Source organism: Labeo rohita, chromosome 15, assembly GCF_022985175.1.
Source record: "Labeo rohita strain BAU-BD-2019 chromosome 15, IGBB_LRoh.1.0, whole genome shotgun sequence".
Taxonomy (NCBI): domain Eukaryota; kingdom Metazoa; phylum Chordata; class Actinopteri; order Cypriniformes; family Cyprinidae; genus Labeo; species Labeo rohita.
This window is the reverse complement of record NC_066883.1, coordinates 35,948,420-36,008,750: the sequence shown is the minus strand read 5'-3', so window position 1 is coordinate 36,008,750 and position 60,331 is coordinate 35,948,420. Positions and strand designations below refer to the sequence as shown.

The 60,331-nt window shown below is 31.6% G+C and overlaps 5 protein-coding genes across 6 annotated transcripts; 1 reads left to right on the top strand and 4 right to left on the bottom strand.

Moving 5' to 3' along the window:
* Positions 1-3,983: 3,983 nt before the first annotated feature.
* cwf19l2 (CWF19 like cell cycle control factor 2) lies at positions 3,984-33,008 on the bottom strand. Its single transcript, XM_051130148.1, has 17 exons — positions 32,900-33,008; positions 26,578-26,688; positions 25,048-25,173; positions 24,276-24,386; positions 21,939-22,058; positions 20,663-20,756; positions 18,670-18,785; positions 16,737-17,302; positions 14,585-14,687; positions 14,231-14,446; positions 13,781-13,918; positions 8,200-8,412; positions 6,418-6,534; positions 5,948-6,103; positions 4,764-4,844; positions 4,584-4,685; positions 3,984-4,482 (listed from the first exon to the last, which is right to left on the bottom strand). Exons 1-17 carry the CDS (start codon positions 32,990-32,992, stop codon positions 4,342-4,344), a joined length of 2,604 nt encoding a protein of 867 aa, XP_050986105.1. The 5' UTR covers positions 32,993-33,008; the 3' UTR covers positions 3,984-4,341.
* Positions 33,009-33,138: 130 nt separating this feature from the next.
* LOC127177747 (gastrula zinc finger protein XlCGF8.2DB) lies at positions 33,139-40,385 on the top strand. The gene is made up of 3 exons (XM_051130245.1): positions 33,139-33,380; positions 35,845-36,024; positions 38,134-40,385. Exons 2-3 carry the CDS (start codon positions 35,931-35,933, stop codon positions 39,114-39,116), a joined length of 1,077 nt encoding a protein of 358 aa, XP_050986202.1. The 5' UTR covers positions 33,139-33,380; positions 35,845-35,930; the 3' UTR covers positions 39,117-40,385.
* A 1,694-nt stretch (positions 40,386-42,079) lies between these two features.
* LOC127177750 (gastrula zinc finger protein XlCGF8.2DB-like) lies at positions 42,080-47,510 on the bottom strand. Of its 2 annotated transcripts, none has more exons than XM_051130253.1 (3): positions 47,413-47,510; positions 47,186-47,331; positions 42,080-45,796 (listed from the first exon to the last, which is right to left on the bottom strand). In XM_051130253.1, the coding sequence occupies exons 2-3, from the start codon at positions 47,277-47,279 to the stop codon at positions 44,877-44,879; spliced, it is 1,014 nt and encodes a 337-aa protein (XP_050986210.1). In that variant the 5' UTR covers positions 47,280-47,331; positions 47,413-47,510; the 3' UTR covers positions 42,080-44,876. The 2 variants fall into 2 exon arrangements, with proteins under 2 accessions (XP_050986210.1, XP_050986211.1); XM_051130254.1 differs by having other exon boundaries at positions 47,417-47,503.
* Positions 47,511-48,975: 1,465 nt separating this feature from the next.
* LOC127177753 (gastrula zinc finger protein XlCGF49.1-like) lies at positions 48,976-51,793 on the bottom strand. The gene is made up of 3 exons (XM_051130258.1): positions 51,450-51,793; positions 50,621-50,795; positions 48,976-49,906 (listed from the first exon to the last, which is right to left on the bottom strand). The coding sequence occupies exons 2-3, from the start codon at positions 50,673-50,675 to the stop codon at positions 49,140-49,142; spliced, it is 822 nt and encodes a 273-aa protein (XP_050986215.1). The 5' UTR covers positions 50,676-50,795; positions 51,450-51,793; the 3' UTR covers positions 48,976-49,139.
* Positions 51,794-55,245: 3,452 nt separating this feature from the next.
* On the bottom strand, positions 55,246-57,325 carry LOC127177746 (gastrula zinc finger protein XlCGF8.2DB-like). The gene is made up of 2 exons (XM_051130244.1): positions 57,186-57,325; positions 55,246-57,015 (listed from the first exon to the last, which is right to left on the bottom strand). Exons 1-2 carry the CDS (start codon positions 57,268-57,270, stop codon positions 56,000-56,002), a joined length of 1,101 nt encoding a protein of 366 aa, XP_050986201.1. The 5' UTR covers positions 57,271-57,325; the 3' UTR covers positions 55,246-55,999.
* Positions 57,326-60,331: the final 3,006 nt, after the last annotated feature.

The following is a 60,331-nucleotide window of genomic DNA, read 5'->3' as shown; positions in this document are numbered from 1 at the left end:
GTGTACACCACATATTAAAAAACAATTTAAAACCACATGTATTTGAATGCTACACTGACCTGGATAATTAAAACCCTTCACAGACAATGCTCTGTTCATCCCCAATGCAAAAAAGAGCGCAGGTCCACGAGAGAGAGAGAGAGAGACACACAGACAGTCAGGTCATGTTAGCAGGGGTGAAGGTTGAAGACTGTGCGCATCTCTCTCTCCCTGCGATGCCTTCCGGATATTTCTCTTCTCTCTCCTCCTCTCTTTTCGTCCTTCACTCTTCTCCCAGCTTCCCTCTTTCCGCTCCTGAGTCTGACCCACTTTCCCCGTTCTGCCTGTTTTTGTTCACATATTAACACGGGAGCAGCCTCGTGTCTGTCTGAGTGCGTATAAATAAACTAACACAGAAGCATTTGTTTTTTAAAAAAACATTATAAGGAAGTGGATTTAATTTAAACATTAAAGATAGAGTGTGTAATTTCTGTGCAACTAGCATCAGCAATCAGAACTGTGAAAATAACTGTTTTCAAACAGGTTTCCATGTGCAGCTGGCCAAGACCAGATAGTCCTGCCATCAAACTCATGCTATTTGTGCTGTTTTGGCCATTAAAATAAGCAAAAACGCTACGATTGGTATTTGCAGGAGCTGTATGGAAACCTGTTTGGAAACAAGTATTATTTTAGTAATTCAGCCTGGTAATAGTGACGCAAAAAACACAAACTTCAGCATTTATAAATTGCAATGTAAAATTTCTACAAGGACAAAAATGTAGCACAAGGTTTCATTTTTATCCTGGGGGTTTAAAATCTCAGTTCTTCACGTTTACATTCCAATTTATGTTCCAAAGAAAAAAAAAAAAAAAAAGTAATGCATTTAGAAAATAGGTTGAATTTTTAATTTCATGGCGACTGTAAAAATTTGAGGGATTGCAAATCTGATCAAGATGAGATATTTTTACATTTACATTTAGAACAATTGCTGTTTTGCTATCATATTGACATCATGTACTATATACACTACGAGTCAAATGTTTTTGAACAGTAAAATATTTAATGTTTTTTTAAGTCTCTTCTATTCACCAAACCTGCATTTATTTGTTCCAAAGTACAACAAAAATTGTGAAATATTTTTACTATTTAAATTAACTGATTTCTATTTGAATATATTTTAAAATTTAATTTATTCCTGTGATTTCAAAGCTGAATTTTTAGCATTATTACTCCAGTCACATGATCCTACTCCTCATACTAATATTCTGTTTTGCTGCACAAAAAACATTACTATTATTATGTTTAAAAAAAAACAGCTGAACAGAAATTTTCCAGGTTTCTTTGAATATAAAGTTCTGAAGAACAGCATTTATTTGAAATAGAAATAATTTCTAACATTATAAATGTCTTTTCACTTTTGATTTGATTTCTATAATTTCTTTCCCAAAAACAAACAAACAAACAAACAAAACAAAAAAAAATAATAAAAAAAACAGACTCCAAGCTTTTGAATTGTAAAGTGTATAATGTTATAAAAGCTTTTTATTTCAGATAAATGCTGATCTTTGGATTGTTTTATTCTTCAAAGCATCCTGAGAAAAATGCAGTCAACTGTTTTAAATATTAATAATAATAATAATAATAAATGTTTTTTTTTGAACAGCAAATCAAGTATTACAATGATTTCTGAAGAATCATGTGACACTGAAGACTGGAGTAATGATGCTAAAAATCCAGCTTTGATCACAGAAATAAATTACATTTTAAAATATATTCAAATAGAAAACAGTTATTTTAAATAGTAAAAATATTTCACAATATTACGGCCTTTGCTGTGTTTGGGATCAAATAAATGCGGGTTTGGTGAGCACATTAAACATTAAAAATCTTACTGTCGAAAAACTTTTGACTGATAGTGTATACTGAAGAAAAAAAACACCTTACAGCTCATCAATGATATAATCGGATTTGTTCAGATTACTCACATTTAGCAATATTAACATACACAATCTACAACTCATCCAACACAACTGCTGTTTTTTTAGTTTGTGTTACCTGTGTGCTGCATTTACTGGAGAAACCCTGCATTGTACATCGAATGGAGATCTTCTTGCTGCCAGTCTGAGTCTGTGCAGCGCTGCGTGACAAATTGTGCAATCACTGTTGTAATTATTTGTGTGTGTGTTAACATCTGTAATGCCACATGACTGAACAATAAAACACCCACATTACAGCAGCTCTGAGGTCACGTCGTCGCAACCTCCACGCTCACCTGTGACCCCTGAGCGATCTGTGATAGTGCTGTTTAACACCCTTATAAACATCACCTCATCTGCTGTTACAGGCCGTGTCCTGTTGTCCTTCTGACCCGAACACAACAGCTGCTCCCTGATGCAATTACATAAAATACAAATCATGCTATAACTGTACGAGCAAAATAACCTTTACATGACTGTCTTTTTTAAAAGCTGAAAACTATGGAAGCTTGTTTCCACCACAGTTAACATTCATTTTTTAATCAATAATGACTTTCTTCTTGCATTTTTTTTTTATTTTTTAAACTCTTTTTATTCAGCAAAGAAACCTGAAAAAATTCTACTCAGCTGTTTTTTAACATACAATTACATTTTAAAATATATTCAAATAGAAAACAGTTATTTTGAATAGAAATTATTTCAGACATTTTCTGTTTTTGCTGTACTTTGGATCAAATAAATACTGGCTTGGTGAGAAGAAGAGAATTCTTTAAAAAAGTATTTAAAATCTGTTGTGAGATGTTAACTTGCAATTCTGATAAGAAAAGTCTGAACTGTGAGATATAAACTAAGTCATATTGCAAGAGAAAGTGTCAGAATTGTAAGTCATAAAGTCTGTTTTTATTTGGTAGCAGAAACAAAAAACAGAATTGCAAGTGGAAACTCAGAATTCAAAGAAAAAAGTAAAAATTCCAAGACATAATCTTTATATGAGTGTATATGTTGCAATTCTAAGTTTACAGCTCACAATTATAAATTATGACTTTTTTCCCTGAATTGCATGACAAAAAGTCTGAATTGTGATATAAAAAGTTACGGTTTCTTTTTTTACATTTTATTCTGTTTTACTTTATTGCAAAGTGTAAGCTCAGAATTCAAAGAAAGAACTCTGAATTTCAAAAAAGTCAGAATTCTGAGTTTATATGTTGCAATTCTAAGTTTACAGCTAACAATTATGACTTTTTTCCAGAACTGCATGAAAAAAGTCTGAATTGTGACATTAAAAAAAAAAAAAAAAAAAAAAAAAAAAAAATCGCACTCCCCACACCTCCCCACACACCCTTTTTTTTTTTTTTTTTTACATTCTTATTCTGTTTTATTTTATTGCAAATGTAAACTCAGAATTCAAAGAAAAAAGTCTGAATTTCAAGATATAATCTTGGAATTGTGAAAAAAAAGGTCAGAATTCTGAGTTTACATGTAGCAATTCTAAGTTAACAGCTCACAATTATGACTTTTTTTCCTCAGAATTGCATGAAAAAAGGTCTGCATTTTTTTGTTTAAATGTTATTGTTTTATTTTATTGCAAACGTAAACTCAGAATTCAAAGAAAAAAGTCTGAATTGCAAGATATAAACTAAGAATTGTAAGAAAAAATTTATATCTTGCAATTCTGACTTTATTTCTCTAAAATGCAAAAAAGTCTTTTTTATTCTGTGGAAGAAACAGGCTTCCATAGAAAACACCTCCAAATGCTGGAAAGCTGTAAATTGTCCCTTTTATCATCATTTTTGGGGTGTTTTGCCTTCTATACAATGCAGATTTAAATTCTTTCATGTTTTTAGTAGTTGTTTTGAAGAATCTTTGAATTGATTTAATTTGCAGCCTAAAAACAATAACAACGTCGCCCCACAGGTGATCGGTGTTCAACAAGGGTGAACTCAAGGTCAGGTTCACAGGAATGAGCGAGCAGACGTCATCTAAACATAATCAGATTATAAAGCCAGAGCACATAATCAGCTGAGCGGCTGGAGGTCTTGTAATATTTTATTCTGAGTTTAATTGCTCAGGAAAACACGATTAACATCAACACCGGACGAGAGCAGGTAAAACGAGGCTGAACTTTACACAGAACAACAACACGACTCATTAAAAACTATTATGTTTAAGAAGAAACCAAAAATTTCCTGGGTTGATATTTAATTAAAATAAAAAATGGAAAGGGTCCCAAAAAAATCTTCAGCAGACAAAACATGCCTGGTGTAGATTTTATGCTTTTACTTAAAAATATTAGAGTCATGTACACATGACACAAGCCTAAACCCATACATGCCCTCTAAAATAAAAATTCAGGCATGGAAAAGTCTCTATAGAGTTGAAAGAGGGTCTAGCTGTCAGTTTTAGTGCAGTCGAATTCTTTCCACCACTGTGCGAACTTCAGAACCTTCTTACGCTGGTCGTCGAAATTCTCACGTATCGGTTTCCGCCATCGTCTCGGTTCCAGGTCCAACATCCCACCCAGGATTTCCTGATGGAGACAGAACAAATCTCAGTCACCATGTTGACATTAGAGAATCTAAAGTGTGATTTTAAAAAAATAAGACACAATAAGACTACTGTCAGACTGACTTTGCCGAAATAGTGTGGGAACTTCTGCTCGTTCTCAATGACGTGCGCAAAGCCGCCCTGCAATCCAAAATCCACCGAGAAGTACGGCAACCCACGTGGAACCTGAGAAAACACGAGTGATGTCAATTACTGACAGAGAGGAGGAGAAAAGACATCAGGAGAAAAACAGGAAAAACTTACAGCTTGTCTGATGTCTTTGGATGAGAGATCCACAACCTTCTTATTCATGGCCCATTCCTCATCTGACTCCATTATGGCTTTCTGAACACACACACAGAAGATTAATGAGCACGTTCACATTCACACAAGCACGTGCTTATTTGTTTGTTAAAAATGCTGATTAGTCGGATTTATAAATAAAAATCCTATTCATTTTCCCCATTGAGCAAATCATTTTAAATAGTAACTGGTGATGCACCAAAATTACTTTTTACAAACATTGAAAAAAGTTGAGAACCAAAACGGCTAAACAATTGCTACAGTGTTCTAGGTTGTTGCTAAGATGTTGCTATGCAGTTGCTAAGGTGTTATTTGTTGCTATGGTGCTGTGGGTGGTTGCCAGGGTGTTGCCATGCAGTAGTTAAAGAGTTCAGTGTGGTTGCCAGGGCATTGCTGTTTGGCTGCTCAAGGTGGTTGCTATGCAGTTACTAAGGTGTTCTGGTTCGTTGCTATGGTGTTTTGGGTGGTTGCCAGGTGTTGTTGCAAGTGTTCCATTTGATTGCCTGTGGCTGGTTCCCAAGGCATTGCTGTTTGACTTCTAAAGTGCTGTTGCTATGCAGTTGCTACAGTGTCTTAAGCAGTTATTAGGGCCATGTGATGAAGTTGCCTTGGAGTTCTGGGTGGTTGCCAGGGAGTTGCTATGTGGTTGCTAAGGTGTTGTGGGTGGTTGCCAGGGCATTGCTGTTTGGCTTCTAAAGTGCTGTTGCTATGCAGTTGCTACAGTGTTTTAAGGAGATACTACAACATTCCTATGAAGTTGCTAAGGGATTCTGGCTGGTTGTCAGGGTGTTGCTATGCTGTTGCTAAGGTGTTGTAGGTTGTTGCCAGGGCATTGCTGTTTGGCTTCTAAATTGTTGTTGCTATGCAGTTGCTACAGTGTCTTATGCATTTACTAGGGCATTACTATGAAGATGCTAAGGAATTCTGGTTGGTTGCCAGGGTGTTGCTATGTCGTTGCTAAGGTGTTGTGGTTGGTTGCCAGGGCATTGCTGTTTAGCTGCAAAAGTGTTAAGTAAAAACATAACGAATATGTAATAAATATACATATGCTTATCAAAATGCTCTTCTTAAAATAGCTTTCCTACAAGGACTTTTTAAAAATCCCTATGGGAAAAATCAGTTTGAGGTTGTTTGGTCCAAGTTACCTTAAAGTAAATGGGTGCCATGTCTCCGAGCTCTCTGGGCATCGGCACACACTCGTACACCATGTGCAGGTGCCTCTTTGGATTCATATGAGTCTCCAAAAAAACACAGTCCAACTCCTGAGACTCAAACATGCGGACCAAAGCACGTCTGAACATCTACGAGAGAGAGAGAGAGAGAGAGAGAGAGAGAGAGAGAGAGAGAGAGAGAGAGAGAGAGAGAGAGAGCATTAGTGGTTATTCAGTCTATTAGTTGACTAATCAAATGTTTACATTAATTTAATTACTTGAATACTGGGGGCAGGTCAGACAACAAAATGGAACAAACACAACCTGATTGTCTTTTACTGGTGTTCTGGGTGGTTGCTAGGGAGTTGCTAAGGTGTTCAGGGTGGTTGTTTATGCATTATTGATGTCTGCAGTACAAATGGATAAGTATACATAATGAGTGCATGTGTACATAAAGTTTTTACCTGTATTTCACTCCAGATGTCTTCGTCCAGTCCTGTGGCTGCTGTGTGATGCTGGATGGGGACGATCAAACAGTGACCTTCGGTCAGAGACACGCAGTTCGGCAGACACAGGTACACCTGCGTAAGAGAAAACACACCTGTCATGTCTGTGAATCAAGACAGTACACTGAAACCTCAAGCTGTCCCACAGCCCGTCTCCTGTCATCTCAACCGCTCATAAACGACCTGAGCATCAGGAGGAATCCTCTTCAAGCGTGCAACACTTGAAACTAAGTTGCTGAACACCATTACTGTTTGACTGTTCTGAGCTGCTGCTGTTCAGTTGCTAAGGTGCACTAAGCAGTGCCTAGGACACTCCTATGAGCATGTTAAGGTGTTCTAAGAGGTTACCAGAGTGTTGATATGGTGTTTTGGGTTGTTGCTATGCATTTGCTTAGGTGTTCTGAGTGGTTAGTGGGGATTGCTATGAGATTGCTAAGATGTTTTGGGTGGTTTCCAGGGCGTTGCTATGGTGTGTTAGGTTGTTGCTTTGCATTTGCTAAGGCGTTCCAAGTGGTTAATGGGGAAGGGCACTGCTATGAGGTTGCTAAGTTGTTTTGGGTGGTTGCCAGGGTATTCTGGATAGTTACCAGGGTGCTGCTATAGTGTTTTGGGTTGTTTTTATGCAGTTGTTTTTATGCTAAGGTGTTATAGGTGGTTACCAGGGCATTGCTATGTTATTGTTAAAGTGTTCTAGGCGGTTGCCGGGGCGTTGCAATGTGGTCGCTAAGGTTTCCTGGGTGGTTGCCAGGGCATTGCTACGGTGATTTGGGTTGTTGCTATGCATTAACTTAGGTGTTCTAAGTGGCAAGTGGGCATTGCTATGAGGTTGCTAAGTTGTTTTGGGTGGTTGCCAGGGAATTGCTATGCGGTTGCTAAAGTTTCCAGGGTGGTTACCGGGGCGTTGCTATGGTGTGTTAGGTTGTTGCTATGCATTTGCTAAGGTGTTCCAAGTGGTTATTTGGGAAGGGCATTGCTATGAGGTTGCTAAGGTGTTTCGGGTGGTTGCCAGGGAATTACTATGTGGTTGCTAAGGTATTCTGGGTAATTACCAGGGTGCTGCTATAGTGTTTTGGGTTGTTGGTATGTAGTTGCTAAGGTGCTGTAAGCATTGCCTAGGACATTGCTATAAGTCTGCTAAGGTGTTTTGGGTGGTTTCCAGGGTGTTGCTATGGTGTTTTAGGTAGTTGCTAAGGTGTTCTGAGTGGTTAGTGGGGAAGAGAATTGCTATGAGGTTGCTAAGCTGTTTTGGGTGGTTGCCAGGGAATTGCTATGCGGTGGCAAAAGTTTCCAGGGTGGTTGCCAGGGTGTTTCTATGGTGTTTTAGGTAGTTGCTAAGGTGTTCTAAGTGGTTAGTGGGGAAGAACATGGCTATGAAATTGCTAAGGTGTTTTGGGTGGTTGCCAGGGCGTTGCTATGCGGTCGCAAAGCTGTTCTGAGTGGTTACCAGTGCATTACTATGGTGTTTTGGGTTGTCAGTATGCAGTTGCTAAGATGTCCTAAGTGGTTAGTAGGGGTACAGCATTGCTATGGTTTTCTGGCTGGTTGCTAGGGTGTTGCTATGCAGTTGCTATGGTGATTTCATGAACACATACACATATTAGCATGATAACTCAGACGCTGTGCATTTCAAAGTCAAATATGTCAAAAGTAAAACTCGATTCTGTAAAAAGTCAAACTTATCCTAAGTTTTTCAGCATCAAGTTTGTCTTGTAACAGATATGTAACAGTAATATATCGTGCCTTGTTTCCGACGGCAACAATGAGATGTTTGGGGAGTTCAGGGCTGTCGAAGCAGTGTCTGCATTTCTCCATCTGTCCGGCTAACCGCCGCGTCTCTTGCACCGCTTTGTTCCTCTGCCGTTCTTCGTCTCGCCCTGATCTTTCTTTCTGAGCCGCGCTGGACACAAACATGTCATCCAGTGTGTAGTTATCTCCGTCTGTCCTCCCCATCATCTGCAAAACACAAATCCATCAACAGCACGTTAAAAACAAACTCATTACAGAGTTCTGTTTGCGTGGAGACTTTTATCAGTCACTTTATCCTGAATGTCTGCAAGTTTTATCTTGATTTAAGAGCTGAAAGCACATCAGGACAGAGAAATGAAAATCGTTTTATGAGTCTTATAAATCATGAGCCAAAACAGGTTTGTTAGTTAACAAAAAGTTAATAAGTATTTATACTGAATGTAAAACTAAAATAAATAAATAAACGGGGCGGCATAACATTATGTATTTAGTGTGTTTGCTTACAGTAAATACAGCAAACTACATGCATGTGAGTTTAATGCACATTTGGGAACGTAATAAGTGGTAAGTTTACTTTATTTACACATTTACATAATCTACAATTTTTTGCGAACAGAAATGTAAAGCATTTCACCAATATCTGGACAAAATAAAAGCTAGAGGATTTGAAATGTTTAAATAAAATTATTATTTTAATTATTATCAAATACTCATTTTTATATTGCACTTTGAAATTTACATCAGTAATATATTTCTGTCTATATTTTTATAATTAGATGTAATAGTAATAATAATAATAATAATAATAATAATATTGGAATAAAATAATAAATCTAAAAATATAATAAATAAAATATAATAATATTAATAATACAGTATAAGTAGTACTGTGCAATGATTTATCGCATTTAATCACATCTAAAATATATGTTTACATAATATATGTGCGCATACTGTGTATATTTATTATGTATGTATATATAAATATACACACAAGAGTATATAGTTTGGAAATTTTACATGTAATTAATAAATTTTCTTTTGCTGATATAATTAATATTATACATAAATATATTTAATATATGACCAAAATGTATGTATGTACATATATAATTATTTTTTCTTAAATATATCCATGCATGTGTGTGTATATATTACACATGCATGGATATATAATATTTATATATAATAATAAATAAATATACAAAATAATTTAATATATAATATAATAATATAATACAAGATTTTATTAATATTAATAATAATAATAAATACAATATAATAATAATAATAATAATAATAATAATACAAGACAATAATACATTTTCTATATTCATTATTTATTTAACTTTATTATTATAAATACTAAAATTAAAAAGAATAAATAAATAAATATTTAACATCTGCGTCACTGTGGACTGAGACACTATCACAACTAAAAATAGGTCTGACTCCACTTTAAACTTTAGCTACAAAGTCAAACCACTATAGCACTATTTAATAAAACTCTTATAGAATAAAATAATAAAAAATGAAATATTTTATCTATTTTCTTGCATGTGACTATTAACCAACATGAAAGAACTGTGAACATACAAATATGTTAATAAATTACTAAAATATTAATATTAAATCTCAGGGGGACTTCAAGTAAATATTTTAGGTTTAAGGCATTCAGCTGACAAATCCCTACAACTCTTAAAAAAAGTAAAAGGACTAGAAAAAGTACTAGTAAAAATCCAAAATACTTTGGAAATAGCTTTACATACTATGTTGCGAGGACACCATAATTATTATTTCATATACTAGAGTGATAATGCAAATTAGGAAGAAGCCAAGCACTTTTGCAAAAGGAACAGAGGTCAGGTGACCGGATTGGGCGGCAGGTGATCATGTGATCTGACTGTGGGTCAGGTGCGCTTTCACTGCTGATTGCTGGCAAACCTGCGGGTCATTATCTGGAGCAAAATCCAGAAAACAGCAGCAGATGCGACCGGGCCGCAGGGATTACGCTAACAGAGCTAACAGTGTGTGTTTCTCCAACACACGCCAGAGCGAGAGAGGTTTAACGGTGTGCTACAACAAGCAGACAAAGAAGCAACGTATCCGTAGCAACGGGTGATCTGTGTGGGAGGCGTGTCTGTTCACACTGGCATGTTTGATTGACAGATGGAGAGGAGCCGAGGTGTTGGAGAGTCTGGCTGAATTCAGACTGCAGTTTCAATTCTGCGTTTATTCTCTGCTTTGATGCTTTCTGACTCTAGCTGAAATGCAAATAGAAAGCCTAGACAGAGCGGAGATTTTAAGGATAGTTTGTGTGCAGGTCTGAGGCTGACAACTGTCTGGAATACATATGAACCAGACTGAGGATAAACACTAAAACAACTAGATTTGCATCTTCAGTTTCATTTAAATGCAGGTTTTGGCACACGTCCTGGTTATGGTCGACTGCTTAAGAATCAACATACAACACAACACTGTAAAAGTGGTTATCAAATGCAAAAAGCAAAAAAAGATTCAGTATGCAATAAAATTAAGACAAAATATGAAATCAAATCAAAATTTAATATGCAATTATTACAATAACTTCATCATAGCTGGGCTTACCTTTTATTTAATCTATTTAATATTTATTTATCTATTTATTAATCTATGTAATATTTATCTATTTAATACTCTATTAAATAGAAGTAAAAAAAATCTACTAAACTAAATGCATTCTATGTAAACCAAAAGGAGATTTTCAAATTTTAATTTATTTATTTTTAATTATTAAAATTAAACTGAATAAATTAATCAAATAAATAAAAGATTTAAAATCAAATTAACACATTTTTAAAAATTAATTTATTAAATAAATAAGCAAATAAATAAATAGAAATAATAAACAAATAAATAAATGTAAAATAAAATCATATTATTATTAATTTATTAACAATAATTTAAAACAAAGGGAGATTGTCACTTTTTAAAATTAATTTTACATTTAATTATTAAAATATAAATTAATTTGATTATTTAGACTAATTTGATTATTTAGACTAAAATGTAAACAAAATTTAAAAAAAAAATCATTATGCAAAAAAATGCAAATATTACAATAACTATTTGTTATTATAATATTTGCATACTAAATATGTTATTGTGATTACATTCTATTAATGTGAACCAAAAGGATATTTTTACATTTTTATTATTTATTTTTAGTTATTTAAAAAAATTGAATAAATTAATTGCATAATTAAATAAAGATTTAGAATCAAATTAATACATTTTTTATCTTAATTAAAATTAAATAAATAAATCAAAGAAATACATTTAATATGATATTAATAAATTTAATTGAAATACATTTTCAATATATTCATAATTATTTGAATCAAAGGGCATTGTCACATTTTAATTACATTTTTACATTAATTTAATTAATTATTAAAATGTAAATGGAAATTAAATAAACAAATAAATAAACCAAAAAAAATAATCACTATGTAAAAAAATGCAAATAAGAAAATCAACTCCATATTTTGTATGCAGATTAATTTAATTTTCACTATAAATGTGAACCAAAAGGAGATTTTCAAATTTGAATTACTTATTTTTAATTATTAAAATTAAATTTAATAAATTAATCTAGATTTAGAATCAAATTAATATATATTTTTTATTAAAATGTAATTAATAATTAAATAAAGAAAGAAAGAAATTGAAATAAGCAAATAAATAAATTTAATTGAATTAAAGCATAATTTATATTTATTTGAAACATGCAAATAAATGCAAGACAGAAAACCATTTGCATATTTAGTACAATATTATAATATTTACGTACTAAATATGTCAGTCAATAGGACACTCTATTAATGTCAACTGGGAGATGTACAAACTTTAATCGTAATTTTTTAAGCATAAAATGTAATAAAACAACGATCATGAAGAAGAAAATGCTAAAAAAGACACCGTACACCGTATTTTAAGGAAGCAAACCAATTGTGAATTTAACATGCAAATATTTCAATGACATCATCACTGTCAGTTAGATTTTGAATAGCGAACATTCTATAAACGTGAGGTCAATGTTCTAAAAATTCGAACGTTTTGCTGAACATTCCAGCTGAAATGAATGCAATGCGACACAGCCTTACATGTACTGCAATTACACAAACACACTATGCACATTCACACACAATTTTGGCATCTACTGGTGAAATTGGTGAAATAAATATATTAATAACACTTTTAGCCGCTATGCCATGGTAACTTGGCAGGGAGAGAGAGATGGAGAGATGTGCCGCTAAAATGTGCAAATGTTTGTCACTTTTATATTTCTCGTCTCCATGGCGACCGTGACGTCTTGGTTTATTATAACGGATTTTAGTAGCCCTGCCCGGGTTTCAAATCAGAGAAACACCAAATCACGTCGAAGCCAGAGAGCAGGACAGACTGAGAGATTGATCACACGAATCCTGCGGCCTCACCGCCACCATCTGCTGATGCCAGTCTGTCTTACGACCATAGACGAGAACAGAAAAATATACAACCGCAGGCTGTTTGTGCACGTCTGCGGCTCACAAACTCACTCCTGATATATTAAAGGGGCCGAATACTGCTATACATCATGCATTTTATTATATTTTGAACAATGGAGTTAAAAATCAAATGTGCTCTTTTGTCTTCAGGCTAACAATAGTAATTACAGCATTGCTCATTTGCATAAAGCTAAAAAAAGGTTAGTGTTATTTTAGTAACACTGACATACTTTTATAGTTTTATAGTTATTTTGAATTAGATTTTTATATTTGTATTTAAATTAAAGTTTTAGTCATTTTTGTTGTGTAATTTTAGTTAGTTTAGTTCATTTTTTTAATATCTCAATATAGTTAATTTTTTTTGTCAGATTGAATATTAATTATTTTAATATATCAAGTTGAACTAAATACGTTTAAGCTTTTTCTATTTTATTTCAGTTTAGATTTATTTTATTTTAAGCAAAGTTATTTTAGTATTACTGAGATACTATTATAGTTTTTATTAATATTTTGAATCAGAATTTTATATTTTCATGTTAATTTTAGTTTTGTTTGCTTTAAATATGTATAGTTTTTATGTATTTATATCAATATGTTTTTTATTAATTTATTAACATTTCGGCTTTAGAAATGTTCCACTGCCAACCTGCTGAAATGGTTTTTTAATATTTTAATATTTTATTTTATTTTAGTTCAGGTTTATTTCATGCAAAGTTATTTTTATTTAAAAAAAAAATATATAAAAAATATACATTATATATATATATGTATATATATATATATGTTTTTTTGTTTTTTTTTTTCTCTTTTTAATTTTAGTTTCAGTTTCAGTTGACTATAATAACTGATTTCAAGTAATAAAAAAATATGCTTTTAGTTTTAGTAAATCATAATAACCCTGACTCCAGTTGCTTTTTCAATGCAAATCTCTTCATGAACGGCCCTTTATAAATACACTATTTATTGCTATTTTCTGTTATGATTGGCTAGTGTCTGTAAATAAATAGATAAATATATAAGAGTCTGTAAATGAGACTGACGCTCACCTTAGCGGCCATGCGCGAGTAAAGAGCGTTCTGATCTTCAGCAGAGCTCATCTTCTCCCGTCTGACCATCTCTTGAAGATTCATACCATCATCATCCTCAAAATAGCGCACACGTTCGCCATCCTGGTGCGTCTCGATCTAAAAATCATATAAGAGGAGAGAAAGTTTTAGTTAATTAAAAATATTAAATAAAACTGAAATAATTTTTTTTTTTTTTTTTAAATAAATGAAAATCTTGCTTTGGCAATAGAACTGAAAGTTAAAACACTGAAATTGCTAATTAAACAAATAAAAATAAATAAATAAATATATAAATAAATACATAAAATAAAGAAATATATTTTTTTAAATCAGAATTAAAATTAAAACTACAACATAATCCTACATATTTATATTTAAAAAAAATTTAAAATTAAAACTGAGAAAAAAAAAGTAGAGCTTGTGTCTCACCGCTTTCCGCTTCCTCCGTCCTCCTTTAGGCTCCTGTGCTTGTGACGGGGCTTTGACCGGCCAGGCTCGTCCCGATGGGTCGGTTCTGAACAGCACCACTTCCTTTTCTGCATCTGTTGGTGCCGAAACCGGTTTGTTCTGGACTTTTCTCTGAGCTCGGTTCTCTTTGGCTCGACGGGCGGCTTCCATTTGATCCTTTAGTTTTTCCGCCAGTGCCTGTGATTAATCACACACAATCAAAACACACCTTCAGAACATAAGTCTACTACTAGCTCACAAAGACTTCCTACTTAGACAGGATTTTTGGGCAATGTCTAGGTCACATGGTTTCCAGAAGTGTTTTAATGAGCTCACCGTGTTTCCCATGAGCTCTGCCTTGACGAGTTTGGCTCCGAGTTTATTCATCTCTTCATCTGTCAGGATCACCTCTTCCTCCTCCTCTTCCTCACTCTCTGAACTGGAAGATTGACAAACCCAAACAGTTTTAGTATGAGTAATGTTCACAAAAGAACTTGTGTAGAACAAATAAATTTCCCTGACTTCATTTTATTTCCAGTGAATCATTTCTTTTTACCATTCACGGTGACTTTTCATGTTTTTGTGATTAGGATTAAGCATAAAGACAGTGGAAAAACTACTTAAATGAACTGTATAGCATATGTATTAGACTCCAATACAATTATTAAGTAATTATTTTATCACAAATAAATCTTTTAATGAGTAAAACTGGCTGTGTCTATAATATTATAGACTACATAACATTATTATTTTTAAATTATTATTATTTAGATTTTTTAATTATTATCATGTCCCTGTATCTTGTAATAAAGTAGCAAAAAGATGCAATCTAATCTTTTTACATGAAATAATCCTGTTCCCAAGCAGGTTTAAGATTACAGACTTCTATGACAGCAACTCCGGAATGAGCTTCGAATAACCAACCAATCCAAGATCATGCCAAATTGTCAACAATCAAATCCAGCTAACTGAGTTAGCGACGTACTAAGATCTGAAGCAAAAGATTTGTGAACCTGCTCTGAAGTTCGGATCTGAATCAAATGATTCGAGATCCTCATTCTAAAGTCCCGGTCGGAATAATGATTCGAGAATCATCGTGTCAGATCAGGACTTGGATCGCAAATCATTCATTCGCGAAATGATTAATAAAGTTTGTTGATCTAAATCAAATGATTCGCGAACCCGCTCCAAATTCTCGATCCAAATCAAATGATTCGCGAACCCGCTCCAAATTCTCGATCTAAATCAAATGATTCGCGAACCCGCTCCGAATTCTCGATCCAAATCAAATGATTCACGAACCCGCTCCGAATTCTCGATCTAAATCAAATGATTCGCGAACCTGCTCCGAATTCTCGATCTAAATCAAATGATTCGCGAACCCGCTCCGAATTCTCGATCCAAATCAAATGATTCACGAACCCGCTCCAAATTCTCGATCTAAATCAAATGATTTGCGAACCCGCTCCAAATTCTTGATCCAAATCAAATGTTCGCGATTTGAAGTCACGATATAAACCAAACGATTTGAAAACGTGACGTTCCGATCTAAGACAAATGATTCGCGAACCCGTTTCGAAAGCCAGTCTAAATCAAATGATTCGCAAAACTCGATTTGAAGCCCTGATATAAATAAAATGATTCGCGAACCCGCTCCGAATTCTCGATCCAAATCAAATGATTCACGAACCCGCTCCGAATTCTCGATCTAAATCAAATGATTCGCGAACCCGCTCCGAATTCTCGATCTAAATCAAATGATTCGCGAACCCGCTCCGAATTCTCGATCTAAATCAAATGATTTGCCAACCCGCTCCGAATTCTCGATCTAAATCAAATGATTCGCGAACCCGGTCCAAATTCTCGATCTAAATACAGTGCAATTGCGCTCACGGCGACCCGAGTTCGAATCCCAGCTCGTGGTCCTTTGCCGATCCCACTCCCCTCTCTCTTCACCCAATGCTTTCCTGTCTTATCTACACTATCCTGTCCAAATAAAGGCATAAAAAAGCCCAAAAAATTGCTATTTTCAAGGGTTTTCCAGGCCTTAAATTTCAGAAAGTCAAATTCGAGTACTTAAATCACTTTAAGCACCTTGTCCAAAGCATTTATTTAATGTTTTAACATATTTAATATATAATAAAATATATTTTATACATTTACATATTTTATATATGGTTATTTTGCATCAAATATAAACATTAATTTACACATTTGTATACTTGTCAAAGTATATTATTTAAATATATTAGTTTATAGTGGAAGAATCTACAAAACATTTTTTTATTTTATAAATTGCATCGAGCAAAAAGTGCAAAGTGCATGTGATTAACATGCACTTTGCGCTTTTTGCACAACGCAATTTATAAAATAAAAATGTTTTTTATAGACTCTTCTAGTCTGGATTGGATTCAGTGTGCAGCTAGCCACCTTTTTGTTCATTTTCAAATAATGGTGTAAAGGTTAGAATGATTTATAGTGAACTGACCTGCTCACTGTTGTTGTAGTTTTGCTCTCTTCCAGCGGGGCGGCACTCTTCTCTGTGTGTTTCTGTGGGTTCGGCGTCTCCTTTGGTTCCTGCACAGCACTGCTCTTCCTCCAGGCAGGCACAACGGCATCATCATCAACTGGTTTTCTGAATCCTGCACTCTGATTGGACGTAGAGCCTTTCGGCCCCGCCCTCCTGAACTCCGCCCCTCCACTAAAATCATCATCAGCTTCTGAGGGTTTGAGGAACTTGAAGCTGGACACAGAGGAAGCGCTGCGTCTCTGGGACTGCCGATCCTCATCTGGATCCGGCCGGGATCTCGGATGGCGTTCGTCTCGGCCTCGAGAGCCTCTCTCAAAATCTCGCTCTCTTTCTCTCTCAGCGTGTGGAGATCTGTCTCTCCGCCTCTCCTCCCGGTCTCCTCTCCTCCATCTCTGCCTCCCTTCATCTCTGTCGTCTCTCCTCCATCTCTCTCGGTCTCCTCTTTTCTCGCTCCTCTCTTCTCTTCTGTCTCCATACGCAGCCTCTTCCGCCTCTTGCAGTCTGTTCTGGAACTCTTCCATGGACTACAGGGGAAAGAGACAACCATCAAAACATTATTCAGACCTAGAGCAAATTAAATTTACTACAGTTTAGTAGCGGTCGCCCTCAGTGTAAAATGATGGATTAGAAGACACTGTTCGACTTTAAATATGCAAATAAACATTCATTTATGGCATACAGTTCTGTTTAAGTCATCCAATTAATTTCAAATGAATTTCAAAAATGGAATGTTAGGTTTATATTTTTCTTATATATATATATATATATATATATATATATAAATATATATATATATATATATATATATATATATATATAAAAAAATATAATCATTATGTATATATTGTATATATGTGTAATAATTATATAACATTTTTAATAAAATATTTTTTTTAACAATATAATTTTTATAAAATTTTTTTCAATATAATATATTTGAATTAAAAAAAGTCTATCTATCTATACACACACACACACATATATATATTAATATTAATATAAGTATACACTATATTAAATTATGTAATTTAATTTTTTATTAATTAATATATTTAAAATTATACTTAAATTATATTAAATCATATATCATAATAGTTTTAAGATATATTGTTTTCCTATATACATTATATATATTACCAATAAACGTAAATTATATTAATATTAAGTACACACTTAAATAATAATGTTATAACATTACATTAAAAAACATTTAATAATACATTATTCAAATATATTATTTTGCAATAAATGTAAATATATATTGTGAAATAATGTATACTTATATTAATATTTATATATAAATATTAATATAAGTATACATTATTTAATTTAATTTTATATTAATTTCTATATTTATATTTTAATTACATTAAATAATATCATGAGTTTTAAGATACATTATTTTCCTACATATTATACATATTATTTAGAAATAAATGTATAAACATATTATTAGTACATATTTATATATTAATATGTTAAAACATTATATTAAAATATATTTAATAACACATTCAAATATATTATTTTCACAATAATATAAACATATATTGTACAATCATGTTGATATTATTAGAATTTGTTTAGATTCATATATATCACATATTAAAATAAAATTAATACATTCAAATACATTATTTGAAAAGTAAGATTTTATATTTTCGATAACTTACGATCTTGCAGTCTGAACCGAATGTGCATCACATATCTTTACTGGCTGCACATAGCAATGATTCATTCAGTTTCACGAACGAATGACTCTTATAAGCTGGTTCTTTTTGTCTGAATTGAATTAGGAAACACTGCTATACACAAACTCTGATCTATCGCAGAAAGGGAAGCAGCTTCACGTTGTGTTGAAGTAGAGATGTGTATGTGTGTGTGTGTTTACCCCGTATCTCTCCGCCACCACGCTCTCCAGGCTCCGCTGTTCTCTGTCGGCCTGCTCTTTCATCCTCTGATATGACTTCCTGAGCCAGCTCACCCCTCCATCATTCACCACTCCAGCTGAGACAGAGAGAAATCAGTGTAAAACATCTGTTGAAATAAACACTTCCCGCTCGGCATGTACAGAGCTCAGATAAGAGCGCGCGGCTCTGACTGCAGCGTCAGCTTAATGTCAATGCCAAACGTCATTTTAATTCCCCATTTTAATAATGTGACAAGTGAAACAGTGCATTTAAATGACAAAAAGAAAGTGCATGGAATGAATCATGAAAAATGAAAAAGGACGAGAGCAGCTGGTTGCTTTAAACTGTCTCTATAAGAGTCAGAGCCAACAAAGCTTTATCAGCATGGGCTACGATATTAATAGCTCTACATAGCCCAACTTTCGTATAAAGTCTGGTCAAAATTGCAGCTTATTTTTGCCCCAAATAGCCCACTTAGGAATTAGAAAGTTATCTGAGCAAGATGCAAATGTCAATTCCTCTTTTTTTGTCATATTTAGGGGTAAATAACATCAAAATTGGACACAAGCCTAAAAAAACAGCAGTTGAGAAAATGGGTTTTATGGCCCATTTGATCTTACATTAGATACCCAATTACTTTCTCACCTTTCTGCAGATGAAATATAAACCAATGGAAGATAATCGTTGTTCACTGCAAGCATCACAAATTGCATGGATGCTTTGCAAATGATGCAACCTGCTCAAAAATTAAAAAATTAAATTGAAAATATGTCTAATCAATTGAATTCAAAAATGGTGTATAACAAAAATAATACAAAATATATTTTAAATAAAATGTCGAAGGATATTGCTGAACTGCTCTACAAAGAACAAAAAAATTGATGTAAGATTTAGAAACAATTTTCACTCAGAAATTGCTAGTAAATAGCACATATACACTACTAGTCAAAAGTTTTTGGATAATAAGATTAATTTCTTTTTAAAGTTTCTTCTGCTCACCAAGCCTGCATTTATTTGATTCAAAGTACAGCAAAATCAGTAAAATTTTAAAATACTTTTTTAACTGTTTTCTATTTGAATATATTTTTACAATGTAATTTATTCCTTTGATTTCAAAGCTAATTTTTGATTAGAATTTTTCAGGTGTCTTTGATGAAGAGAAATTCAGAAGAACAGCTTTTATCTAAAATGGAAACCTTTTGTAACATTATAAATATCTTTATCATCACTTTTGATCAAGTATCCTTCTAAGTATCCTTGCTAAATAAAAGTATTAAATTTCTATAATTTCTTTACCAAAAAAAAAGGTTACTGACTCCAAGCTTTTGAATGGTATAGTATATAATGTTACAAAAGCTTTTTATTTCAGATAAATGCTGTTCTTTGGATCTTTCTATTCATCAAAGAATCCTAAAAACTGTTTTAAATATTGATAATAATAATAAATGTTTCTTCAGCAGCAAATCAGCATATTAGTATGATTTCTGAAGGATCATGTGACACTGAAGACTGGAGTAATGATGCTGAAAATGCAGCTTTGATCACAGAAATAAATTCAAATTGAAAACATATTCAAACAGAAAACAGTTATTTAAATCATAAAAATATTTCCAAATTTTACTGTTTTAGCTGTACTTTGGATCAAATAAATGCAGCCTTGGTGAGCAGAAGAGACTTCTTTAAAAAACATTAAAAATCTTACTGTTCAAAAACTTTTGACGGGTAGTGTATTTACACAGAAATAATAAGCAACAATTAATTAAACCTGAGATTAAGAAGTACAAAGAGTACTTTCTTGTAAAGCATATTCCAAAAAACTTTCTCTGAAATTTCTTTTTTTTTTTTACCAAAACGAAAACATTTTTTACAGTGTATGGGATTTTACACAAACTGTATCGCCTACAGCGGCTGAGACAAAAATAACTTCTCAGAGTCTGACCGTGTCGGAGCATCACACTTGATTTCGGCATTCACCTTTTTTAACCGCGGTACTGGAGGTTTCTTCGGGAGGCAGACCACTTCCTCCGTCTTTCCAGTAGGGGTTCAACTCTAACCTGTGAAGACCAGCCTAAGAGAAAAAGAGAGACACACATGATAAACACAAACACACTCTCCTCACAAAACAAAAACCCACTACAACAGTGCTTATTTTAGCACTTGGTTTGACTGCTTGGTCCAAACCCAAGTTTGCATCACAATTTTTTTTATTTTAAATTACAACACAGAATATTCACAGACTGGTACTGGACAGTACTTTCTCAGCTTAATATCCCAACGGAAGATGAACTGTTGTTCACTGCAAGCATTCACAACACAAATTGCAAAAGATGCAAGGAATGCAAAACGCTCACAAATGCAATATTGCATAGATGCACAGCAATGAGAAATGCATTATGCTAAAATAGGTCAATTATATGTTAATAATAGCTGTTTTTCACAAACTTTTTGCTTGTTTATTTAATGCTACCCCAGCATTCAATGCTATTTTCAAGGTGAAAAATAAGTTATAAAAAAAGATGTTTAATGTCCAGTCTGTTAAAGCCAAACCTTTTACAGTTAACTGCTTTTGTTATTGGGATTAAATATGAAAAATCTTCATATGTGACCCTGGACCACAAAACCAGTCACCAAGTGTCCATTTTTTTAAAATTGAGATTTATAGATCAAATAAGCTTTCCAATATTTGGTTGAGATACAACTATTTGAAAATTTGGAATCTGAAAGTGCAAAAAAAAAAAAAAAAAAAAATCTAAATACTGAGAAAATTGCCTTTAAAGTTGTGCAAATGAAGTTCTTAGCAATGCATATTACTAATCAAAAATTACGTTTTGATATATTTACGACAGGAAATTTACAAGATATCTTCATGGAACATGATCTTTACTTACTCTACTAATGATTTTTACCATAAAAGAAAAATTAATAATTTTGACCCATACAATGTATTGTTGGCTATTGCTACAAATATACCAGTGCTACTTAAGACTGGTTTTGTGGTCCAGGGTCACATATGTGACAGTTTTTTACTGATATTTCTGAAAGCAGCATGTTGATTAGGAAATACTCGTTTTTGCAATCAGCAGAATTTTAAGAGTTTTTAAGAATTTAAGAATTTTTAATTTTAAGATGCAGAGCTGCAAAGAACATCTTTTAATTTCACAGATTAGAACAGACTGATTTAACACCAATTACAAATGGCACTGAGCATACATGAACCTTCATGTTGTTTGGAAACACAAACGTCGCTTACCTGTTCGATAGATTGCGCTTTCTGCCTCTCCGCCTCTTTCTCTGCTTCTTTCTGCGCTCGTCTCTCTCCTTGGGAGGTCGTCTTCATCGCCAAGAAGTCAAAGGTCATCCATTCGTCTCTCTAGGAGAGGTCAAACAGACAGAGGCAATAAAAACAAGACTATTCTTGATCGTAGGTGGTGTTTCGACTGCTGTTCTTGGTGAACTTTTTTGAAAAGTTTCCATTGAAAGCTGTGGAATCTTGGAATATCACATAAAACGTGCAAATAAAGCAGCATTTAAAGTTTCTATCTAATGTGTTCAAGGGAAACAAAATCCTCACTTCCTGGGAAACTGGAGCAAATAATCAGTAACAAAATATATTTTAAAAAAGCTGCAAACGATCAGACTTACTGATATAAAAATTGTAATTTGAAATACTACTTGCACAAAATGCACATTTCTTAATATTAAGCCTAAAATATGTTTTAATGTCACTATTGATGAGGACTGTATGATCTTTAAATAATATTTAAAGTGTACCTAAAGTATACTTGCAATAGTTCCACTTTAGCACAATCATTTATACTTAATTAGCACAATTAAAGTGCATTTAGTACAAAATGAGTTGTTCCAATTTAGCAGACTTTAAATATAGCAGTTTAGTACAATACTTATACTAAAAGTACAACTGCAGGGTATTTTTTATTAAGAAACATAATATTTAAATGTATTTGTAGTACACTTAGCATGAAATAAATGTACATTTTAGTATATTTATTTTTCACTAGGCACTTTATCCTACACATTCTTGTGTTTTTGAGTGCACAGGTGAAACACAAATTTTAGGCGTTTTAAGGTTTTATGCACATCTTGGTGTTTCTATTCAGTTTTTATGCAGTAACCCATTTTTTTTGTTCTGCATTCAGGATTTTTTTATGCATATTTTAAGATCTTTTTGGCACTTTCATCCAGCATTTTTATGTAATACCCGAAGAATTTGTAGAGGGTTTTTTTTGTTCAGCATTCAGGATTTTTTTGTGTTTATGCACTATGTGCGCATGTTTTATTTCTGGAAAAAAAAAAATTAGCCTTCTAAATTGAGTGCATACTTTTCTATGCATATTTTAAGATCTTCTTTGCATTTTAATCCAGCATTTTTATTTAATACCGCAAATTTGTGGCGTTTTTTTTTTTTTGTTCTGCATTCAGGATTTTTTTTAAATGTGTTTATGCACTATTTGTGCATGTATTATTTCTGAAAAAAAAAAAAAAAATAGCTGTCTAAACTGAATGCATACTTTTTTAATGCATATTTTAAGATCTTCTTGGCATTTCCATCCACCATTTTTAAGTAATACCCCAAAATTTGTGGCATTTTTTTTTTTTTTTTTTTTTTGTTCTGCATTCAGGATTTTTATTAGTAAATGTGTTTATACTTTTTTTTATACATATTTTAAGATCTCCTTGGGATTTCCATCCAGCATTTTTATGTAATACGTGAAAATTTGTGGAGTTTTTTTCCATAAATTTAATAATAAAAATAAAATAATTTAATTAAAATAATAACAATTAAATAAATTAAATTAAAATAACAATAAATAATTTTTTTTATGCATTTTCTATAAATTTCCAGGAATTTATTGTTTCTACTAAAATTACATTGAAAACTTACATTTTTATGGACATTTTATGATTTTTTTGCACATTGTTATTTCCATCCATCTTTTTTTGTAATACCCCAAAATTTGTGAATGAAAACATACCTAATGAGGTACATTACCAATGCCACTCTATTTTGACCCACAAGGAATTTTACTGCAGTTAAAAATTAACATTCTGGAGGTTTGAAAAGCATGTTTGTGTAACATGAATGACAGCATATCCTATTTGTGCAAAGTTAGACTTTTCACATCTTTGTCACACCACTGGACGCACATACATCCCATCAGCCCTCACTGAAAATGAATGATTTTGGTCTCTTTGAAAATGGCTGTCAGTGTAAACGCCCTCACGGCTCAGAGAGAGCAGAGAGAGCTCTTCAATTCAACTAATAACAGTATTGAAGTTTCCACAAGTGGCTTTACTGTGTAGGACAACAATCACCCACTCTGACACACACACACACACACACACACACACACTCATAATCTCAATGTCTTTCTGAAGACTGTGATTACAGACCACAGCAAGGATAGTAATCAGATCACAATAAACTCCTGTGTGACAGACCTACATACGCCAGGCCCTAATAAGTACAAATCTGCTCTCACTGAAAGAGGAATAATATTACTGAGATTTTGGGAGAGATTACTGATCTAATATTATCCATTTCAGATAACCAACAAAACTCACTTACTTGATTAGCACTGGCTGAGCTAGCAGCAGGTGTGGCCTCATGCTCTGCCTTCCATGCCTTGTCTCCGCCCCCTGACGACGGCCGGGCCTCCACCCACTCATCCTCTGAGTCCTGAAAACAACCAAGGATTGGCAAAGGAAAAATATAATTTTGTACTAAAACAATTACAATTTATGGCAAGAAATATAATTATGCAACTTGAAATACGTGGAGAAAAGAAAATTGCTGGATTAAAGGAATGTTTTTTGCTCAAAAATGGATCCTCTGCAGTGAATGAGTGCCGTCAGAATGAGAGTTGATATAAACATCACAATATTCCACAAGTAATCCACACCACTCCAGTCCATCAGTTAACATCTTGAGAAGCCAAAAGCTGGTGGAAGCATTTTTATGGTTTGTTATGGATTATGGTTTAAACGGTTTGAAGTTGAAATGTCTTAATGATGGATTTGTTTCTTACAAACATGCAGATTTTCTCTTCTCATTATGTTAACTGATGGACTGGAGTGGTGTGGATTACTTGTGGATTATTGTGATGTTTTTACCAGCTGTTTGGACTCTCATTCTGACGGCACCCATTCACTGCAGAGGATCCATTGGTGAGTGATGGAATGACACATTTTTCCAAATCTGATGAACAAAACAAACTCATCTACATCTTGGATGGCCTGAAGGTGGGTTATATATCAGCATATTTTAAATTTTGGATCAACTATTCCTTAAACATGATAAAAGGGTTGAATGTAGCATGAAAATAAAATCCAAAACATACTTCAGAGCTGTCACAAGATGCCTCTTCCTTGTCTTTTTTCTCTTTCTTGGCTTTCTTCTTCTTCTCTTTCTTACTCTTTTTTGCTTTCTTTTCTTTTTTATTTTTCTTGTTTTTCACTGTATGCTCCTGTGTGCAAAAAAACAAACGCAAAATGTGATTCCAGTGTGAAAAGAGATAAGACGCCCAACAGGGGACGCACAACATATTGTAAGAGACAATATGAAACTGCTTTGATTAGTGATGGACCGATATTGATTTTTTTTTTTAATAACCGATACCGATTATTTGCATATTTATGTGCCCGATAACTGATATGCAGAACCGATATTTACTTAAAAAAAGTGTAAGTTACTTAAAAAAAGTTTTCAAATGGAGAAAATTACATTTATATTCTCAGGAACATTGGAATATAACAAACAAAACATCATATTTTATTGCATTTCTCAAACGGTATGTTATATCAGAATTACTAATGTTTATGTGATTTATCGGTGGATCCGATTTTTCAAAACTGATATTTGATTATGGTAAAATGCTTAAATATTGGGAAAAATATTGGTAAATTGATATATCGGTCAATCTCTAGCTTTTATAGCATTTTAACTTCTACAATACAGTTTCTGAAGGATCATGTGAAAATTCAGCTTTGGATCACAGGAATAAATTAGACCTTAAAAACTATTCAATAAGAAAACACACATTTGAAAAAGTAATAATATTTCATAATTTTACTGTATTTTTTTTTTTTTAAATCAAATAATGCAGCTCATACCGATTATTTGCATATTTATGTGCCCGATAACCGATATTTACTGTTATAAAGTAAATAAATGACTGAGTGAAGTAAGTCCAAACTTCACTTAGATTATTCCCTCTTTAATCATCTTAAAAAAAGGTGTTAAAAATTAGCAGTCTTTTACCTTACATTTAATCTTCATATTTCAACAATAAAAACATTTTATTTATAAAAAGCATCAGCTGCAACACTAATAAGCAAAATAAAAGTAGAATGTCTAATGTTTTCAAATGGAGAAAATTATAGTTATATTCTCTAGAATATTGGAATATAACAAACAAAACCGTATTTTATTGCATTTCTCAACTGGTATGTTATATCAGAATTACTAATATTTTTGTTGTTTATTGGTGGATCTGATATTACAAAACCGATATCCTATTATGGTAAAATGCTTAAATATTGGGAAAAATATCGGTAAATTGATATATCGGTCGATCTCTAGCTTTCATAGCATTGTAACTTCTACAATATAGTTTCTGAAGATCATGTGACTGAAGACTGGAGTAATGATGCTAAACAAAATTCAGCTTTGGATCACAGGAATAAATTAGACCTTAAAAACTATTTAATAAGAAAACACACATTTGAAAAAGTAATAATATTTCACAATTTTATAGTTTTTACTGTATTTTTAGATCAAATAAATGCAGCCTTACTGAGCAGAAGAGACCTGAAGTTATATTATAATTCATGGTCAATAAACATGCACATGCTACAATTTGACCTCTGACCTCGCCTATCTGCTGCAGTCGCAGGTCAACGTCCGGAAGCATCCATGTGTCCTCACCCCTGGCCTTCCTCTCGGCCTTCCTCCGCTCCTCTTTCTCGTACTTCTCTTTAGCCTGCAGAGAGATAAAGAAGCAGGAGAAGTGGTGATTTCTGGAAGCAGATAAGCATTATGGGCTGTTTAAATTCTAATTACATATTTGTCCGCTGCATCCGTCGGCTGTGCGCTGCGCTGAGGTGATAAAGGTTTGTCAGTGTAAAGGAAGACTGAGGCAAATGTGTGCACAGAGAAAACCCAACACAGCTGGCAGAGAGATAACAGACACAGTATGCATACTGAGATCTGGTCACATTAGTGACTATGTTTGGAATAGCAAACTATACCCATACTATTTCTGCAGTATCTGAATTTTCTATTTCTACAAACAACCCGATTAACCTCATATATTTAGTCAAATATGCAGTATGTCAAAAAAAATGCAGCATAGTAGGCATATTTATTTCTGACTATGACATATGTTTATTCCAGTGAGGTCATCTAACAATCCAGCATACTACGGTTTAAAACGTTTAGCACTGTACACTGCATTCTTTTTCACATCATATATTTTTAATAGTAGCTAGCATTTCAGTCCTAACAGTCAGTGTATACCCCAGTAATATTTTAGTATTATTTATATACTATTATAATATTTATAAATATTTGAATTAATTTTATTTTTTTTCAGTGTTCATTTACATTTTTGTTTTTGTGTAATTTTAAGTGCTTTTGACTTATTTATTATTTTGAATAATTATTATTTTTTATTTGAATTATTATTTATTATTTTCCTATTATTTATTATTTTAATAATTTGTATTATTAATAATTTTTTAATTAGCTTTAGGATTTTTTTGTAATTTTGTTGTTTTTGTTCTATTTTTTTTCTATTTAGCTTTTTATTAATTTTTTTTAACATTTGTAAATTAACTTCTATTTTCATTTCTATTTAATTTTTTGTAATTTTATGTGGTTTTGTAATTTTTATTAATTGTTTTTTACAACTATTAGCTTTAACTTTACACAATTTAAATGAACTTTTATTTTTAAATTTTATTTTAAAATTTTTATTAAATTATTTTTAGATTTTGAGTTCTTATTTTTTTATTTTGTCATGTGCTTTTGTCATTTGTGTTGCTTTTTTCATATTTCTATTTAATTTATTATTATTATTTTTTTTTTTACTTATGTCAGTTTTAGTAATTTTCAGTATTCCAACTTAAACTTATTTAATTTAGTTAGTTGTCAAGGCAATATTTATAATTTTTAATTAAGTTTAAGTTTGTCATCTAATATATTTATTTGATTTTATTTCAGAATTCTTTCAATTACCACACTTTTTTATCATGAAGAATTTATATCACAAAAGATTTGAAAAATTTTAGTTAATATCACCACTGGTCTCGCCTCACAAACAGGAAGCAATCAAAATACCAAAGAGGAAGAGAGGAAATCATAAAATAAGGAAATAATGTTGAATTTTACTACAGCATCTTCAAACACCTTTTTAAAGGACAGAAAATAAATCAAATGCGACAAAATAGAACGGCTCTTATCAGCTGAGGACAGAGTTGACCCTCCTGTTAACAGCGGCCAGTTAAACAGAGCAATAATCAGTCATGTTTATATTCACCTGCTAATCATCATTAGGAGGAAAAACATCAATCCTGACATTATTCAGAAAGACACACACACAGAGAAAGCTCTAATATAAAGAGCATTTCCAGGACAGAACATTTTACAATGTCTACCAAGCAAATTCAAAGATGATGCACATCATTTTTTACAATGCTTAAATAGTGAATTATAGCACCAGTTCGGGCAAAAATTAAAACATTTGTATTTTTGAAGGTCAGGGCGCTTTCTTATATCAGAGAGCGTGAGAATTTACTGTTAAAAGGAGTAAAAGGGTGGGGAAAAAAAATGTTTGTTCTGCTTATTTAGGCTTTTTGCATAATGGCTCATATTCTATAAACACAAATTGCAAACATTATATTAATTATTCATTAATTACAACCATTATCATACAAACTTACACATGACTGTACATCTGCTAAAAGTCAAGGCCTGTTTTGTCCCTGAATAAACCATAAATCTACAAATGCACTGTGGACTGTTAGCGCCACCTGAAGGTAGTTTAATGTTATGTACAATAATCCACACTAACAGGGTCACAACTAACTAGTGACGGACTGATATAACCCAGCCAGATTAACCAGGTGAAATCTGATTATTTTGAGATCATGATTGTCACTGCAAAATGTGTTTTTAAATAAATAAAATATTGTGTAAAAAAAAATATGAATTTATTTCAATTTTGAAAACATCTCATTTACTATGATCAAATATATTGTAACTTTACACTGGACACAGCTTTTTAGAGAATATATGAAAATAAATAAATAAATAAATAAAAAAATTAAGAATAAATATCTTTCTTAAAATAAATTACATTTTATATTCTGGTATAAAAAGCAATTACACATCAGCATTTTAATTGATGCATCGTAAACACTGTTCAGTCACAATGTGTGTTATATAACCTACTTACTACACTATTTTGAGATTAATTTAGTTTCCAAAACAGTTGGTAATGTTGATATGACATTGCATTTTATAACAGAATATGAAAACGTGTCATTTATTTTAACAACAATAGCAAGGACCAGATATTTCATTATTTTTTATATAAATCAAGAATATTTGCATAATTAATACAGCAAAATAAACAAATATTGACAAACAATACATAAAGCAGCTCAAAATAAATTACATAAAAATGCAATCACATGACAGCATTTTAATTTATGCATTGTAAACAGCATTTAATCAGTTTATGTTACATGCTTACTACATGCTATACATTATACAGAGAGTAATTTTGTTTCCAAAACTGTTGGTATTTTGGACAAAACGCACTTTAAAGCTGATATGACACTGCATTGTTATAACAGAATATTAAAGCTAGTATTTATTTTAAAAACTATAGCAAGGATAAGATGTTTCTTTTTTTTTTTTTAGATAATGAAATATGTTTACATATACAGCACAATAACAAATACTGACAAACAATATAAAAAGCAGCTCAAATGTTTAGGGATCAAGTCCGAAATACGCCTTAGGACAATTATACACAAAAAAATGACACAAAAAAGACATAAAGCTGTATATTCATTTAAGTTGACCGTAAAGGATTGTAAACAGATCTTATTCTGGCAGGTCTTCAAGTCTTATTCTGACTAAATATTAGTTTAAAGTGTTTCATTTTATTTTTAGTTGAATTTTTGTCATTTTTATGTGCTTATTTCTTTTTCTAGTTTTTTTAATATTTCTATTTAGCTTTAATTTAATTTTATGTAATACTTTTTAATTAACTTTTATTTGTAGATTTTTTTTTTTTTGATTTTTATTTTGTTATGTGCCTTTGTCATTTTTGTTGTTTTTTCATATTTCTATTGAATTTAATTTAATATTTTTTATTTATTTCAGTTTTAGTAATTTTAGTATTCCAACTTAGAGTTATTTTAGTTGGTTGCCAAGGCAATATTTTTATCTAATATAAGTTGTCATCTAATATTTTTTATTTTATTTCATATTTCTTTTTTTTTTTAATAACAAAATATGAAAGCTAGTGTCATTTAATTTAAAATCGATAGCAAGGACAAGACCTTTCATTAATTTGTATATAATAAAGTACATTTACATAATTAATACAACAACATTAACAACAAATATGGACAAACAATACATAAAGCAGCTCAAATGTTTAGGGATCAAATCTGAAACATGCCTTAGGACAATTATACACATAAAAAGGACACAAAAAAGACATAAAGCTGTATATTCATTTAAGTTGACCGTAAAGGATTGTAAACAGATTTGTTAAATACAACACTCGCTTCTTATTCGGGATGAACATTAGTTTTAAATGTTTTTGTTTTACCTGTTGTAAAGCTCTCTTTCTTCCCTTTTATTTTTATTTTTTTTATTTTAAATTTTCATTTTATTTTTAGTTTAATTTTTTTGTCATTTTTATGTGCTTATTTTTTAGTCTTTTCATATTTCTATTTAGCTTTAATTTAATTTAATTTATTTAATAATTTTTTTATTAACTTTCATTTTTAGATTTTGATTTTAATTTCATTTGTTTCAGTTTGTTTTTTATTTTATGTGCTTTTGTCATTTTTGTTGTTTTTTCATATTTCTATCAAATTTAATTTAATGTTTTTATTTATTTCAGTTTTAGTAATTTTAGTATTCCAACTTAAACTTATTTATTTTAGTTAGTTGTCAAGGCAATATTTTAATTAATATAAGTTGTCATCTAATATTTTTGATTTTATTTGAGATTTCTTTTTCTTTTTTTATAACAAAATATGAAAGCTAGCGTCATTTATTTTAAGATCGATAGCAAGGACAAGACCTTTCATTAATTTGTATATAATAAATAAACATTTACATAATTAATACAACAACATTAACAACAAATATTGACAAACAATACATAAAGCAGCTCAAAATAAATGAATATGAATCATTTATTTAAAGAATAATACATTTTACTATTCTACTATAAAAATGCAATCACATTACAGCATTTTAACAGATGCACTGTAAAAAGCGTTTAATCAGTTTATGTTATATGGTTACTACATGCTATACATTATACAGAGAGTAATTTTGTTTCCAAAACTGTTGGTATTTTGGACACAAGTCACTTTAAAGCTGATATGACACTGCATTATTATAACAGAATATTAAAACTAGTATTTATTTTAAAAACTATAGCAAGGATAAGATTTTTTTTTTTTTTTTTTTTAGATACTGAAATATGTTTACATATACAGCAAAATAACAAATACTGACAAACAATACATAAAGCAGCTTAAATGTTTAGGGATCAAGCCCGAAACACGCCTTAGGACAATTATACACAAAAAAAAGACACAAAAAAGACAAGCTGTATATTCATTTAAGCTGACCGTAAAGGATCGTAAACAGATCTGTTAAATACAACACTCGCTTCTTATTCTGGAAGGTCTTAAAGTCTTATTCTGACTAAATATTAGTTTAAAGTGTTTGTTTGTTTTACCTGTTGTAAAATGAGCACTCTTTCTTCCCTTTTTTATATTTTCAATTTTCATTTTATTTTTTGTTAAATTTTTTGTCATTTTTATGTGCTTATTTTTTTTCTATTTTTTTTTATATTTCTATTTAGCTTTAATTTAATTTTATGTAATACTTTTTAATTAACTTTTATTTTTTATTTTGTTTGATTTTTATTTTGTTATGTGCCTTTGTCATTGTTGTTGTTTTTTCATATTTCTATTGAATTGAATTTAATATTTTTTATTTATTTCAGTTTTAGTAATTTTAAGTATTCCAACTTAAAGTTATTTTAGTTAGTTGCCAAGGCAATATTTTATCTAATATAAGTTGTCATCTAATATTTTTTTATTTTATTTCAGATTTCTTTTTTTTTTTTTAGATCTGTTAAATACAACACTCACTTCTTATTCTGGATGAACATTAGTTTAAAATGTTTTTGTTTTACCTGTTGTAAAGCTCTCTTTCTTCCCTTTTATTTTTATATTTTACATTTTCATTTTATTTTTAGTTTAATTTTTTGCTTATTTTTTATAGTCTTTTCATATTTCTATTTAGCTTTAATTTAATATATTTAATAATTTTTAATTAAGTTTTATTTTTAGATTTTCATTTTTTGTTTTGTTTTTTCATATTTCTATCGAATTTAATTTAATGTTTTTATTTATTTCAGTTTTAGTAATTTTAGTATTCCAACTTAAACTTATTTATTTTGGTTAGTTGCCAAGACAATATTTTATCTAATATAAGTTGTCATCTAATATTTTTTTATTTTATTTCAGATTTCTTTTAATTATCTTTTTTTTTTTTAATAACAAAATATAAAAACTAGTGTCATTTAATTTAAGATCGATAGCAAGGACAAGACCTTTCATTAATTTGTATATAATAAAAGTGTATTTACATAATTAATACAACAACATTTAACAACAAATATGGACAAACAATACATAAAGTAGCTCAAATGTTTAGGGATCAAGTCCGAAACACGCTTTAGGACACTTAGACACAAAAAAGATGACACAAAAATACATAAATACATACTAAAGCTGTATATTCATGAAATTTAAATATAAAGGTTTGTAAACAAATCTGTTAAATACAACATTCGCTTCTTATTCTGCCAGATCTACGAGTCTTATTCTAACTAAATATTAGATTAAAGTGTCTATTAGTTTTACCTGTTGTAAAACGAGCTCTCTTTCTTCCCTTTTGGTCTCTTTTTTGGATTTAATGCTGTTTGCGCTCTCAAAACTCACACCGTACGCTGCCATGATGCTGCCGCAAACGCGTTCACACTGTCGTAAACATTTACCGTAATGCGTCTGTCGCAGCAGATACTGAAACTACTAGCCTGTTTTTACCTCCAGAGGGCGCTGAATGCTGAACCCCATTGAGGCGCATTCAAATCTCAGGACATTTTCGTCCTACTGGAGACATTTTTGCAGTACAGCCATGTATTAAAAATGTAAAAACAAATAGGGAAATATGTGAGCTCCATATATTGTCAACGCGCATTACGGTGCGGTAGGTGTTCACGACAGTGACGGGCGTGTTTGAGGCAGCAGTATAAGATTCTATGATGTGAGTTTAAATCGCAAAAAAACATTAAATACACAAAATCGGGAGGAGAGACCAAATAGACAACACATAATACAAAAGGTAAAACAAATAAACACTTAGCTATGCATGTTGGTCATGTCTGTGTCGTTTTTCCATCCTCTTATAATGTGACATTTATCAGTGTTTAACCTGCATGATATGTCATGAGATTAATTTAGGCATTATGCAGTTTAACTACTGTGATTTGTGTGGAACTACACTGTTTACTGTTTTTACTAGAACATAATAATCAGCATCAGCATCATAAATGATGACTAGCAACAGAATCACTTCTTGAGTTTAAATAATTGCATGTAATTGCACATATACACTGTGTGCAGAATTATTAGGCATGTTGATATTCTGGTCATATTTTTTTTCCAAACACATTTTACCAATTCCAAACCACATCAGTCTTAATAACTACTGTTAATTTTGTATTTAATCATTTATATGTGATATATAACTGTCCGTGAAGGCTGGAAGTGAAAAACTCCTTATATTCAGGTGTGCATAATTATTAGGCATGTTTTCTTTTACAGATAAAATGAGGCAAAAAAAGATATTTAACCCAGACTGAAAAGTCCAAATTATTAAATGCCAGTGAGAAGAATGCAATACTAATGCATTACAAGAATTTGCAAAGTTAAGGCTTGACCACTGGACAGAGAAATGCTTGTTGAGAAGAAAAGATGCATGTTAACTGCAAAAGAATTAGGAATGAAGGTGAAGAATTAGGTGTGACACCATCAGGAACCGTTTAGTCTCCAGCGCCACCATTTTCCAGAACTGCAACCTACCTGGAGTCTTCAGAAGTGCAATGTGTCAGGTTCTCAGAGACTTTTCTTGGTAGAAAATCCTAAAAAATGCCCCTGACTTAATAAGAATAACAAGCTGACGTGTTGTGAAATACATGAAGACAGTTTTTTATAGGCTTTATAGACAGATAAGTTGAGAGTGACTCTTGAAGGACAAGCATCACATTCTCTTGTACCTCTTATTCAAGAATTTATCTTCCAAAATCTGGCAGTAAGTTTTGGGAGTTCATTTTAGTCCATCTCTGCAAGTCAGACTCTTCTGGATAGGAGACTAAACATGAACTCCCAAAACTTACTGCCAGATTTTGGAAGATACACTACCGTTCAAAAGTTTGGGGTCAGTACATTTTTATTGTTTTTTTTTTTTTTTTTTAAGAAATTTATACTTTTATTCACCAAGTTAATAATTAAAAGTTTATTAAAAGTTAATAATAAATAATTTACATTGTTATAAAATATTTATATTTTGAATAAACACTGTACTTTTTAAACAAAGAATCCTGAAAAAAAAAAAAAAAATCACAGGTTCCAAAAAATATTTGGCAGCACAACTGTTGATATTATCCAACATTGATCATTCTAATAATAAATCCGCATATTAGAATGATTTCTGAAGGATCATGTGACACTTAAGACTGGAGTAACAGCTGATAATTTTTTTTTAAATTGATAAATTGATTTTAAAGTGTGTTAAAATAAAAAACATTATTTTATATTGTAAAAACATTTTGCAATATTGCTGGTTTTTTTCTATATTTTTAATCAAATAAATGCAGCCTTGATGAGCATAAGAGACTTCTTTAAAGACTATTACAAGTCTTACTGACCCCAAACTTTTGAATGGTAGTGTAAATTCTTGAATCAGAGGTACAGGAGGATGTGATGCTTGTGCTTCAAGAGTCACTCTCAACTTATCTGTCTATAGAGCCTATAAAAAAACTGTCTTCATGTATTTCACAACACGTCAGCTTGTTATTCTTATTAAGTCAGGGGCATTTTTTAGGATTTTTTACCAAGCAAAGTCTCTGAGAACCTGACACATTGCACTTCTGAAGACTCCAGGTAGGTTGCAGTTCTGGAAAATGGTGGCGCTGGAGACTAAACGGTTCCTGATGGTGTCACACCTAATTCTTCACCTTCATTCCTAATTCTTTTGCAGTTAACATGCATCTTTTCTTCTCCACCTGTTTTTTCTGACCATGCAGACTCAACAAGCATTTCTCTGTCCAATGGTCAAGACTTAACTTTGCAAATTCTTGTAATGCATTAGTATTGCATTCTTCTCACGGGCATTTAATAATTTGGACTTTTCAGTCTGGGTTAAATATCTTTTTTGGCTCATTTTATCTGTAAATAAAATGGAGTTTTAAGGAGTTTTTCACTTCCAGCCTTCACGGACAATTATATATCACATATAAATGATTAAATACAAAATTAACAGTAGTTATTAAGACTGATGTGGTTTGGAATTGGTAAAATGTGTTTGAAAAAAAAAAAACGACCAGAATATCAACATGCCTAATAATTCTGCACACAGTGTATTATGAATTATTTGGTTTTGAGTCCAAGTATGCGCTTGAATGTGAAGAAAAAGATAAACTACAACCAAAATACAAAGGAGTGTGTAATACATTTTGGGAAAATAGACAGACGGGTGTATTAATTAGTATAAAAACAAATACTAACTTATTATTTTTGACTTATAGGACAGATCTAGTCTTTCAGCCCATTCTCAACTGACGCTACTATTATATTCCCATCATCCTACAAGTGAGGAAGTTTTGCTATACATATGTATACTATGGTAAAAACAGAGTTTGTTGAAGAGGAGATTAATGATCCAGAACCATCCAGAATGAAACATGAAGAAATTGAGGAACAAACAGGTTGGTGTCCATTCTTGGTTGTTTATTATTGCTGAGGTACGTTAATTAAACAAAGCTTCAGTGGAAAGTTGGTGGCTGTGTTTAGAAACTTATACACTAACAGTCAAAAGTTTTTGAGCAATAAGATTTCTAAAGAAGTCTCTTCTGCTCACCAAGCCTGCATTTATTTGATCCAAAGTACAGCAAAACCAGTAAAATTTTGAAATATGTTTACTACTTAAAATAATTGTTTTCTATTTGAATGCATTTTAAAATTTAATTTATTTTTGATTTCAAAGCTACATTTTCAGCATCATTACTCCAGTCTTCAGTGTCACACAATTCTTAAGAAACCATTCTAATATGCTGATTTGTTATTGAAGAAGCATTATTATCAATATAGTTTATATATATTTATATATATTTAGTATATATTTTCAGAATAGAAAGATCCAAAGATCAGCATTTATCTGAAATAATAAGCTTTTGTAACATTATACATTATACTAAAAGCTTGGAGTCAATATAATTGTGTTTTTTTTTTGGTAAGAAATTATAGAAATTAATACTTTTATTTAGCAAGGATACTTTAAATTGATCAAGTGATGATAAAGACATTTATAATGTTACAAAAGATTTCTATTTTAGATAAATGTTGTTCTTCTGAACTTTCTATTCATCAAAGAAACCTGAAAAAATTATCCTCAGCTGTTTTCACGTAATAATAATAATAAATGTTTTTGAGCATCAAATCAGAATATGTGACTGGAGTAATGATGCTAAAAATTCAGCTTTGAAATCACAGGAATAAATTGCATTTTAAAATATATTCCAATAGAAAACAGTTATTTTAAATAGTAAAAATATTTCAAAATTTTACTGCTTTTGCTGTGCTTTTTAAAATCAAATAAATGCAGGTTTTGTGAGCAGAAGAGACTTCTTTAAAACATTAAAAATCTGATTGTTCAAAAACCTTTGACTGGTAGTGTATACAAAACTAACGAAAATATGTTTTGAAAACATTCAAAATGTCCAGTTTTTTAAATTTTTAAAAAGTTTGTTTTTTTGTAATGTGAATTTTGCAAACATTTTGGGAATGTTACTTTTAAATGTTCTCAGAATGTTCTGAAACAAGTGAAACATTCGAAAAATGTTAGATGAATGTCCAACTAAAAGGTTTTAGAAAACATTCCATGTGCTAAAGATATGAGGACATTATTAAAGACCAGATACTTTGAACGAACATTCTATTAACGTCAATATAACTTTGAAAGAACCTTGCCAGAACGTTCTGAGAATGTTGCTTGTTAGCTGGGTAAATGACCTAAAATATATTCAAGTGATTTTAACATTGTATGGTAATTTGTTGGTAATCAATAAGAATGACAGAATTTAATTTAAGCATATCAAATATGATACTTTTGTTTACTGAATTTATTTTGTGCATGTTCATTGTAGACATGACATTTAAAATCTGTTCAAAAAATTTTGACTGGTAGTGTATACCCAGTGAACGAAAATATGTTAGAAGAAAGTTTTGCTATTGTTCCCACAAAGTTAGGAAAACATTCAAAATGTCCAGTTTTTAAAATGTTTCAAAAGTTTGTTTTTTGTAATGTAAACATTAAGGGAACATTCCAATTTAGAATTTTGCAAACATTTTGTGCAGAATGTTACTTTTAAATGTTCTCTGAATGTTCTGAAACAGGTGAAACATTTAAAAAATGTTAGATGAATGTCCAACTAAAATGCTTTAAATTGATCAAAATTGACGATAAAGACATTTATAATGTTACAAAATATTTCTATTTCAGATAAATGCTGTTCTTCTTAACTTTATATTCATCAAAAAAACTTGAAAAAATTCTACTGTATAAATCCATTCCATTTTAGAATTTTGCAAACATTTTGGGAATGTTACTTTTGAATGTTCTCTGAATGTTCTGAAACAAGTGAAACATTTAAAAAATTATAGATGAATGTCCAACTAAATTCTATTTCAGTAAACATTCCATGAACACTGTAATTTAAGTGATTTTATCCTTGTACGGTAATTTGATGGTATTCAGTGAGAATGAAAATTTAATTTAATAATTACTGAATTGATTTTTTTATACATGTTATTTGTAGACATGACATTCATAAAAGAAGAAAGTGAGGAACTGGATAAGGTGGAGGAGAAACAACAAAATCAGGAACCTTTCATAACTGAAGAACCGTGTTCAGAAACTGAGAAGAAAACTCAAAGAGCCGAAGCCAAAAACTCCTTCACGTGTCCTCAGTGCGGAAAGAGTTTCACGCGTAGAGACACCCTCAAGGAACATTTACGAATTCACACGGGAGAGAAACCTTTCAGCTGCCATCACTGCGGGAAGGGTTTCACGCGTAAAGAGAGCCTGAAGTATCACCTGCGGATTCACAGCGGAGAGAAACCGTACACGTGCCACCAGTGCGGAAAGAGCTTCACGTTCAAAAACAACCTTAAGGTTCACATAAGAATCCACTCAAGGGAGAAGCTGTTCGTCTGCCCTCAGTGCGGAAAGGGTTTAACGTGTAAAAAAGGCCTTAAGGATCACATAAGAGTTCACACCGGAGAGAAGCCTTTCAAATGCCATCACTGCGGAAAGACGTTTAAATGGGCGCACAGTCTCAATAATCATCTGCACTCTCATTCCGGGTTGAAGCCTTTTAATTGCGTTCATTGCGGCGAGGGTTTTACGTCTTCGTCCATTCTGAAAAACCACCTGAAGGTTCACACAAATGAGAGGCCGTACGTGTGCTCTTCGTGCGGGAAGAGTTTTATATGGCCGGGCAATTTTAAAGAGCACCAGAAAAGACACAGCGGTGAGAAAGATCACATGTGCTTTGAGTGCGGCAAGACTTTCACCACAGCTAAACGACTGAAGGAGCACCGGAGGATTCACACGGGAGAAAAACCGTACAAGTGCTCGCACTGCGACAAGAGCTTCGCTCAGTCTGGATCGCTGAAAGTTCACGAGCGAGTTCATACTGGAGAGAAGCCGTACCACTGTCCTTCATGTGGAAGGAGTTTCTCGCAGTTAACCAATCTTATTACTCATATTAGAAAACATTGTAAGAAATCATCGCAGTGAGAAGGTTGTTTTCATGTGCAACACCTACAACTAACAGTCTCTTCTGCTCACCATGGCTGCATTTATTTGATAAAAAAAATACAATAAAAATTGTGTAATATTATTACAATTCAAAATTAATGTCTTCTATGTGAATATATGTTAAAATGTAATTTATTTCTGATGCAAATCTGAATTTTCAGCATCATTACTCCAGTCTTCAGTATCACATGATCCTTCAGAAATCATTCTAACATGCTGATTTGCTGCTTAAGAAACATTCCTGAATATTATCAATGTTGAAAACTGTTGTGCTGTTTTTGAAATTAGTATTTTCATACAGCTAGGATACATTCAGTTGATCAAAAGTGACAATAAAGACATTTATAATGTTACAAAAAGTCTTATTTCAAATAAATGTTGAAAGTTCTTTTGAACATTAATTCTAAGAAACATTATTGAAATGATTTCTGAATGAACAATGGAAACCCTTAATAAAAGAGCTAGGTGAAAAATGGGGAGGAACTTTTTAAATACACCACCTTTATTTATTTATCTATTTTTTGGAACAGATCGGTTAGTGAATCCTGTCAATTTTAAATATTGTGATCCTATCCAAAGCTGGTTTTCTGTGTTTATTGGTTTAGACGGTTTTGTTATAGTAGTTTATTGTTAATTATTATTTTTCTTTTCTGTATTCTTCTTGTCATGCTGTAAAATGCTGTTATGCTACAACATTTCATGTAAAATTTCATGTACAAATCAAGATACTTTGTAACATCCCACTACATGTCTTGCAAGACGATGTTTGTTAATAAAAAATAAGTTAAAAAAAGAAAAAAGAAATGACTTCTGAAGAGTCTTGTGACACTGAAGACTGGAGTAATGATGCTGAAAATTCAGCTTCGCATCACTTAAATAATTACATTTTAAAATATATTAGAATAGAAAACAGTTATTTTAAATTTTAATAATATTTTGCAATATTTCTGTTTCTATGTACTGTATTTTTTGATCAAATAAATGCATCCTTGGTGAGCAGAAGAGACTTTTTTTTTTTTTTTTTAAGTAATTATTCTAAACATTTGAGTGGTAATGTTGGATGCGCCAATGAACTTTCCTGACGAACCAGTTCTTACAGTGTAAATAAGGTCTTGTTCATCATACCACATTTTCTACAGTAATTTGCAGGCTTGAATATAGTTTATTAATACAGTTAACTTAAGCTATATATTAAGGTGCTAATGTCTTGTGTATAATGTGACTGTACATGAGAAATAAAAAAGTAAAATCTTGCAAAATACTATATCAAGTGACCTTCTTTATGAATTCATCAAAACATACACAAGATTATGTATCAAATGGAAAAGGTCTGCTATTAAAAATATTAATTTACTTAAGTGTTGTGTTGAGATTCGATGTTGAAACCCATCAAATTATTAGAAAAGTGAATTTTAAATTTCATAAGTTTTTCTACTTGTGAAGTTATGATGTTTCGTCTTCACTTCTCATTCACAAAAACAGAAATAAACAAACAAACAATTTGTTTGAAAATTTATGCATTATAGTCACCGACAATTATTATCAGATAAAGTTTGGCTGAAAACTATCTCATATGGAAGAGGTATAGAAAAAGAAAGATGAAGAAATAATGAAAATTATTTCCATTAGCATTTTTACTGACATATCGCTCGATACTGATATAAAAATTGTAATTAAATTTATTTGGAGTACTACTTGTGCACAATGCACATTTTCTTAATATTACACCTAAAGTATGTTTTAATGTCAGTGTTGATGAGGATTGTATGATCTTTAAGTAATATCAGTCTTTAAATGCAAAATATTTACAGTGCACCTAAAGTATACTTGCAATAGTTCCACTTTAGCACAATAAAATATATATAAGAATATATTTAGTTTGGTATACTAAAAGTATAGTTTGAGGGTATTTTTATTAAGTACAAAATATGTAAATGTATTTGTAGTATACTTAGCATGACAGATGTATTTTTAATACATTGTATAGTATATTATATAGGGAATGCAATAATATTTGAATGTAAAAATAAAATAATAAACAAGCAGCTTGTCAAATCCTCCTGCAAAGCAAACTGATTTATAAGACTAATTAAACATTTATTTCAAGTAAACATATTTTAGACAATTGCAATGGGAAAAAAGTGTGAATAAGTGAAAAAGAGGCTTTTCAGTAGCTCAGTTTAACATGATGACCCTGTTATTTCTGTCAGAATATTGACAAGAATAAAACAAGTCTTTCAGGATAATCTGGAGAACACAAACAACACGAGTCGATTGCTTTTAGTGAATTAACAACATTCAGCAAGACCCATGTAGCTCAAATCATGACTTGAATGACTCATGAAAGCTGATTTGTTAAATGAATCAGATTAGTAAAGCTAAGACTTTAAAAAAAATGCACATTATGGTTTGTTTACTACAGTGCAAATATGAATCGTTGATTATATTTTTATGCAAATTCTTTTTGCAACAGGCTTTTTTACTCTGTCAGTCAAATCAGACAAAGTAGGCTATTTAAATTACTACAATATCATATTCAAGCATGAACAAACGACTGTCCTATGACAGTCAAATTACACAGTAACACTATTATAATGTATATAATGAAAAAAAGAACTTATTTCCATATACACTTTCAAACACAGTGAAAGTCTGTTTTTTAAAGGTTTGAGACAAAACACCCCATGTAAATATAAATTTTTTGATTTACAAAATTTTTTTGATTTACAAGTTTTCTAAAAAATTGTTTAAATATGCAAGTAATGCTTTATTTAATTAAACTGTCACTTATTTGCATAAAAATCTGAACACTGGTTAAAAGCAGATTAAAAATATTCTCATTTTGTTTACATATTAGAGGTTTGTATCACTCTATAAATCCAAAAACAATTTAATTCAGACTTTTCTTCTCAAAATTTAAGTTTAGATGGAGAATTGTGAGGCAATTGCAACTTTTTAATCTTTAAATTCTTTTTTTTTTTTTTTTGCAATTTATTACATTGCAAACATTTTTTGATTTGTTTAAATATGCAACTAATGTTTCATTTAATTAAATTTGCACTTTTGCATACAAATCTGAACACTGGATAAAGGCAGATTAAAAATTATTTTCATTTTGTTGACATATTAAAGTTTCTTATTACTCCATAAATCAAAACACTGTCAAAAGCCAGAAAATAAATCATTTTCATCATGTTTTTAGGAATAAAATGCTAAACATATATCAGGTGAATGGTATATGAACAAACCCTTCTGTAAAACCAACCAGAATACAGATAGAAGCCAAGTTTGTTTGTTTTTAAAGGAGAAAAAAAAAAACACATTTTGAGAAAACCACATTTAAAATTGTACATTGTATTTGAAATCAGATGCAAATACATAAAGTGCAATAAAATAAACACTTAAACATATAATTTGGATGTTTTCTCTCCAGAATGCATTATTATAATGTATATAATGAAAAAAAGAATAACTTATTTCCATATGCAAGTAATGCTTTATTTAATTAAATTTTCACTTATTTGCATAAAAATCTGAACACTGGTTAAAAGCAGATTAAAAATTATTTTCATTTTGTTGACATATTAGAGGTTTTTAATCACTCTATGAATAAAAAAAATTTAATTCAGACTTTTCTTCTCAAAATTTAGTTTAGATGGAGAATTGAGGCAATTGCGACTTTTTTAAAAAAAATTGCAATTTATATCTTATAATTTATTACATTGCAAACATTTTTTTGATTTGCAAGTTTTCTAAAAAATGTGTTTACATATGCAAGTATTGTTTCATCTAATTAAATTTGCACTTTTTGCATACAAATCTGAACACTGGATAAAGGCAGATTAAAAATTATTTTCATTTTGTTGACATATTAAAGTTTCTTACTACTCCATAAATCAAAAAACAATTTAATTCAGACTTTTCCTCTTAAAATTTAGTTTAGATGGAGAATTGTGAGGCAACAGCAATTGCGACTTCTTAAGCTTTAAATTCAAAAAATTTTTTTGCAATTTGTATCTTAGAATTTATTACATTGCAAAAAAAATTTTGATTTGCAAGTTGTCTAAAAAATGTGTTTAAATATGTAAGAAATGTTTCATCTTGTTTTGCATACAAATTGACATATTAAAGTTTCTTATTACTCCATAAATCAAAACACTGTCAAAAGCCAGAAAATAAATCATTTTCATCATGTTTTTAGGAATAAAATGCTAAACATATATCAGGTGAATGGTATATGAACAAACCCTTCTGTAAAACCAACCAGAATACAGATAGAAGCCAAGTTTGTTTGTTTTTAAAGGAGAAAAAAAAAAACACATTTTGAGAAAACCACATTTAAAATTGTACATTGTATTTGAAATCAGATGCAAATACATAAAGTGCAATAAAATAAACACTTAAACATATAATTTGGATGTTTTCTCTCCAGAATGCATTATGAAAACCTAAAATCTCAAAACTGACCAGTGCAGTAACACTATTATAATGTATATAATGAAAAAAAGAATAACTTATTTCCATATGCAAGTAATGCTTTATTTAATTAAATTTTCACTTATTTGCATAAAAATCTGAACACTGGTTAAATTATTTTCATTTTGTTGACATATTAGAGGTTTTTAATCACTCTATGAATAAAAAAAATGTAATTCAGACTTTTCTTCTCAAAATTTGGTTTAGATGGAGAATTGAGGCAATTGCGACTTTTTAAAAAAAATTGCAATTTATATCTTATAATTTATTACATTGCAAACATTTTTTTGATTTGCAAGTTTTCTAAAAAATGTGTTTACATATGCAAGTATTGTTTCATCTAATTAAATTTGCACTTTTTGCATACAAATCTGAACACTGGATAAAGGCAGATTAAAAATTATTTTCATTTTGTTGACATATTAAAGTTTCTTACTACTCCATAAATCAAAAAACAATTTAATTCAGACTTTTCCTCTTAAAATTTAGTTTAGATGGAGAATTGTGAGGCAACAGCAATTGCGACTTTTTAAGCTTTAAATTCTAAAAAAATTTTTGCAATTTGTATCTTAGAATTTATTACATTGCAAAAAAAATTTTGATTTGCAAGTTTTCTAAAAAATGTGTTTAAATATGTAAGAAATGTTTCATCTTGTTTTGCATACAAATTGACATATTAAAGTTTCTTATTACTCCATAAATCAAAACACTGTCAAAAGCCAGAAAATAAATCATTTTCATCATGTTTTTAGGAATAAAATGCTAAACATATATCAGGTGAATGGTATATGAACAAACCCTTCTGTAAAACCAACCAGAATACAGATAGAAGCCAAGTTTGTTTGTTTTTAAAGGAGAAAAAAAAAACCTTTTTGAGAAAACCATTTAAAAACGTACATTGTATTTGAAATCAGATGCAAATACATAAAGTGCAATAAAATAAACACTTAAACATATTTCGGATGTTTTCTCTCCAGAATGCATTATGAAAACCTAGAATCTCAAAACTGACCAGTGCATGAAATTAAACAAAAGTTAATGGACTGTAGTGTCTTGGTTTAAAATAAAAGTGCTTTACATGTCTCTTTATGTAATTTAAAGTTATTTCAGCTCTCATGCATATATTTAACATTATATTAAATGTTCTATTCACTTTTATCAGATAAGATTAATTTAAATGCATTATCCAATGCAAAACACTGTACTGATACCATAAAATATCCACTTAGATAGTTCAAAGTCAATGTTTATATGTACAGCTGCTCACTGTGAAGCGTTTGGCCGGTGTATTTTTATATGTGCCACCAGATGACTTGATTTGAAGAAACTCTTCCCACACTGAGCGCAAAGATACGGTCTTTCTCCAGTATGAACTCGCTCGTGTGCTTTCAAGGATCCCGCCTGACTGTAACTCTTGTCACAAAGCGAACACTTGTACGGTCTTTCTCCAGTATGAATCTTCTGGTGCTCTTTCAAGTTGGTGGCTTTATTAAACGTCCTGCCGCAGTCTGAACACACGTGAGGTCTCACGCCGCTGTGCAACTTCTGGTGCGCTTTAAAAGAGTCCAGCCGTGCAAAACTCTTCCCGCACGAAGAACACAAGTGAGGCCTTTCGTTTGTATGAGATTGGAGGTGGTATCTTAAAGCAGACGCAGATGGGCATTTTTCACCACACTGATCGCAGAAAAAAGGATTCGCTTCAGAATGAGAGCGCAGGTGATTGTTGAAATTGTGCGGCCAGTTAAAACTCTTCCCACACTGAGGGCAAATCAAGGGCTCGATGCCGGTGTGAATTCTTAAGTGGTTCTTCAGGCTGTCGTTGCGTGTGAAACCGCTTCCGCATTCATGACATACGAATGGTTTGTCTTCAGTATGAATTCTTATGTGATTATTCAAGTGTTCCTTTTGGGTGAAAGTCTTTGCGCATTGAGGACAGGTGTACGGTTTCTCTCCAGTGTGGACTCTTAAGTGCACGTTCAGGCTGTATTTACGCGTGAAGCTCCTTCCGCACTGCGGACACATGTAGGGACGCTCTCCGGTGTGGATTCTGATGTGATTAATAAGACTTCCTTTTTGCGTGAAACTCTTTTCACACTGAGGGCAAGTGAAGGGGCTTTTGGCTTCTGTTCCTTGAGCTCCGTTTTGATCTTCCTCTTCATTCAGCTCCTTTACTTCAATAAGGTCTAAAAGTGAACATATTAAATCTTTGAAAGTGACAAAGAAATGTTATAAAGCTGAAAGAGGTCAAGCGCTGTAGATTTTTTCCGTGAAAAAAATTGAGTTCAGAATTTTCTATTCAGAATTTAGTTTAGATGGAGAATTGTGAGTTTATATCATGATACATTCTAAAATAGGAAATTGCAACTTTTTATTCTTTAAATTTAAACTTTTTTTTGTCTTGCAATTTTGAGGAAAAAATCTCAGGACTGTGGAAAAAAAGTCAGAATATTAAGATTTTTTATTTTTTATTTCATGAGAGAAACGGGTTTCCATAGTTAAATTTATGTGAAGATAAATATACACTACCAGTCAAATGTTTTTGAACAGTAAGATTTTTAATGTTTTTTTTTTAAAGTCTCTTCTGCTCACCAAGCCTGTATTTATTTGATCCAAATAATTAAAAACATTTTTACTATTTAAAATAACTGCTTTCTATTTGAATGTATTTTAAAATGTGATTTATTCCTGTGATGCAAAGCTGAATTTTCAGCATCATTACTCCAGTCTTCAGAGTCACATGATCCTTCAGAAATCATTATAATATTCTGATTTGCTGTTCAAGAAACATTTGTTAATATTATCAGTATTTAAATCAGTTGAGTACATTTTTTCAAGATTATTTAACAAATAGAAAGATCAAAAGATCAGCATTTATCTTAAATAAAAGGCTTTTGTAACATTATACACTATACCATTCAAAAGCTTGGAGTCAGTATAATTTTAAATAGAATATAAATTATAAAAATTAATACTTTTATTTAGCAAGGACGCTTTAAGTTGATCAAAAGTGATGATAAAGACATTTATAATGTTACAAAAGATTTCTATTTCAGATAAATGCTGTTCTTCTGAACTTTCTGTTTATCAAAGAAACTTGAAAAAATTGTACTCGGTTGTTTTCGGCATAATAATAATAATAAATGTTTTTTTGAGCAGCAAATCAGAATATTAGAATGATTCTGAAGGATCATGTGACTGGAGTAACGATGCTAAAAATGTAGCTTTGAATCACAGGAATAAATTACATTTTAAAATACATTTAAATAGAAAACGGTTATTATAAATAGTAAAAATATTTCAGAATTTTACTATTTTTAGTGAGCTATTTTTATACCTTGCAATTACAAGAAGAAGAAAAAAAAATATATTAAGATTTTTTTTTAATTCCATGACAGAAACGTGCTTCCATAGTCAAGTATTTATGTGAATATAGCTATACAAGGTTTATCCACCCATCTTTATATTATAAAAATTTCTATTATTTCATAACTACATCCACCAAAAATGGTGAACTTATGTTTTGTTTACCTTGTAATAATTATAATAATGAAAAATCATAAATGGACACCAACCTGTTTGCTCCTCAGCATCTTCATGTTTTATTCTGGATGGTTCTAGATCACTCATGTCTTCAATCTCCTCTTTTACAAACTCCATTTTTACCATAGTATGTCACAGTTGTTAGAAAAGCAGTTTCTTCTGCATGTTCGATGCAATTCTGCCAAGACAAAAGGGATCAATTTCACCCACCGAATTATTTGTTTAGTACAGCATGCAGATGAACAAATGCACACTTTACCTACTGTAGCATTTTTATTTTCTCTTGTCGTCGGGTTTGAAGCTGTTTCTGCTGTGCACAGTCGCTCCATAGGTGTTCATGATGCTGCCGTGAACACGCTCTGCACTGTCGTGAACATCTGCTGTAGCGCGCATGCGTACGTCTAATTGAGCAGCAGCTGTTATTTGCTTGTCTTCCTCCAGAGGGCGCTGAAAGCCAAAAATCCTTTGATGCGGATTCAAATCTCAAACCTTCCTTTTACTGGAGACGTTTGCAACTAAGGATAGGCCCTATAATAATTTAAAATCTATTTATTACTATAAACAAATAAGCAAGCGACCTTTCTAAAATGACACAAGAAAACAATTCACAAATGTGACCCTGGACCACAAAACTAGTCATAAGAGTCATTTTTTTTTTAAATTTTGACTTATAAATCATTTGAACGTTGAATAAATATGATTTCCATTAATGTATGGTTTGTTATAAACGTACAATATTTGGCTAAGATACAACTTTTTGAAAATCTGGAATCTAAAGGTGCAAAAAAATCTAAATATTGAGAAAATCACCTTTAAAGTTGTCCAAATGATGTTATTAGCAATGCATATTACTAATCAAAAATTAAGCTTTGATATGTTTATGGTAGGAAATGTACAAAATATCTTTACCTGATAACCTAATGATTTTTTGGCATTAAAAAACTGATCATTTTGACCCATACAATGCATTTTTTGGCTATTGCTACAAATATACGCATGCTACTCAAGACTGGTTTTGTGGTCCAGGGTCACAAATGTTTATGTTTCAGCCTCATCTTGCTTCTTTATAACTCATTATTATAACCTGAGACACTGTTGACATCGGAGACTCCCTTCGATGTCAACAAAAAGATTAAAGAAACTGAAACCAATTAAAAAAAAGCATAAATACAGAAATATATAACTGAGACAAACTGGTAGAACATCGATTTTAAAATATGTTGCCTGCCCCTTAATTAAAAGAACAGGTTAAAACATTTGACTAAAGTACTAGGGACTAACACATTACTTGAAATCATTCAAAAACAAAGTCTCAGTGAAATTTTAATTTTATTTTTGTTATTATACTGAATCGGGATAAAAAACTAAAAATAAAAAAATAAAAAAAGAGACAATTGCGACTTTTTATCTCAAAATTCTAACTTTTTTTCTTGCAATTTATACCTTACAATTACAAGAAGAAAAAAAAAAAAGAATATTGAGATTTTTTTAATTCCATGACAGAAACGTGCTTCTATAGTCAAGTATTTATGTGAATATAAATATAGCTATACAAGGTTTATCCACCCATCGTTATATGATGACAAAAGCATAAATACAGGAATATATAATTGAGACAAACTGGTAGAACATCGATTTTAAAATCTGTTGCCTGCCCCTTAATTAAAAGAACAGGTTAAAACATTTGACTAAAGTACTAGGGACTAACACTTACTTGAAATTACTTGAAATCATTCAAAAACAAAGTTTTTAGTGAAATTTTAATTTTATTTTTGTTATTATACTGAACCCATACATTAGTAACATACGAGCAATTTTTCAATATCAAAGTAGAAACATTCTTAACTTAAAACAGATGTTAAAAATGTGCAAATTACAAATACATACAAAAATAAAATGCAATAAGTGAACAAATCAAATTGCATCACATAAGTCACAGCGAACTCCAAAATAAAACAGACCACACTTGCACTAGATAACATTTGCTCACTCCGACACGGTACAACGCTTCTCCATGTGAGTCACCAGACTACGGAATTGTTTGAAACCCTCTCCACACCGAGTACAGTGGTACGGCTTCACTCCAGTATGAACTCGCTCATGTACTCTCAAGTGTTCAGGCCGAATGAAACCCTTGTTACAGTATGAGCACTTGTGAGGTTTTTCTCCACTATGAATTTTTAAGTGTCTTTTTAAATCACCAGCTGTGATAAAGCTCTTCCCACACTCACAACACACATGATCTCTCATACCGGTGTGTATTTTCTGGTGCTGTTTGCAATGGGTCAGCTGGGTAAAACTCTTTCCACAAACAGAACAGACATAAGGCCTCTCATTTGTATGCAGCCTCTTGTGTCGTAGGAGACCCGTTGCTGAATTTAAAACTTTACCACACTGAGCACAGTTATATGACTTTTTTATAGTATGAGCTTTCAGGTGTTTTTTGAGACTGCTTGTTTTGGTCAAAGACTTTTCACACTGAGGAGGGGTGTACGGTTTATCTCCATGTTGTTTTTTACGATGCCGTCTATAAGTGTCCATTCGTGAAAACTTTATTCCACAATGAGGGCATGTGTACGGTTTCTCTCCAGTGTGGACACTCGTGTGCTTGTCTAGTTCTTCTTTGCTCTTGAAAGTCTTTCCACACTGTGAGCAGGTGTGCAGATTTTCGGTTTGTGTTCTTTGAGTTAAGTAGTCACGTTTCTCATCCACCTCATTCGGTTCTTGTCTTTCCTCTTTTATCTCCAAGCAGTCTAAAATAAACAAGATAGAATCAGTTCGAGTGAACACTGCATTTATCATCCATATATGTGACCCTGGACCACAAAACCAGTCATAGGTAGCACTGAGTATATTTGTAGCAATAGCCAACAATACATTTCTTTGATTTCCTGCTCTTTTAATTAAGGGGCAGGCAACAGATTTTAAAATCGATGTTCTACCAGTTTGTCTCAATTATATAATCCTGTATTTATGCTTTTTTTTTTATTATTGGTTTCAGTTTCTTTAAACTTTTCGTTGACATCTGAGGGAGTCTCAGGTATAATAACGAGTTGTAAAGAAGCAAGATGAGGCTGAAACATAAACATTTGTGACCCTGGACCACAAAACCAGTTTTGAGTAGCATGCATATATTTGTAGCAATAGCCAAAAATACATTGTATGGGTCAAAATGATCAGCTTTTTTAATGCCAAAAAATTATTAGGTTATTAGGTAAAGATATTTTGTACATTTCCTACCATAAATATATAAAAACTTAATTTTTGATTAGTAATATGCATTGCTAAAAACGTCATTCGAACAACTTTGAAGGCGAATTTCTCAATATTTTGATTTCTTTGCACCCTCAGATTCCAGATTTTCAAATAGTTGTATCTCAGCCAAATATTGTCCTCTCCTAACAAACCATACAACAATGGAAGGCTTATTTATTCAGCTTTCAGACAAATCAAGAATGGACACCAACCTCTTTGTACCGCAGCATCTTCATGTTTTATTCTGGATGGTTCTGGGTCACTCATGTCTGCAATCTCCTCTTTAATAAACTGGAGTTTGTTCTTCTCTTGTAGGATGATGTGAATATTCACCAGTATTTATAGGTGAATTGTTGTGGGAGGGGCTTCACTGATTACTGTCTGATACTGAGACCCACAAAAAGGGAAAAATGTGAAAAATGGATTTTAAACAAGGGTCATTCCGTGTCAAATCAACCATATGTTCCAAAACTTCCCCGGCTCAAATGTTTGATTTTGCCAGTATTTTTCCTGAAAAAAGATAAACGTATAATGATGAAAGCTGAAATATTAAATGTCATTAAATGGCAATTTTCACCTGAGATTCAGAGACAAGGGCTTAAAAATAACTTCAAAAAGATGGAAGGATCATAAAGCTATTTTCGCACAAAGAGTAGTTCTATTAGTAAAATATGTTTTGACATTTCACGTTTGTTCTCCATGCCTGCAAACTCAAGAAGTGTTAATGATATCTTAATGCCTTTTTAGATACTGGGTCTTAACAAACAGTCCTCTGGGACTTAATGATGTAATTAAATTGTAAAAGAAAAGTTTATTAACAACTAGAATCTAAAATCATGTGTGACCCTGGACCACAAAACCAGTCTTGAGTATCACAGGTATATTTGTAGAAATAGCCAAAAATACATTGTATGGGTCAAAATGATTTAATATGCATTATTTGAACTTCATTTGGACAACTTTAAAGGTAATTTTCTTAATATTTAGATTTTTTTGCACCAGATATGTAGGAGCAGTATTAATTAACATAATGTCACCTACCTGACTGGAAATAATAAAAACAAACACGAATGTTGTCAAGATTCTTGCCCTGGAAATCCTGGTTTAGTTTACTTTTGTTCCTCAGACAGTGTTTTGAACTTTTCTCCTGGATTTGTTAAAACTTTTGGCAGTCTATAGCAAATGTTTTTTCCCGTTCCGACCGATTAGTACAACCCAAAACATGACAATAACTGACCATTTTCAGCAGCAATAATAAGCTAAAGTTGCGAGTACCGTTCAGTGTCATTTGTTTACATTAAGTGCCGATTACTGACGCGTCGTAAATAAAAACAAACGACACCTAGTATCGACACACATTTCGAGTTTTCGACACGCTAGTGTTTTGAAACAGTGTTGCAAAGCATTGCTTGAAATGAGGCTGTCACGTGATCTTTAAAAAGCTTCATTACCTCACTGACACGTCACGACAGGCTCAAATACACTGAATGTCTGGAGTTATTAGACTGTTTGAAATGATAATCTATCCTTCTATTTTACCTTCTTTAGATCCTACTATGTCAGCTGTGGGAAAGCAGTGCTTTTCTGCCTCCTCTTCTAACAAATCAATACGTTTGTTATTTCTTAATGATTTTGTATCAGTTTCAAATGTTACAGTTTACTGGAATGCTTTTGTCTGTGATATTGCCTGGAGGAAAGTTTGGTTGATTCCACATAGATACTTAATAACTAATAAGATAAAAGAAGTTTCTTTTCGAATTTTCCATCATATATATCCTGTCAACACTTTCTTAAAGAAATATAAAAAAGATATCGATACAAACTGTTCCTTTTGCAAACAGCACCCAGAGACTATAGTGCTTTTTTTTTTGGCACTGCCGTTACCCTAAATTGGTATAGAAAAACCTCTCTTTATTTGTTATTGAGAATATTGATAGAGATTTTTCTTTACTTAGGGAAAATGTCTTGTTTGGTTTTGTTAATTAAAAAAAGGTGCATTTACAGGAAAACAAATTGTATGTACTTAATCTCCTTATTTTGTTAACAAAATTTATATACATAAATGTAAATTTTCTTGCCAGAAGCCACTATTTCATGTTTTGCTTGTTGAAATACAACATTACTGAGACTATTTCTAAATCGTGTAATAAGAAGGCTTTAAAAACTGTAAAAATCTGCAAGTTGTTTAATCTTTTACTTTGAATGCAATGTGATTTGTCACCCTGGACCACAAAACCAGTCTTAAGTCGCTGGGGTTTATTTGTAGCAATAGCATACATTGTATGGGTCAAAATTATTGATTTTTGTTTTATGCCAAAAATCATTAGGATATTAAGTAAAGATCATGTTCCATGAAGATATTTTGTAAAATTTCTACTGTAAATATATTTAAACTTAATTATTGATTAGTAATATGCAATGTTAAGAACTTTATTTGGACAACTTTAAAGGTGATTTTCTCAATATTTAGATTTTTTTTGCACCCTCAGATTCCTGGTTTTCAAATAGTTGTATCTCGAGCAAATATTGTTCTATCATAGCAAACCATACATCGATGGAAAGCTTATTTATTCAGCTTTCAGATGATGTATAAATCTCAATTTGGAAAAATCGACACTTATGACTAGTTTTGTGGTCCAGAGTCACATTTGTTTAACTTTATACCCCTGTGTAATATTTTATTTGTTGTGTTATTGCATTTTTTTTTATTTATTTAATTTTCTTTTTATTATTATTATTTTCTCATTTTATATTGCAACTGTTTTCTCATTGGTTGACATATGGCTCATAATAAAAAAAAATAATAATAAAAAATACAGTGAATGTCGATTGCGCTGTATATATATTTTCAAACATATTTCAAAATATACAAAAAATGGCCAAAAATATATTTGCTAAAATATATTTACGTAAATATATTTTCTACCAATATATTTTTGGCCACATATAAATATAAACCTCTGTATATTTCAGTCCAAAAAATGCATTTTCTTGCCACAGAAATACATTTAGAAATATATTTTGATATATGACGGCTGATGCGAAATATATTAACTATTTCAAAAATATATTTTCATTAAGCTTGATTGTTTGCAACATATATTTAGCATATATTTCAAATATATTTTGGCCACAAAAAATATATTTTTTTGTCATATGTGTCGGTCATCATGCATATGCATGTACCATGTAGTTTTTTACATGGTGTATCCTTGTTAATCAAAGTAGTACTATTAAAAAACAATGACGTGTGAATGAAAAGTTAAAACATCTATAAATAAAAGAATAAAAGTCCTTTTCAACCACAAACCTTGATGTGAAAGGTTTGTGGTTGAGGATGTGAAAGACAGAAGTTTGATGCAAATAAAAAATTAAGAACATAATTGTCATTGTATTTTGCTAAATATAACACATTTTGGAAACTCCTTGCTAATGACATATATGCTTATAAAATAAAAAAAATAAAAATTAAAAGAACTTTACAATGACACCCCAATGAACAAATCTGAATGACACATTCTGTGTAAAAAAAATTATTGACCACCAGATGGCGGAGTAGAAAACTGTATCAAACGCTATGAAGCATCAACGCAGTTCTTCTTCTTTCTTTTATTGGCATACTGCACTTATCAGTGCATTACTGCCATCTGATGGTAACTCGGTTCAGAAACACTTCCTTTATCAGAGTCCCTAATCCAGTGTTGCCAAGTCCGCTTTTTTCCCGCGGAACCTGGCTACTTTAACACTATTGCTGCGGGTTGAGGCGACCCCAAAAATTTAATATTTATCCACTGGAATGTTAATTTTACCAGGTGTACCCCGCCAAAAAACACGGAGTAGCAATTGAGTGGGTTTTGTTGTAAAAACCTGGCAACCTCACACCTCCTTTCCGGCCGCGGCTAGAAAGGATAAAAGAAACTAACCATGAAATTAAATTTTCTAACTATAAAATTGTAAAATGTATTTTATTAAGGTCTACACCTACCCCAATCCTAAACATACCTCTTACAATAATGCAAAAATAGTAATTATTGCTGTACAGTGACAAAAAATTATGCTGTATTGATGTGTAATCACATCATAATAATATTATATAATTTGTAGTGTCAAAATTAGATTTTTGGTGTCAAAAATAATTTTTTTATTTAATTTTTTCATGCAATTAACGCAGGGGCGGGGCTAGGTTTGGCCACCCCACCCACAACCACTAAAGAATTGCGTTTATTTTGACGCAGAACGTAATAACAAGCACATCAGTCACACATGATCTTTAAGAAATTATTCTAATATGCTGATTTACTGTTCAAAAGACATTTATTGTTATTTGGGACCATGAGATATTGCTTAACTATATCATATGATATAAATAAGACAAAACTTATACAGCGGCCTCAATTTTTTGTAATTTAGGGACATATTATATAATATAACTGCATTCTATTGGCTACATCATGCAGTGAGTTGTTGCTGTTGCTCATCTTTCAATGATTTCCTTAAAAAGCATAATATCGAACTAAAACATGTGGCAATCAAACCAATATGTTTGAGTCACTACTTATTTCACAGCTAACAAAACAGACAATAATGAAGAATCAAGAATGGACACCAACCTGTTTGTTTCTCAGTATCTTCATGTTTTATTCTGAATGATTCTGGATCACTCATGTCTTCAATCTCCTCTTATTTTAGTCACACCTGGAGTTTGTTCTTCTCTTGTAGGAAGATGTGAATATTCACCAGTATTTATAGGTGAATTGTTGTGGGAGGGGCTTCACTGTAGGTGTGAACTGTGATCATTGGCTGATACTGAGACCCACAGGACCAGATCTGGAGACATCAACTTAATTTATCCTTAACTACTTCAAAGCTGAAATTAAGTGAACATATATGCTATCAGAAATACAGAGTATTTTGGTAATGCTAGTATATTTTTAGCATATAGAAGCAACTCATGTTATTGAAATGTGAGTTTTACATCAGTTACATCATTATATAGAAACACATTACTTTAGCATCAGGTTTAAATCTGAAAAGGCTCTTTGTCTCATCCAAACAGTTTGCCGTTTTCACCTCATTCATTATGATGATGTCTGAGATCTTGTGTAAATTGGCACATTAAGCACATTTCATTGTGTCAACAGACTGAGACAAACTACAGGATTATCAACCATGATATTTCTGTTTTATATTGAAATGAAAAATTTGTTTATAGAAGTAAAATAATAGTGATTCAGATACATGTTTGGTCACTGAACTCAAATTGTATACCAAAGATTTTAATCCATCCGTAAATAATGAAAACTTTATTTTTTCATGTTTTTATCATTTAATATTTTCCAACTAGAACATGCTATAGTAAACAAGTAAATGACATGAATGTGTCTTATTTAAGCAAGACCTGACTAAAACACACAGTCCAGTCTGACACATTTTGCAAACTAATTTCCCAAACTATTTTTTGTCTGGTGAAGCCTCAAACATTTTTCTATAGTTCCTTAAATCGAAAACAAATTCACAAAACCAAACTAGACGGTGAAGCCCCATATTTTGTTTATGTCACACAGTTGACCGTTTTATCATCAAAATGTCACTCACTGTGATGACTTATTACATTTTTTCATGTGCTTTTGAAGGCTTTTTGAACGTCTAAAGCTCTTCTGACATGGAGGGCAGTGGTACGGCTTCTCTCCAGTATGAATTCGCTCATGCCTTTTCAGGTCTCCAGACTGAGTGAAACTCTTGTTACAGTATGAGCACTTGTAAGGTTTTTCTCCTGTATGAATCCTTCGGTGCGTTTTCAGATGTTCAGCTCTAGTAAATCTCTTCCCACATTCACAACACACATGATCTCTCTCACCGGTGTGTGTTTTCTGGTGCATTTTACAATGATCCAGTCGAGCAAATGTCTTTTCACAAAAAGAACATGCGTAAGACCTATTATTTGTATGCATCTTCATGTGTTTTTTCAGAAGTGATGACGATTTAAAATCCGTACCACACTGATCACAGGAAATCGGCTTTTCCTCAGAGTGAATGAGCAGATGATGTTTCAGATGAGTTTTATATCTAAAACCCTCTCCACACTGAGTACAGTGGTACGGCTTCTCTTCAGTATGAACTCGCTCGTGTACTTTCAGGGTTCCTGTCTGAGTAAAACTTTTGTCACAATATGAGCACACGTAAGGTTTTTCTCCAGTATGAACTCTTAGGTGCTGTTTAAGGTGGTCAGCTTTAGTGAAGCTCTTCCCACACTCACAACACACATGATCTCTCACTTCCTCATGGGTTCTCTGATGCTGTTTATAACTGTCCTGTCGTGAAAAACTCTCTCCACATTGATGGCATGTGTACGGTTTCCCTCCAGAATGGATTCTCATGTGTCTTCTAAGGTTTCCTTTTAGCGTGAAACTCTTTCCACACTGAGGGCATGTGTGCGGTTCCCCTCCAGTGTGGATTCTCATGTGCGTGTTAAGGTTTTTTTTTTGCGTGAAACTCCTTCCACACTGTGTGCAGGTGTGCAGCGGTTCGGCTTTTGTACTTTGAGTTTTGAAGTCATGTTTCTCCTCTTCATTCAGTTCTTGTTTATGTTCTTTCATCTCCATCCAGTCTAAAATAAACAAATTATAATCAGTTGATTCCAGCTAATTTAACAGCAGAAAACAATTTGTATATCAGATCTTTGATGTGCCAAAGGTTAGTTAATTATCTTGTTATTTAATGATAAGTTCACAACTAACAAAAACAGCCAATAATGAAAAATCAAGAATGGACACCAACCTATTTGTTCCTCAGTATTTTCATGTTTTATTCTGGACGGTTCTGGATAACTCATGTCTTCAATCTCCTCTTTAATAAACTCCATCTTTAACAGTCACACAGATTTCAGCTGCTGCACCTGGAGTTTGTTCTTCTCTTGTAGGATGATGTGAATATTCACCAGTATTTATAGGTGAATTGTTGTAAAAGGGACTTCACTGTAGGTGTGAACTGTGATCACTGGCTGATACCGAAACCCACAGGACCAGATCTGGAGACATCAAAAATAGAGGACTTAAATTATACTAAACTACTTCACTTATGCTGAAATGAACATGTTTCCTGTTAAAAATACAGAGCATTTTGGAAATGCAGTATATTATCAGAACATGAAAAAGATCAATAAGAAGCGAGTTGACCTTGAATAGTTTTACTTCAGAATCATATTTAAATAAAAAAAGAATTAAGTATTTATAGAAATCAATCATTACATGTAGTTACTTTGTTGGAGAAGTTTTCCACACTCCTGAATTATTATTGATTTGTTTATTATTTTAATTATTTTTTTCTGGACCACAAAACCGTAAGGGTCAATATTTTGAAACTGAGATTTATACATCATCTGAAAGCTTGAAATAAATAAATTTAAATAAGACTCCTATTGATGTATGGCTTATTATGATAGGACAATATTTGGCTTGAGATACAACTATTTGAAAATCTGGAATCTAAGGGTGCAAAAAATCTAAATGTTGAGAAAATCATCTTTAAAGTTGTCCAAATGAAGTTCTTAGCACTGCGTATTACAAATCAAAATTAAGTTCTGATATATTTACGGTAGAAAATTTACAAAATATCTTCATGTAACATGATCTTAATATCTTGATTTTTGACATAAAAGAAAAATACATAATTTTGACCCACACTGTAAAAAATAAAAAACACAATTTGTTGAGTCAGCTTAAAATAATGTTACCCTGCTGCCTTAAAATTTTAAGTTCAGTCAACTAAAATAAGTTTAGTCAACTTGAAATGTTAAGTTGTACTAAGTAACAACTTAGATATTTGTGTTTGCTAAACTTAACATATGGGTAACCCAGCTGCCTTAAAATTTTAAGTTGATTCAACTCCAATATCTAAGTTGTCACTTAGTATAATTTAACATTTCAAGTTGAATAAACTTTTTTTTGAGCTGACTGAACTTAAAGTTTTAAGGAGCCAGGTTACAAATTATTTTAAGTTGACTCAACAAATTGTTTTTTGTTGGCTATTGCTACAAATACACCCATGCTACACTTTTAAAAACAAAGGTGCTTTAAAAGGTTCTTTGAAGCCACAGAAGAACCATTTTTGGTTCCACATGGAACCATTCAGTCAAAGGTTTTTTAAAGAACCATCTTACCTTTTTATAATCTGAAGAACCTTCTTTCGCCACAAAGAACCTTTTGTAAAACAGAAAGGTTCTTCAGATGTTAAAGGTTCTTTACGGAACCATACAGACAAAAAACGTTCTTCTATGAACTCGCGTTTAACGCTTCATTCTCGTCTGGTGTGAACGCATCATACAACTGAATTTTAACTACACTGTAAAAAACAATTTGTTGAGTCAACTTAAAATAATTTGTAACCTGGCTGCCTTAAAATTTTAAGTTCAGTCAACTCAATAAAAAGTTTATTTAACGTGAAATGTTAAATTATACTAAGTGACAACTTAGATATTTGAGTTTAATCAACTTAAAATTTTAAGGCAGCTGGGTTACTTACGCATCTGTTAAGTTTAGCAAACACAAATATCTAAGTTGTTACTTAGTACAACTTAACATTTCAAGTTGAATAAAATTATTTTAGTTGACTGAACTTAAAATGTTAAGGCAGCAGGGTAACAAATTATTTTAAGCTGACTCAACAAATTGTGTTTTTTAATTTTTACAGTGTAGTAAGAATTATAATTAGAGAGCTCTACAAGTGAATTCTTACTAGTAACAATTCCAATTGGAGAGCTCTCTAAATCAATATTTACTAATAATAAGTACAATTAGAGAGCTCTTCATTTACATTTTACTAGTAAGAATTTAATCAGAGAGCTCTCTAATCCTAATTGTTACTAGTAAGAACTAAACTAGAGAGCTCTCTAATTGCCATTTTTACTAGTAAGAATGTAATTGTAGAGCTCTTTAATTAAATTGTTACTAGTAAAAATGCCATTACGACCAGTCGCTTGGGATATTTTAAGCTAAAACGGCTTGCCATAAGTTATTTCAAACACTCAACTGATGTTGTGAATTATAATTTTTATAACTTTTGTTTTTAAAACTCCTTTGTTAGACAACAGGTTTAGAAAGGCTTATCATTGCATGTCATTGTACACTGTGTGCAGAATTATTAGGCATGTTGATATTCTGGTCATATTTTTTTTCCAAACACATTTTACCAATTCCAAACCACATCAGTCTTAATAACTACTGTTAATTTTGTATTTAATCATTTATATGTGATATATAATTGTCCGTGAAGGCTGGAAGTGAAAAACTCCTTATATTCAGGTGTGCATAATTATCAGGCATGTTTTCTTTTACAGATAAAATGAGCCAAAAAAAATATTTAACCCAGACTGAAAAGTCCAAATTATTAAATGCCCATGAGAAGAATGCAATACTAATGCATTACAAGAATTTGCAAAGTTCAGGCTTAACCATTGGACAGTGAAATGCTTGTTGAGTCTGCATGGTCAGAAAAAAACAGGGAGAAGAAAAGATGCATGTTAACTGCAAAAGAATCAGGAATTAAGGTGAAGAATTAGGTGTGACACCATCAGGAACCGTTTAGTCTCCAGCGCCACCATTTTCCAGAACTGCAACCTACCTGGAGTCTTCAGAAGTGCAATGTGTCAGGTTCTCAGAGACTTTGCTTGGTAAAAATCCTAAAAAATGCCCCTGACTTAATAAGAATAACAAGCTGACATGTTGTGAAATACATGAAGACAGTTTTTTTATAGGCTTTATAGACAGATAAGTTGAGAGTGACTCTTGAAGGACAAGCATCACATCCTCTTGTACCTCTGATTCAAGAATTTATCTTCCAAAATCTGGCAGTAAGTTTTGGGAGTTCATTTTAATCCATCTCTGCAAGTCAGACTTTTCAGGAAAGGAGACTAAACATGAACTCCC

What these genes read in the sequence shown, in the direction of transcription:
- cwf19l2 (XM_051130148.1), bottom strand. Translation starts at nt 32,992, where the DNA reads ATGGCAGCGTACGGTGTGAGTTTTGAGAGCGCAAACAGCATTAAATCC. An exon ending in GACGGAGGAAGCGGAAAGCG is followed by an intron (nt 13,919 to 14,230) that starts GTGAGACACAAG and finishes TATGATTTTTAG; the next exon opens with ATCGAGACGCACCAGGATGG. An exon ending in ACTCGCGCATGGCCGCTAAG is followed by an intron (nt 8,413 to 13,780) that starts GTGAGCGTCAGT and finishes TGTGTTTTGCAG; the next exon opens with ATGATGGGGAGGACAGACGG.
- LOC127177747 (XM_051130245.1), top strand. Translation starts at nt 35,931, where the DNA reads ATGTATACTATGGTAAAAACAGAGTTTGTTGAAGAGGAGATTAATGAT. An exon ending in AGAAATTGAGGAACAAACAG is followed by an intron (nt 36,025 to 38,133) that starts GTTGGTGTCCAT and finishes TGTTATTTGTAG; the next exon opens with ACATGACATTCATAAAAGAA.
- LOC127177750 (XM_051130253.1), bottom strand. Translation starts at nt 47,279, where the DNA reads ATGGTAAAAATGGAGTTTGTAAAAGAGGAGATTGAAGACATGAGTGAT. An exon ending in AGATGCTGAGGAGCAAACAG is followed by an intron (nt 45,797 to 47,185) that starts GTTGGTGTCCAT and finishes GTTCACTTTTAG; the next exon opens with ACCTTATTGAAGTAAAGGAG.
- LOC127177753 (XM_051130258.1), bottom strand. Translation starts at nt 50,675, where the DNA reads ATGAGTGACCCAGAACCATCCAGAATAAAACATGAAGATGCTGCGGTA. An exon ending in AGATGCTGCGGTACAAAGAG is followed by an intron (nt 49,907 to 50,620) that starts GTTGGTGTCCAT and finishes TGTTTATTTTAG; the next exon opens with ACTGCTTGGAGATAAAAGAG.
- LOC127177746 (XM_051130244.1), bottom strand. Translation starts at nt 57,270, where the DNA reads ATGGAGTTTATTAAAGAGGAGATTGAAGACATGAGTTATCCAGAACCG. An exon ending in AAATACTGAGGAACAAATAG is followed by an intron (nt 57,016 to 57,185) that starts GTTGGTGTCCAT and finishes TGTTTATTTTAG; the next exon opens with ACTGGATGGAGATGAAAGAA.